At 39.1% G+C, this 52199-nt stretch overlaps 3 protein-coding genes, 2 long non-coding RNA genes and 2 other non-coding genes across 12 annotated transcripts; 5 read left to right on the top strand and 2 right to left on the bottom strand.

Annotated features, from left to right (window-relative positions):
* Positions 1-1228: 1228 nt before the first annotated feature.
* LOC133743249 (indole-3-acetic acid-induced protein ARG7-like) lies at positions 1229-2166 on the bottom strand. The gene has a single exon (XM_062171119.1). It carries the CDS (start codon positions 1839-1841, stop codon positions 1596-1598), a length of 246 nt encoding a protein of 81 aa, XP_062027103.1. The 5' UTR covers positions 1842-2166; the 3' UTR covers positions 1229-1595.
* A 2339-nt stretch (positions 2167-4505) lies between these two features.
* LOC133743250 (uncharacterized) lies at positions 4506-8115 on the top strand. Of its 2 annotated transcripts, none has more exons than XR_009863017.1 (3): positions 4506-5101; positions 7340-7404; positions 7971-8115. It is a non-coding gene; the product is annotated as an uncharacterized LOC133743250 (long non-coding RNA). The 2 variants fall into 2 exon arrangements; XR_009863016.1 differs by having other exon boundaries at positions 7340-7408.
* A 263-nt stretch (positions 8116-8378) lies between these two features.
* Positions 8379-9172, top strand: LOC133743251 (uncharacterized). The gene is made up of 2 exons (XR_009863018.1): positions 8379-8918; positions 9006-9172. It is a non-coding gene; the product is annotated as an uncharacterized LOC133743251 (long non-coding RNA).
* A 13973-nt stretch (positions 9173-23145) lies between these two features.
* LOC133707622 (U6 spliceosomal RNA) lies at positions 23146-23252 on the top strand. Its single transcript, XR_009845234.1, has one exon. It is a non-coding gene; the product is annotated as a U6 spliceosomal RNA (small nuclear RNA).
* An 11196-nt stretch (positions 23253-34448) lies between these two features.
* Positions 34449-39669, top strand: LOC133742902 (serine/threonine-protein kinase rio2-like). 5 transcript variants are annotated; one of them, XM_062170604.1, is made up of 15 exons: positions 34467-34746; positions 34853-34924; positions 35639-35783; positions 35885-35931; positions 36026-36096; positions 36180-36293; positions 36375-36550; positions 36653-36741; positions 36914-37031; positions 37281-37354; positions 37510-37557; positions 37904-38072; positions 38333-38458; positions 38782-38880; positions 39118-39669. In XM_062170604.1, the coding sequence occupies exons 3-15, from the start codon at positions 35700-35702 to the stop codon at positions 39307-39309; spliced, it is 1407 nt and encodes a 468-aa protein (XP_062026588.1). In that variant the 5' UTR covers positions 34467-34746; positions 34853-34924; positions 35639-35699; the 3' UTR covers positions 39310-39669. The 5 variants fall into 5 exon arrangements, 4 of the variants coding, with proteins under 4 accessions (XP_062026588.1, XP_062026587.1, XP_062026589.1 ...); XM_062170603.1 differs by having other exon boundaries at positions 34845-34924; XR_009862822.1 differs by having other exon boundaries at positions 34449-34924; positions 38690-38880; positions 39118-39257.
* A 2287-nt stretch (positions 39670-41956) lies between these two features.
* Positions 41957-42059, top strand: LOC133707611 (U6 spliceosomal RNA). The gene has a single exon (XR_009845224.1). It is a non-coding gene; the product is annotated as a U6 spliceosomal RNA (small nuclear RNA).
* Positions 42060-50385: 8326 nt separating this feature from the next.
* On the bottom strand, positions 50386-51159 carry LOC133742903 (auxin-induced protein 15A-like). The gene has a single exon (XM_062170606.1). It carries the CDS (start codon positions 51045-51047, stop codon positions 50763-50765), a length of 285 nt encoding a protein of 94 aa, XP_062026590.1. The 5' UTR covers positions 51048-51159; the 3' UTR covers positions 50386-50762.
* Between the last annotated feature and the right edge of the window lie 1040 nt (positions 51160-52199).

Here is a 52199-nt window from a genome sequence, read left to right as displayed (position 1 = left end):
AGACACGAAGTGGACCATCACAAGTGAAATTTCTATCTAAGAGAATGACTTCAGAGGTGGATTTCTACCCAGCACTGATAATTGGAGTTGCTCTACAGACAAGAATATGTGGTACTATATTAACAGTTCTATATGTGGTCAGATATAAATGATGCTATGTACTGGGAGCAAGAAAGCTAGGTTAGCATGTGGCTTTGTTGTTTCATCTATGTCTACACTGTCATCAAGCTGAGGAAGTGTTTTAATTGTTTGATCAGTCTAGAAAATTAAAGACTGCCAACCATGACCAGAAAACCCAACAGGTACGGATTTTAAATATTTAAAGCTTTTTATTCAAATGTTGGAGGATGAGGAGCATTGATGATTTATGATTTGATTGATCGATCTCAATATTTTTGTTTTCCATTGAGAAACTTGTGCTATCTAAGAAGATCGGAAACTGTAAACCTGCTCAAGTCTTCCTGATACAAAATAGTAGAAATAAAAATGACCCAAAGAAGAACTTAGAAACAGAAGGAAACAAAGAAAGAAATTGCAAGGACATCTTCCAATATGTATTGAAAATCGAAGTTGTTGTGAGTATGAACACAAACAGGGGAGACAAGAGCATTTGAGGATCACATGGTTCTGTCTTCAGATTGGAGGAAAAAAAAAAAAAAAAAAACTTGGCATTATTTGAGTCTCCCTCTTAATTAAGAAATAGGGACCAGCTAGCTTGTGTCCCATATCTCTAAGATGTCTTGACAATCACATAGTAATGATATTTGTAAACCTGATGATTCTTCTTTTCCTTATCAGGATGTACTTTTTTCTTTGGATTGTCAAAATGTAAAAGGTTAATACTACACGAGACAGTTCTGTTGTTTATTTTTATCTCTCTGTTAGTTTTAAACAGTTTTTTACAATGGCCTCATAGTTTATTGTAACTCATATAGCTGATGTAAGAAGTAATATAATCTATGACAAATAGTTTTATCTTTACAAGTTTACAGTATATACCTCGGTAGAAAAACATTGTGATGTTGATATGAAGTGCCAACCTAAATTACTAGTTTGAAATGCTGGAACTACAAACATTATGACTGTTTTTAAAACATATGAGTTGAAATGGATGTGAATTTGCCAGGTATCTTGATGACCAAAGACATAAATATAAATAAGGTAAAGTAAATAACTAAATATAACTCTGTAGGGAATTGCATAATTAAGAATATAAGATAACACTAGATGAGGAATTAATTATATAATTATTACCATATTTTGTTGGAGACCCAACATTGAATTTTACATGGGATTAAAAAAGGTCAAGTAAGACAAAGTTTGACCCTTTTTGAATTCTAAACTGGAGTCATGATGTTGGGGTGAATGTGGTCTATGTGAATTCATGATGTTGTCATGTCACTCTTTGCTTCATAAACTTTGTATCTTTCTGTCCATCTTGCAGACAACTTCAGACTTGCAGAAGTTTCCCCTCAACAGAAGATGTGAGTCTATTCCATTGATGATCAACACTTGCCTCTTCTTCATCTTGGCTCAGCAGCAAATTCTGAAATGAGGATGGTTTGTGATCCCAGGTTCAAATCAGAAGCATTCACTCACACACTTAAGCGGGAAGTAAGGTCAAGGAAGGTGTCTTCACTGCAAGGAATAGTGATACCGCCCATTGGATGATTGTATCCAAATTCTTCTTCAGCTTGACTCAACAAATCCAGGAATAAAGGATGGTTGAGAAAAGAGATTGGAATCACAAATCGCTTCTTCTGACTCTCTCCCACATATACTGCAAAAAAGCCTTTCGGGATTGAAGTTGTTTTAGCAATTCCAGGAAAACGCAAACCCATGATTTCTATATTCCCAAGTGAAGGAGGAAAAATTTTAAGGACTTGAGAAAAAGAGAAAGCTGTGATGCTTAGCAAGGAGAAGATTTGAGTTGCTCATGAACCTGATCATGCCTGTGTATATATAGCTGTTAGGGTGTGTGGAAACTCATGTTTTACATGAATGATTGGTGAAGAGGCGCTGAGGTAGGGATACTAGCTTGTGAGAAACCACATGGATTTGTCTTCCTACTCAAGTTCTTCATCCCTCAAGGACATTTCACATGCAAATGATACCAAACTGTATCCTTGTGTTGATACATGATTCCCTACATTAAATTAACTAAGAATCTTCATCAGTTATTTGATACATGAAGTGAGTGGTGAAGATGGCAGTAGTTGGGGACACAAGTGGGCGAGAAATCAAGGAATACATGGTTTGTCATGTCCTTCACGTCTATTTCGCATATGCTAGTGTTCCAAAATCTATGGTCTTGTAGAAACATCTATCCCTACCTCCTTTACATATATAACAACAGGCTCATTAACTAGTGTTCTTTCACAGACAGAATTTCTGGTGCTGCTATAATAGTTTTACGATGGGTCCGGAATATAAAGGGCCGAGCATCTGCTTTCCTGTGTCATATATGATCCATTCATCTATAGTATCACCAAGCTACGGAGGTCTGTCATTTTATTTGGTCAAATCTATAAAATTCACTTGGTCAAGCTTAACAAGAAAACCGTACAGGTATTCAGTTTCAAGGACCTAATGAGGAACTCTGGTGCATTATTTATTAGATTGAACTCAATGTTTACTTTGTCATTTATGTTAGATTCTTTGCAACTCTCTTGCGGGCTTAAAATAGGGTTACAGTTAGGTTGTCTTCTGTACTTGTGGAGTCTAATGCTTGAATAGTGGTTTCGGCTTTGCTTGTCTGATGAGGTTAAAGTAGATCTCAATCATATTGACATTGTAATTCTTTTAGCCAAGTTTGTTTAGGATGTCATTCTTGGGTGGTTTGGTCGTTGGTCTGTTTCACCGAGAAGGAAAGACAATGGGTTTTGATTTTTCAGTGGATATTCCGCTGTTGTAACCGGTGTTGTTCGAGGTTGATAAAATCTAGGTAGTCAAATGAAGAAAGTGGGACGTTCCAATAGAATGGTTCCATGAATATCTATGCCTTGGAAGGTGTTGTAGCACTTACCTTCTTATACTCTAACTGATTAGTGCTTGTGCTGACACACCACTATAAGGACAGAAGATCAGAGAGCCCTTGCCAAACTCTCAAGTTTTCTGACAATCATGGCGGTGCTGATCGGAGGGGGGGGCTAATGCTGCTGCTCCTCCCGTATCAGCATTTGAAGTACTGTATGATACCGTTAGAGCAGTGAAACACAAAAATGGCAGATGCAAATTCAACTACTACAACTTGATCAGAGATATGGAAATGTCGGTACCACGGATCGTTCATCAGACACAAGAGCATGTTGGGGAACTGGATCTCATGGAGAACCAGGTGAATGACTTGACTAAAGCCGCTCGGCGACTTGGTTACCAAGAAAAGTATTTTATGTGGTACTGTCATCACTGCATAAATGCAGTTCCCTTTGTGGAAATTATGGAGTTTGATTTAGATCTTAGGAAACTCTCACACTGCCTGCATATGCATCGAATGTGTGGTACTAGCATAGGTCAACAAATTTAAGATTTTAGGCAGAACAAGTATGGAATATGCAGACAGAAATAGATTTGGTGTCGGCAACTAAAACAGTTTTTGTTTTCTGTTTTTCTTTCTTTTCAATTGAATTTTGTTTATGGATGTCTGTGAGTCTGCAGATAATGTAAACAGAAGATGAACTGGTTAAAATTTTAGAGTTATTACTTCAGAATTTTTCCGTTATGTTTAAATTTTGGTTAATATAATGACAGTTTCTATTATATTAGAGCTGGAAACTATCAGAGTACGTATAAAGATTACAGCTCACTCTATATATGATTAAAAAAAAAAGGCAAGAATGTTTAGCAGGATTTGAAATATATACTATATATTCTCATGGTTCTCGAGAACAAGAAAGTTCTACATGGGGTTCAAAACACAGAATTTGACCGCATTTGTGTTCAAAATTGGAGTCAAGAACTTCAGATGAATTGCTTTGAAGAGTTCATGTAACATAGAAATCATGATTTGATTCTTCTTCAAACTTTTGGACATCTTTCTTCTCAGGTCAGAAGCAGCTTGAGGAAATACAGCAGATTTCTCCTCGGTGCAAGAGGCGGTTTGATCCAGTAGATGATGAAGTTATCAGCTGCGAGCCTCTTCTTCAACTTGAATCAGCCGTGATATTCCAAATGAGGATGTTTTGGATCCAAGGTATCCACTTCATTAGGGCATGACTCACACACTTAGGTGGGAAGTGAGATCCAGGAAGGTGTCCTCACTGCAAGGAATTGTGATACCACCCATTGGATGATGGTATCCGAATTCTTCTTCAGCTTGACTCAGCAAATCCTGAAACAAAGGTTGGTTCAAATATGATATTGGAACCACAAATCGTTTCTTCTGGCTCTCCCCAACATAGACCGCAAAGTAGCCTTTTGGGATATCTGATGTCTTTGAAACGGTTTGGTATGGAGTAAGACTTCTCTTTGTGTTAGAGATTCCAGGCAATCGGAAACCCATCGTTTATGTGATTAAGGCTTGAAGCAGAAGATAAGAATTCAAAGGAGTTGGTAACAGAGAAAGCTTTGATGCTTGCAAGGAAAAGAGTTGAGTTGAGTTGTTGAGGAACCTAATCATGTATATGTATAAATAGATGAAAGGGTATGTGGAAAATCATCTGCTAGATGAAATGATTGGTGAAGAGAAACTGAGAAGGGACTCATGGGCTCCAGTTTGAGACACTAGCTTGTGAGAAATCACATGGCTTTGTCTTCCTACTCGAGTACTTTATCACACATGAGATTTCACATGCAAATGTGTGATGATCAAAGATGGTAGCAGACATGGGGGAGACGAACTCTGATCTTGCCCAACTCTGATAATTGATGTTGCTTACAGACAAGAATTTGTGGTGCTAATTACACAATTTTACTTGCGGCCAGATATAAAGGGATGGTATATCTTGATTGAGAGCACCTAGCCAGCCTAGCATTCGGTTTTTTGTTTCATCTATAGTCTATGATCCCTAGTTTCAACTGGCTGAGGGAGTATTTTGTTTCGTTTGATCAACCTAGGAAATTCCTCTGGTGGTTATGCATGACAAGAAAGCCATACGTACAGGTACTGATTTGCTTATTACCAACAGTTTCAAACTAACTATTCAAACACCAGAGTTGAGGGACATTGATGCATGCATTCATGAATAGACTGAACTCGGCATGAGTTGGAAATTGCAAATTCTAAAAGAAGATTGCAACTTCTAAAACCTGCTTACACGTCTCTGTATGAATGCTGCTGAATCTATACAGCTGCAATGTTCTTGTTTATTTTCTTTTTCAATATGGTGGGTGAGGTGCTTGAGTTATCAGTCAAAGAAAAAGAGGTGATAATACAATAGTTTTCTGGTGTTTGGGTTATTCAGCTCTATCATATCTGCATACCATTGATCATGAGTATCTATGTATTAGCTTGCTATCCAAGAAAACCAACCAGATTATGAATTGAAGAAGAGAGATAAATAGTTTTTACATTATATATGTCATCTTAAAATTTTCCTGACTCAAAATTTTACATAATCAGTGAATGATTCAATTTTGGCCTTCAAAATTGAATTGAACGTATAGGCTATGTATCATAGAGAATGAATTGCAGAGGGGCAACAATATCAAGCTAACAGTAACTTACAGAAATTAAAGTTCATGTTCTGTGACACAGTCATTATGTATACTATTCCGGATTAGAGGGGCTTCTTTCTTTTTGTACTGTACAATATATATCGTTTTTGAAGTACGAAATGGGATGCATTGCAAGCTTCTCGGTTTCTCTTAAATATAGACAGTGATGCTGCCTTTCCATGCACCCCTTGTTGCCTCTTGGGCCATCAACAGCATTGTACCTTAAATGACTCTCATAGGTTTGAGGTAGTGCATTCCACTTAATGGTTAGAACGTTACTACCCTACTTGTTTGCATATTCATCTTTGGACATTGCTATCTATGATGAAGCTAAGTCAGCACCTCGAAAAATGAGGATATCTTCTCCGCAGGGAATTGTACAGCCATCCAAATTTTCTCCAGAGGTGCTAAGCAAGTGTTAAGAATTGCGATGTTTACATTACAAGGAATTCTGATACTGCCTATGTGATCACGTCCAAACTCTTCTTTAACTTGACTCGGCAAATCCAGATAGAACGGTTGACTTAAACGAGATACTGGAATTACAAGTCGCTTATGCTGGCTAACTAAATTAACTATGATCTTTTCCCTTCGATGGTTCAGTAACTGAGTACTGTTGGTCTTAGACTAGCTGTTTGACGAAATTTAGATGACTTATTCTTATGTCTCTGATAGTAACTATCTTTTGCTTCTTTTTTTGTTTGTTTGTTTTTGGGAAATTAGTCCAAACAGTATCTGAACTTTTCCAGACTATTAATTTTCATACCTATACTTTGAAAAATGTCAAAATGGTACCTGAAGATTTTACCCCGACCCAATTTCCGTACCTAGCAACAGTAAAGCCGTCAACTCCGTTAAAGTTTAAGGGGTAAATCTGGCACTTCATGTTTTCCCGCCAATTCAAAAAGTATGAACAGTGAATTCATGATTTAGGGCCAAATGACTATTGTCATTGGCTAATTTTCAGTTGACCGTAACAAAGATTGAAAGTTGACTTTGTTGACCCCACCAATTTGTAGTCAGGTAATTTTTAGTTGACTGTAACAAAAATTGAAAGTTGACCCTGTTGACCCTACCAATTTGTAGACTTTGGTGTAAATGTAAGCTGATACTCATTAGTGCCACAACAAAAGGGATCATTCATTACATCATTTTCAATCAAGCAAATTAGTGCTATTGTCATGAACAGAAGCAATTGCTAACAAAAATTGCCTGAAAATAGCTTCAATGTATCCAAAGCTACTACAAAAGTCATACTCCCAACAACAATAAAAAGTCCACTAAACATTAGGCCCTTAATATATTTCCACTCCAATACTCTAATCAGATGAAGATGCAAGTCGCTTCATGTGTTCTGAGATTTTGGTTTTCTGTGTGCAAGGGATTTGAACTTCTTATGTGCGAACCCAAGCCTGGATGAGGAACTCCCTTGAGCTTGACTGGACTGCATCACATTATAATGGCCAACCTCAAATCAGCATATATCCATAATAACACATGTCAGATAAGGCCATAGAATGCAGAAATGGGAAAAAATATACCTGTGTTGCCCAGAATACATTGGTGGACTGTTGTGACTGCATAAAAGGCACAGAACCAGGGGCTGGAATGCTTTCCTCAGCTTGAAACAGATACTGTTTGGACTAATTTCCCTTTGTTTTTTTTCCATTTGTTATGAACTCAGTTACAGAACTCACCTAAAGGGCTCAACCAGCACTTGGGTTCAGCTTACCCACACGACTGACACGAGTAGGTTTGGTCTTCTCTTTTTTAACCTCTCTGCTATGATATAATATTAATCCTTCCCATGATGAAAATTCCAGCTCTAATTATTCTTTTAATACCACAGGGTATCAAAGATTAATTAAAGCCTATGGATGACGCTATCTGCATATTTTGATGGGAAAGCACCTCATTAAATTTGAGAGATCGCAATGTCAGGATCAGATGTGGTTTAATTAAAGACCCCGTTTTGTATTTGGCATGCCTTGGTTAAAAAATAGATAATCCATTAATTCATCAGTATTAATTCCTCATCAAAATTTGCTGGGATTTGGTAGTTGTAGACTTGTACCATAGAGATACAAGAAAAAAAAAATGATATAATGAAAATTACTGACAACTAATTAGAAATTTGATCAGGATAATTTGAAATATATTGTATATTCCCATAATTTTTCTGGAGGACAAGAAAATTTTACATAGGGTTCAAAATTTGGTGTTAAGAACTTCAGACAGTAGTTGTCTTGGAGAGTTCATGCAATGTAATTTGCCTGCTTCATGAGATGTGATTTGATTCTTCTTTTTCTTATCAGCTCAGAATCAGCTTGGAATACAGCAGATTTCATTTCCCCTCGGTGCAAGAGGCGAATTGATTCAGTACATGATGAGATAGCCTCTTCAATCTTGACTGATCAGCTGCGAGTTTCCAAATGAGGATGTTTTGGATCCAACTTCAGTAGTGTTCTTGACTCACACACTAAGGCGGAAAGTGACATCAAGGAAGGTGTCTTGACTGCAAGGAATTGTGATACCACCCATTGGATGATGGTATCCGAATTCTTCTTCAGCTTGACTCAGCAAACTCTGAAACAAAGGTTGGTTCAAATATGATATTGGAACCACAAATCGTTTCTTCTGGCTCTGTCCAACATATACCACAAAGTGGCCTTTTGGGATATCTGCTTTCTTTGTGTTGGCAATTCGAGGCAATCGGAAACCCATGATTTCTATATTACTGAAGTGATCAAAAGAGGAAGAAAGAATTGAAAGGAATTGGGAAACAGAAAAGCTTTATTTGATGCTTGCAATGAGAGGAGTTGAGTAGCTTATGAAGTTGATCGTGTGTGTATATATAGGTGAGATGGTATGTGGTAAATCATCTGGTAGATGAAATGCTTGGTGAAGAAGAACCGAGTTGGGCTCCAGTTAGGAACAGTTGCTTGTGAGAGATCACATGGGGAACTTAAGCCTCACTTAGATTTCACATGCAAATGTTACCAAACTGTATACTTGGATAGAAACATACGTTCCCTACCTCCGTTGGATATATAGCCGACTAGAAGAAGACTAGCTAGGTACCACAAGTTTCAGTCTATCTAACAAACTACATATATATGTTGAAAGATAAGCTAGGCTATGATGCAGCCTCATCTAGTGGTGAAGACTGAAGAAGGACTATCATATAGTACATGAAATGAGTGGTCAAATGGATAGCAATGAGGGACACTGTGCGGCTTGTGAGAAATCATGAAATCACATGGGTTTGTTTTTGTCTTGCCATTCACGTAGCTCATTATACCCCCAGGAGATTTCAAATATGCTACTGAAGAACCTCTCTTCTTTTGTAGAAACATCAAGTCTTCTTTTCCTGCTATATATAACTTACAAGAGAAAGGGAGGCGATTTACGAAGCTGGGAGCCGTTAGCGTCACTAGAAAAGGTATAGATTCCTTTGTGTTAGTGTTTAATCAATAGAAAAGGTACTTATTCAAAATTTCAAAATCCTTTGCGCGTATACGAAGCTTGAGCAAAATGTTGATGAATTAAATTTAAGCTACTAGGTGTAGTGTTCATATGAAGATTGCATACTTTAAGCTTGAGAAATGTGCAGCTTCAGTGTGTTTCATATATGGTCTCTAGGCTCAACAAGCTAAAAGAACAGTGCATACAATTGGTTTGGTGAATTTAGAAATTTCAATTAATTGGTTACAATCGGAGACTAGAAAAATTGATAATTAGAAGAAAATGATGAAATATGAAAACGCACAACCCTTGTGATTTTTGATTGAAAAACTTTACCGAAAACTAGTATGTCAGGATACTAGTGTATATAAGAAGCAACTGCAAGACGTGGTTCCAAAGATCAGATCAAAGTGTAGGAGCTCTAAAATTGGCTATTGGTGTTTTTAGTTTGTTAAAAAATGATATTATCATCTATGTAAATCCCCTTTAACTGCCGTAATTCAAGCACAGTTTGAATTCATAAATGTATGCTTTCGTTACATCCGATACCGGGAACTAAACCTTTGTAACATGATCTTCAAGTTCGCATAAAGATTATTCAAAAAATATTAACTTAGATAGGTGCCATGAGCAGTCAAATTTTGTTACTTTTAAACCTTGGTTAAAACTAGCTGAGAGAGGACACGTGAGGCACGTGTGCTTTTGAAATATCTGTTTTACAAGTCCCACATCGCGAAACAGCAACTAGAAAATCCTGTTCATATAGGCATAGCTTACCGTAGAACTGTTAGGGTTGAGCTATTACTCACCTCCTTTGATCCAAGCTTGCTGCCTTGTTATGCAACTGCTCTTCACAACTCCAATCAGGTACGTTGCCTTGATTAGCTTCTTAGATCAGTTGATCTTTATCTCTTGCACTCAATCACACACATACACCAATATATATTTGATATAGAAGTGATGGTATAAACACAGATGCAAGAAGATGATTTTATTGAAAGAAAAAGCTGCAGCACACTTTGTTGCTCACTGCTACGTTCTGATATTTTTTTGATCAGATTCTTTCTCTCTCTGTTTTCTTTTGAGTGTTGCAGCCATATTAGACACCACACTTTAGACACAAAAGTCAAAGTAATTATAGTTTTACAAACACATACTTGAGTTTTACTTGAGTTAAAGCATAAAGAGAAAAACATAAGGAATAAAGCATTGACTTTAACACTCCCCCTTAATGCTTTGTTTCTTGACTCCCAGTAGCTCTCTGAAATACTGGAACTTTTCTTTTGGCAATGCCTTGGTGAAAATGTCAGCTACTTGATCTTCCGTCTTGCAATATACCACATCAATTTCATTGTCTTCAACAGCATCTCTGATGAAGTGATGTTTGCGAGCTATGTGCTTGGTTCGGTTGTGAAACACCGGATTCTTAGCCATCGCAATTGCAGATTTGTTGTCACAAAGTATTGGAGTAGGTACTCCTTGCTTTTCACCAACATCTTCCATGATACTTCTCAGCCATATTGCTTGAGAGGTTGCCAATGATGCTGATACATACTCAGCTTCAGCAGTAGACAAAGCAACTGTCTTTTGCTTCTTGGACTGCCATGAGAACACACCTGTTCCAAGAGTGAAAGCATAGCCAGAAGTACTCTTTGAATCATCAACACTGCCTCCCCAATCACTATCACAAAATCCATAGAGTTTTGGCACCACATTTCTTTCAAAAATAATACCAAAATCTATTGAACCTTGAATGTACCTTAGTACCCTCTTTGCTGTCCCAAAATGAATTTGAGTAGGCTTGTGCATGAATCTTGATAGTAAACTTGCAGCATACATAATATCTGGCCTTGTTGCAGTCAAGTATAATAAGCTCCCAACTAAGCTTCTATAAATTGACGCATCCACTTCTTTGCTTCCATCTTCTTTTTGAAGTTTTTCATTAACCACCAACGGTGTAGGAACAGAATTGCATCCTTCCATCCCGAACTTTTTCAGGATAGTCTTTGCATACTTCTTTTGAGATATGAATATGCCATCTTCATTCTGACAAATCTCAATTCCAAGAAAATAATGCAGCAGACCCAAATCACTCATTTCATATTTTTTCATCATCTCTTCTTTGAACTTCTTAATCAAACTCTCATCACTTCCAGTAAAAACTAAATCATCAACATATAATGAAACAATGAGGATGTTAGTTTTACCTTCAATCTTGATGTAGAGAGTAGGTTCATTGTGGCTTCTTTGAAAGCCTTTCCCAATGAAGTAAGAGTCAATCTCCCCATACCATGCTCTAGGTGCTTGTTTCAAGCCATAAAGAGCTTTCTTCAACTTGTACACCTTTATCTCTTCTCCTTTAACAACAAAGCCCTCCGGTTGATCAACATAGACCTCTTCCTTTAGGACTCCATTTAGGAATGCAGATTTCACATCAAGTTGGTGTAGAGACCAACCTTTTTGAGCTGCTAAGGAGATCACACTCCTTATTGTATCAAGCCTTGCTACCGGTGCAAATGTTTCATTGTAATCAATTCCGGGTTGTTGTGCATACCCTTTTGCGACCAGCCTTGCTTTGTTCCTTTGAATGGAACCATCTGGATTCAACTTTGATTTGTAAATCCACTTCACTCCAATGACTTCTTTGTCACTTGGTCTGTTCACAAGCTCCCATGTGTTGTTCTTCTCAATTACATTTATCTCTTCCACCATTGCTTTCTTCCAAGCTTCATCTTGCATTGCTTCTTCAAAGTTTTCTGGTTCTGTGACACAGAAATTGCAGCTTGCATAGACATCATTCAAATCCCTCATTTTGGTGATGAAGATCCGGATGATTGTGATTGTGGACTGCCCATTGGAGTCACTTGTTGTGGAGTTCCTCCAACAACTTCAACTTCATTTTCTTGATTCTCTACCTCTTCTTCCATTTCAATGTTGGGACTTTGGACTGCATTTTGCTTCCAATCCCAAGAGGCTTTTTCATTGAAGATAACATCTCTACAGATTATCACCTTCTTTTTCTTCAAATTGTAGAGTCTATAGCCTTTGCTTTGTGTGCTATAACCCACAAAAATGCACTTCTCACTTGTATCATCAAGTTTCTGCCTTGTTTCTTTTGGAACATAAGCAAAACAAACAGAACCAAACACCTTGAAGTGATTCACTGATGGTTTTCTGCCACTCCATGCTTCAAATGGTGTTTTATCTTCCACTGCTTTAGTAGGACACCTATTCATTAGGTAAACAGCAGTGTTTACCGCTTCACCCCAAAATTCATGTGTCATCCCCTTCTCTTGCAGCATAGACTTAGCCATTTCGACTATGGTTCTATTCTTCCTTTCTGCTACTCCATTTTGTTGTGGAGTGTAGGCCACTGTGAGTTGCCTTTGGAGCCCAATGTCTCCACAGAATTTATCAAACTCCCTTGAGTTGTATTCACCACCTCTATCACTTCTCAAGACCTTGATAAGATGCCCACTTTGCCTTTCCACCATCACTTGGAACTTTTTAAACACAGTGAACACTTCTGATTTTTGTCTCAAGAAATACACCCAAGTCATTCTAGAGAAATCATCAATAAAGGTTATGAAGTACCTGTTGCCACCATGAGTTTTTGTCTTCATTGGACCACACACATCAGTATGGACAAGCTCTAATGGTGTAGATGCTCTCCAAGCTTTCCCTTTAGGAAATGATTCTCGATGATGCTTCCCAATGGCACAACCTTCACACACTTCATTGGCTTCTTGAATTTTTGGTAAACCATGCACCATATTCCTCTGTTGTAGTTGCTTCAAACTCTGAAAATTTAGATGCCCAAACCTCCTATGCCAAAGCCAAGAGTCATCTAGAACATCAACCTTCAAAGCCATGTTGCTTGGATATTTGAAAGAGATAGGAAAACTTATGTTCTTCTCCATCTTGATGGTTGCCACAATCTGCATTTTCTTTTTCTTTTCATAGATTGTGCACAAATTATCATCAAAAAGTACCGGGTAACCATTCTCTTGAAGTTGCCCAACACTCAGAAGGTTTTGATCCAATTCTGGAACCAACAACACTTCTCTTATGAATCTTCTTCCTTTCTTTGTTTCAACAACAAGTGTTCCTCTTCCTCTTGCTTGTACTAGATCACCATTGCCCAACTTTACTCTTTTGATCGCAGATTTATCAATATCCACAAGAATGGACTGATTTGCTGTCATATGTTTGCTGCAACCACTATCAACAAACCAAACATTTTCATTGTTCGGTATAGTTGCTGCTTGACAAGCAAAGAACATGTTGTCATCATTGTCTTGCTCTTCGGTGAAGTTTGCTTGATGCTTGTTCAGATCGCAATCCTTTTGCACATGTCCAAACCTGTTACAGTTTTGACATTTTGGCTTTCCTTTAAACCAACAAACACCAATGTGAAACTTTCCACAAGTTTTGCATTTCACCATAGCACTATAACTTGAACTACCCTTTTCTTCATTGCTGCTCTTCTTTTCCCACTTCTTGTTTTTGCCTTTCCAATTCTTCTTAGGCACATTGCTTTTGCCTTGAGAAGAACTAGGTTGATCAGAATTCTTTGAACTAAGGCTAAGTGTTTGAAAGGCACTCTCCATTGCACTTTCAGCACGCTTATTCAACCTTTGATCATAGGCTTTTAGAGAACCAATGACTTTTTGAACCCCTAAGGTTTCAATATCTTTTGTCATATCAATAACAGAAACTATGGAATCAAACTTCTCCGATAAGCTAATAAGTATTTTTTGAACTACTCTCTTATCTTCTAGAGTTTCTCCATAAGCTTTCATTTGGTTCACTATATCTGTTAGCCTAGTGAGATAATCTTCAAGAGATTCACCATCTCTCATTCTAGTATATTCAAAATCTCTACGTAAAGATTGAAGTTTCACAGCTCTAACCTCAGTAGTACCTCTGTACTCTTCGTCTAGAACATCCCACGCAGATTTTGAAGTCTCCTCATTTGAGATTCTGGGGAAGATTTCCTCTGAGACTGCTCCATGGATTATTGCAAGAGCTTTAGCATCCTTCTTCATGTTCGATTTCAGCTCCATCTTCTGAGCTTCTGTCAAACCTTCCATATTTGCTGGATTATCAAAACCATCTTCAACTAGATACCAAATATCATAGGATTTGAGGATTATCCTCATCTTGATTCTCCAGAAATCGAACTTTTCTCCAACAAATATTGGAGTTCGAAGATCACCACTTGAGCTTGAACTTGCCATGGTTGATTCTTCAAGAAACTTGATTAATTTCTCCTTCTTCTTTTTTCAGAAATCACAATACCCAGCTTAGCCTTGATCAGACTAAGCTCTGATACCAGATGTTGGGGTTGAGCTATTACTCACCTCCTTTGATCCAAGCTTGCTGCCTTGTTATGCAACTGCTCTTCACAACTCCAATCAGGTACGTTGCCTTGATTAGCTTCTTAGATCAGTTGATCTTTATCTCTTGCACTCAATCACACACATACACCAATATATATTTGATATAGAAGTGATGGTATAAACACAGATGCAAGAAGATGATTTTATTGAAAGAAAAAGCTGCAGCACACTTTGTTGCTCACTGCTACGTTCTGATATTTTTTTGATCAGATTCTTTCTCTCTCTGTTTTCTTTTGAGTGTTGCAGCCATATTAGACACCACACTTTAGACACAAAAGTCAAAGTAATTATAGTTTTACAAACACATACTTGAGTTTTACTTGAGTTAAAGCAAAAAGAGAAAAACATAAGGAATAAAGCATTAACTTTAACAAGAACTCGTCTCTTTGGGGACGTCTCTGCATATCTCCTCCCCTTTTTGATTCCAGAAAAGTACCTAAACTTTTGGCGTTCTGGGTCTTCGTTTTCCTTCCTTTCTGTTTGCTTTTTGTGACATTGAACCATTAGTGTCTCAGTGATACTGTGATTATGAATAATTGAAATGTTGCTCCCCACCTGTTTGATGAAATGCGTCTGAGAACCTCTTCTCTTCTCTTCTCTTCTCTTTCTTATGCGTCTGTGGTTTAGCTGTTCCTTAATGCCTTATTCACTGCCTCTACCTTTCATGTGGTATAGAGTGCATTTCCCCTTATTATTATTGTATAGATCGAAAGTCCTCTTTAGTTGGATTTTGCAGTTTAAATGATAGAGCTGGTCTGAGTTAACTACAAGCAGTATCATGTATATATGCCATGGAAGTAACATTTTGTCAGCTCTCACCAGGGAGTCTGTTTTTTAACCGACGGACGTGGTGGTTAATTTATTGGTTACATGTCAGAAACTGTAATGGAAATTCAAATGATTACAGCATGCTATGCATTAAGGAAAAACTTTTCATGTGAATAATTGGAAGACAGAACTTTCAGGCTGAATAGTGGAACAACCTAGCTTTAGAGGAATGGCAAGGTGTGGTGAGACATAACTTCAATCATCAGTTCTATTTGCCACAAGTATAGCCATGTCATATAAGTGAGTATCCATTTAACTTAAATGATTTAAGTATTTAACCATCACAATCACTATTTTGATTTTGGATGCTGCAGTGGCAATCAAGCCAAGGAGCTAGAAAATAAGAAAGTTGATGAGGATTTGAAATTGATTTCCATACTTTTCTTGATAGTAATAAATAAGTGTACAAGGGATTAAAACACAGAATTTTAAATGTGAATACAAAAATTGGAGCCCTATTCCCATACTGTTATAGAGAGTTCCTATGATGTTGTCATTTGTCTGCTTCACATATTTTGTATCTTCATGCTCAGCTTCATGGCAGCTTCAAGGTTCCTGAAGTTTTCCTTGAACAGGTGTGAGTCCATTCAGTTGGATGATCAACCATAGCCTCATGTTCAGCTTGGCTCAGCAGTGAGTTTCGAAGTGAGAAGGTTTCAGATCCAACATCCACTTCATTAGTGTTCCTTCACACACTAACGCAGTGAAAGCTACAAGGATGATAGATGAAAACGGTAGACAAGCGTCGAACCGAATATGGAACAATAAGAGAGATAAATCTCTGAGAAACTGAATTGTTATTGAATTGTTGATTGTTTGATACAACGTAGAGGGTGCCTTATATAGGCTCTAACTCATAATCCTATTTATTTTAGAACTAGGAAATAACAAACTTGCTGGACTGGAAGTCCTTATTGAAATAGTAAATGTATGCTTGCTTATGAAGATAAGGAAAATAAACCTAAGAATTATAGGAAACTTATGCTTGCTTGCGACGTTGTTTCTCGATGCGTTTCTCTAGCTGCTCCTCAAACTCTTCTGCCAGTCGTTCTACATCAGTCTCCCCCACTTGAAAAGAGCTCGTCCTCGAGGTTAAATCAGGATAAGAAGCGTGGTCATCGACCCGAAACTCATGGAGATCACTCACATTGAAAGTCTTCGAAATTCCCATGGATTCGGGCAAGTCAATGACATAGGCATTATCATTTATCTTTTGTAGCACTTTGTATGGACCATACTTGCGGGGTTGAAGCTTGTTATAAGTGCCAACGGGAAACCTTTCTTTGCGCAAATAGATCATAACATAATCTCCTTCTTTGAACACTTTCTCTCGCCTATGAGAATCTGCATGGGCCTTATATTTTGCATTGCTTGATTCTAGCTTCTTCTTGACTTCTTCGTGAACTCCATGCATTTCTTTAGCCATAGATTCTGCTGCCACACTAAAGCCTTTGTCTTTGGAAATATTTGTTAAGTCTACAACAAGCTTTGGCGGAGAGACATACACCACAGAAAACGGAGTCCTTCCAATTGATCGATGGACGGAATTGTTGTAGGCAAACTCAACTTGTGGTAAGACATAGTCCCATTGCTTCGGTTTATCTCCACAAGTACTCCGAATCATATTTCCCAACGTTCGATTCGTAACCTCGGTTTGGCCATCGGTTTGTGGGTGAGCGGTGCTACTACGATTAAGAGAAGTTCCAAACATCTTCCACAAGGTAATCCAAAAATGACTTAGAAACTTTGTATCTCTATCGGAGGTGATACTATGAGGCACTCCATGCAAACGAACAACTTCTCGGAAAAACAACTTGGCAATGTGAGAAGCGTCGGAAGTCTTTCTACAAGGAATGAAGTGTGACATTTTAGAAAACCTATCGACCACCACGAAGACGGAGTCGACCCCACGTTGTGTTCGAGGTAACCCAAGAATGAAGTCCATGCTAAGATCTTCCCAAATGCCGTTAGGAACCGGTAGAGGCATATAGAGACCGGTGTTTTGCGATTGCCCTTTAGAGGCTTGACAAATATAGCACTTTCGAATAATGTTGCCAACATCTTTCTTTAATTGAGGCCAATAATATCTTTCTTCCAGACTTGCAATTGTCTTGTCTCTTCCAAGATGTCCACTTAGCCCTCCCCCATGCATATCACGTACTAACATCTCTCTTAGTGATGATTGTGGAATACATAATTTATTGCCTCTAAAGAGATATCCTTCATTCACAAAAAAGTCACTGCATGGCTCCTGTTTCATGCACTTGCCCCAAATTTCTTTGAAATCGTCATCCTCCTCATATAGCTCTTTCAAAAATTCAAACCCTATAACTTCTTGAGACAAAGTAACTAATAATTGGCTTCTTCGACTTAATGCATCGGCCACACGGTTTAGGGTCCCGGACTTGTGCTTAATCACGAAAGGAAACTTTTGTAGAAAAGTAGCCCAACGAACATGCATCTTACTCACACTCTTTTGGCTATTAATATACTTCAAAGCTTGATGATCGGTGTAGAGAACAAATTCTCGTTGCACTAAGTAATGCTCCCATTGCTTCAATGCTCGAACCACGGCATAGAATTCTTGATCATAGGTACTCCACTTTTGTCGAGCTTCGCTGAGCTTTTCACTGAAATATGCTACTGGCTTCCGTTCTTGAGATAAGACAGCGCCAACTCCTACTCCACAAGCATCACACTCTACTTCAAAAACTTTATCAAAATTTGGTAAGGCCAATACTGGAGCGGTGCACAATTTCTGCTTGATCAAGGCAAAACTTTTCTCTTGCTCTTCTCCCCACTGAAATTTTCCTTTCTTTAAACACTCGGTAAGAGGTGCCGTAATGGTACTGAAATTTGGAACAAATCGTCGATAAAAAGTTGCTAATCCATGAAAGCTTCGCACATCACTAACAGTTTTTGGAGTAGGCCATTCCCTAATTGCTTTGACTTTGTCTTCATCAACATGTATTCCTTCTGAGCTGACAACATAACCCAAGAATAATAACTTGTCGGTGAGGAAGGTACACTTCTTCAAGTTGATGTATAATTGATTCTCTTGTAAAACTTCAAGGACTTGTCTTAGATGATCTAGGTGTTCTTCCTCGGACCTACTATATATGAGAATATCATCAAAGTAGACGACCACGAACGTACCAATAAATGGGCGTAACACTTGATTCATAAGATGCATAAAAGTACTTGGAGCGTTAGAAAGACCAAATGGCATAACCAACCACTCATACAGACCATCTTTGCTCTTGAAAGCTGTCTTCCATTCATCTCCAGGTCTAATTCGAATTTGGTGGTATCCACTCCGCAAATCAATTTTAGAGAAAAACTTAGACCCCCCAAGAACATCAAGCATGTCTTCTAAACGCGGAATTGGGAATCTGTACCTGATGGTGATTTTATTTATGGCTCGACTATCAACACACATACGCCAGCTGCCATCTTTCTTTGGTACCAACAATACAGGCACTGCACAAGGACTTATGCTTTCGCGAATAAACCCTTTTCGTAGTAAGTATTCAATTTTCTCCCTCAAGATTTCATTCTCTTTCGGACTCATGCGGTAGTGAGGAAGATTGGGCAAGCTAGCTCCAGGAATTAAATCAATTCGGTGTTGAATGTTTCTCATAGGTGGTAGTTCATCCGGCAAGTCTTCTGACACCAATTTTTGAAAAACACGAATTATAGGCTTAACCTTGTCTGGAATTTGTGTCTCCTTTAATTCTTGTTCAGTGGCTAAGAGACCTTTCATCACAATAGGACAACAAGCTAGTGCTTCCTTAATTTCCACTTCTAGTTCACGTTCTGACCTTGATAAAGTGAGAAAGTTTGTTGCCTCCAATTTCTCAACATATTTATTCTCATGTGGGCTAGTAGGCTTCAGAACAATTTTGCTTTTATCCCAAACAAAACTGTAGATATTTCTGTAACCATCAAATCCAACTCTGACATCATACTGCCATGGTCTTCCAAGTAAAATATGTGAGGCATCCATATCTATAACATCACATATGACATCGTCCTTGTAAGGTCCTATAATTATAGGAACTCTGCAAGTTTCTGTTACAGGCTCCGCAGGCCCCCTTTTAATCCAACCAACAGAATAGGGAGTCGGATGCTTTGTTGTTGGAAGCTTAAAACGGTCAACCACTTTCTTGGACACAAAGTTTTCGCAACTGCCAGTATCAATGATTAAGTTGCATGCCATGCCTCCAATGACACACTTAGAGCGAAATATGTTATGCCTTTGAGTTTCGGGTCCTTGCTTTGTTAACAAAAGTCTTTGGCAAACTAGAAACGGTGGGATATCATCAAAATCTCGGCCTTCGATTTCAGTAGTTGCAACCTCATCATGCTCTTCATCATCTTCATATTCCTCCACATAATGCAATCCTTTTCGTTGAGTACATTTATCGGAAGTATGACCAGGAATACCACATCGATTACACTTGTCACCCCTTGGTTTGGCATAATCTCCTAAACCACCTAGTTGTCCTTGTTTTCGAAACGGAACATTAGCCTTCCCTCGGTCTCCACCATTTGTTTCTGTTCTAATGTACTGCTCCTTTGAAGGTTCTTTAATTTGCAACCCTTTTGAAGTAGATGGCTCAGCCCAATTTTTGCGATAGCCCGTGGTAGTCTGCTGATTGACTTTAGTTTTTGCTAGTAAGGTTTCCGCTTTTAATGCTAGGTTCATGGCTTCTGCTAGAGTCCATATTACTTGTAATCCTATTTTGTCTCGGATTTCTGGCTTTAAACCATGTAGATACCTTGCAACTTTCTGAGTTTCCCTCTCTTCTAATCGGTTTCGCTCGCTAAGTCGCATAAACTCATGGTTATAGTCAAATACAGATCGATTTTGCTGAGCACAGTCATAGTACTTCTCAAACAAAGTTTGCTCATAATCTCGAGGTAAGAAACGTCCCCTGAGAAGGGTTTTCATCTTCCGCCATGTTCTGACAGGCTCTTTTCCTTGTCGAATTCGTGACTCCTGCAAATCATCCCACCAACAGGCAGCGGTGCTTTTTAGCTTCCAAGCAACTGTCTTCACTTGCTTGTTTTCTGGGACATCCATTAAACTGAAGAACCTATCCACTTCAGAAAGCCAATCAAGAAATTCTTCTATCTGTAAGTTTCCATTGAAGAAAGATATGTCAGCTTTCATTCTATAATTTTCTTCTTGGCGGTTTTGTTGTTGATTGTTTGGTGGGCCCCTTTCATCTTCTTCCTCAGAATCGTAGTTTCGTTCTTGCTGACGGTGTTGGCCTCGGGCAACTCCTCCGGCTCGCACTGCCACTGTAAGCTGCTGAACGTTATTCGCCAATTGATCCACAAGAGTTGTTGGATTTGCCAAATTCCTGCTGGTGTCTTGACGAAAATTCCCAATATCTTGTTTCATAGCAGTAATCTCCCGACCAGCGTCGGCGAGTGTTGTGATATTAACTCTCGCTTCGTCGTCTGCCATCAATACAGGCGAAACCATGCTCTGATGCCAACTAACGCAGTGAAAGCTACAAGGATGATAGATGAAAACGGTAGACAAGCGTCGAACCGAATATGGAACAATAAGAGAGATAAATCTCTGAGAAACTGAATTGTTATTGAATTGTTGATTGTTTGATACAACGTAGAGGGTGCCTTATATAGGCTCTAACTCATAATCCTATTTATTTTAGAACTAGGAAATAACAAACTTGCTGGACTGGAAGTCCTTATTGAAATAGTAAATGTATGCTTGCTTATGAAGATAAGGAAAATAAACCTAAGAATTATAGGAAACTTATGCTTGCTTGCGACGTTGTTTCTCGATGCGTTTCTCTAGCTGCTCCTCAAACTCTTCTGCCAGTCGTTCTACATCACACACTTAGGCGGGAAGTGAGATCAAGGAAGGCGTCTTCACTGCAAGGAATTGTGATACCACCCATTGGGTGATTGTATCCAAATTCTTCCTCAGCAAATCGAGAAACAAATTAAGGTTGGTTCAAGTAGGATATTGGAACCACAAATCGTTTCTTCTGGCTCTCTCCAACATAGACTGCAAAGTAGCCTTTTGGGATATCTAATGTCTTTGTGTTAGCGATTCGAGGCAATCGGAAACCCATGGTTTCTGTATCCTTAAATGATCAAAAAAGGAAGAAAAGAATTCAAAGGACCTGGGAAGCAGAGAAAGCTTAATTTGATGCTTGCAATGAGAGGAGTTGAGTTTGCTCATAAACCTGATCATGTGTGTGTATATATAGATGGAGAAATGGTGTGTGGAAAACCATCTGCTACATGAAATGATTGTTGAAGAGGCACTGAGATGGGCTCCAGGTAGAATACTAGCTTGTGAGATACCACATGGGTTTGTCTTCCTACTTAAAGCACATGTAAATGGTACCAACCTGTATACTTGGACACAAACAATGTTCCCTACATCCTTTATTTGATATATAGCAGACAAGAAGAGGACTACCACAGGTTTCACTCCATCTTACAAACAACGTTGAGAGATGAGGCTATGCTATGATAAGAGACCGCAATCATCTGCTACATGCTGAAGCTAGTAAGTGGTGAAGTAGGTCTATCGTATTGTACATGAAATGTGTAGCTGAATGAGGGACACTAGCTTGTGAGAATTCGTGAAATCACATGGGTTTGTCTTGCCATTATCGTAAGTTATTATCCTCCCATAGCTTTCACATATATAAGCTACTGAAGAAACTATGTCCTCTTCTAGAAACATGTCTTCCTTCCCAACACCCTATACATTAACATACAAGAAAGCGATTACCAGATGTGAATTTCTATCTTAGAAATAAGAGGCTGACTTTCGACACGCAGTTCTGCACTTCTGCCCAACATTGATAATCAATGCTGCTCACAACAAGAATTGGTGGTGCTAAGACAAATTTTCATGGGGCCGGAGCACGAACCATTATAGCATTAGGTTTGTTGTTTGATCTACAATCTACGATCTCTAGTTTCAACAATCTGAGGAAATATTTGTTTTGTTTGCTCAGTCTAGAAAGTTTGTTTTATGTCAAGCATGAGTAGACTACCACAGGTACTGATTTAAATACTTGAGAATCAATAGCTGCTGCAATGAGGAACATTATTCTTTCATCATGATTAGAATAATTTCTTAGTTGTTTTCACTAATTTCTTAGTTATCTGAATTTGCTGTGACCATGCCACTACCTACTCATTTGTTGTGGATGCCCTTTAACATCCCCTGGAAACCAAGGGTTTTGCTTCTGTTGTAATAGTGCTGATTTAAAGACTGAAGGGGAGGAACAATCAATGGTGATTGCGGTTAGTCGAAAAGAAATTAGTTCATGCAAAATGCTTGGGGTTTGCTATCACGAAGCTTGAGCAGAAAGTTAATAAATTAAACCTAAGCTATTTAGGTGTACTAGTCCATACTTTTAAGATAAACACATCTTAAAACTTCCTCTGTATGGAGAGGACCAGGAATGTGAAGAATGAACATATGATCAATTCCAGCCAGTGGAAAATACGTGGGAAATGAAGATTTAAAATTGTATACGTAATATAGGAACTCTTCAGTTTTTACTACCAATTGCTCAAGATCGACTTCGGGTTAACTTTTATCCAAGGTCGCAAAATAACTTTTTCTTTAATTGCTATACAACACGGATACAGATTTCTTTGTTGAAGCATGGGTGTCAAGTCCCACGAAGAAATGCGGCTATGTAAGGTTCTTCATATAGAAGAATCTCGCAAGATAACCATTTCATTCGGGAGATATCCAATAAAAATTGAAACGATATAAAGAAGATTAGCATGGCCCCGCACTCAAAAAAATTGGAACTATATAGAGAATATTAGCATGGCTTCTGCGCAAGGATGACACGCATATATAAATCGAGAAATAGTTCAAAAAATTTTCCCACTCTCTCTTCTTTCTGCATTTCCCTCTCTTTTGATTCCAGATAGTCTACCTTATTCCGGGAACCCTTCATTCATTCATTGTTTATGACTAAGCAACTTTAAGTTTGAATGCTTGAATTTATTGGTTGAATAACTAGATGTTCCTCTTCGATCATTCAGAGATAAAGTTCATGTGAATATAAATTGTGAGCACCAGCTATTTGATGAAATGACTTTAAGAATCTCTAATAATATTTGCTATATTATGTTTCCCTGATGCTTATTTGAACTGATCAGTCTGCCTTACATGTAGTTTCCTTCTTCAGATAACTGATTTTTCGTTGTACATGTGACTGAGCTACATGGACATTGTTATTTGTTTATGATGATTGATGGTTAATGTCATTGTGTTAAACTTAACTCTACTCATTTATTGTAAACTAAACCTAGTCATTAGATCACCGCGAACCTTCGAATATTTGAACGAGAAACCCTTGTCTATAGCATGAAATCTCAGATTTAGAAAAGCCACATGCATTTAGCATTTTCTGGAAATTTGTTTTGAAGGTTATGCCGATTTCTGTGGAAATATGCTGCCTATGAGTATCTAATCATAATACAGACCTACAAGAAGAATGTAATCAAACATAAGACAAGAAAGAGAATTATATGATAATATCCTCTCCTTTTATTTTATTTTATTTTTATTTTATTTTATTTTTGTTTGGACAAAGGTGTATAATATCACAATATGACCATAAGTTTTAGATAGCTCATTTGATATAATCATTCTTCTTCATAAGTTCATATCTTAGATAGGTTAAGCAACTCAAATCTAGTGAAGGATTATTATTTCAGGCATTGAGAGGGATATATAAGATGAAGTAAAGGATATGAAATTGGAATATTGTCGGATGGAGGATAAAACAAATATATATATATATTTTAACAATTTTTGGTTTTGCTTTCATCTAGTGGGGCAAACACACAAATCCTGCAAAGCATGCCGACCTTGACATGTTGTTGTCTTTGCTGTCCTTGTGTTTGAACCTAAATTTAGCAATCGTCATAGAGTGCCACATTAGAGTAGAAGGTTGGTCATGACTAAAATCAAATAATGACTGAAGTAAAGTTATGGTTGAGAACGAGATATATATTCAATCATTCGGCAGAGAATGAGGGTAATTAATCATTCGGCCGAGAAAGAGATATTCGGTTATGTTTGGACCCAAAATGAACATTTTGGCCTGACAAGGCACGTCTTGGAGAAATTGAGCCAATATCAGTGGCTCAAGCTATATATTGTCGACAAGCTCGAAATATATATATTTAGAGGCTAAATAAAGCCTACTATGGAAGTATGACAAGTCAACTTTAGCATATTTTCCTACTTCGGCTAGAAAAAACCGAGCTAGACAAGGAAGGAGGGGTGGCAGACTAACCAAATGATATCGAAATGTGCTGAAACTTTCCAGATCCATTCTAGACAGCCCAAGGATCATTTCTTATGAAGAGTGCAAGAGTTTTTTTTGAGTGGAAGGCCTTCAAACAATCAGCCCAATTTTCTACAGAAGCAAAACTGGAAAACTGGACCTGTAAGAGGTCCAGCAGCATTTTCGGCCCAACCACATGGAATAAAAATCTGAAAATTTGTCAGGATGATCTACACTCATAGTGGAACATTTCATATGAAGAAGTCGAAGGCATATAATGAAGTCTTGTTGGAGAAATAATTGAAGGAATAAAGGGGCAGAAACTGACCTAAAACCAGCTCAATATTCACATGTTCATGTTTCCTACCCACATGAAGAAAGCTAGATGCTTTTCTCTTTTTCCTTGGATATATTTTTCTTCTACAATCTCTTTAATAGATCATCACCACTTCCATGTTGCTGCACCTTCATGCTTTGCTTTCATTTCATCTTTTCTCTATCTTTTCCATATTTTACAAGTGAACTTAGATCTACTTTCATTATTTTTCTTCCACTCATCATTTCACTCTTCTTTTTCTTCCCTATATAAACACCTTCTCTTCTCATTCTAAAACACACATTCACAACATCAAAACATCTCTAAGATGATCTAAGTTCTCTCTAGAGCAACCTCTCTAAGAGCAACTCCTCTCCCTCTCTTTCTCTTTCTCTTACCGGTGATCACACTCCTAGTCCTAGTCTTCTCAGAAGCCGACTTTCAGTGCCACCAAACCCTCTGTCAACGTGCTTCGGTCCTAGTCTCCTCGGGAGCCGACGGTAGTGCCGCGACCACAACGGTTACAGAACCAGCCAAGCAAGGGTAACGCCCTAGCAACCCAGCCAAGCTAAAGTCACGCTTTAGCAAGTTCTCCTCACTTCCCGGTGGTTCTCGCTCTGCTCGATCTACAACATCGAGTATCGATTTGGTGATTTTCAAGAAGCTCAGCAAAAGTCCTCACCACGAGGCACAAAGAATCCCACGACGAGGTTGGTGCTCTCCTCGTCTACAATCGCTTGAAAGAAGTCAGGTCAAGGGACATCCCCGACGACCGCACCCGAACGGTGCTGGCACGCCCGCGCAGAAAAGAGACTGTTGACCAGCTGCAGCGAAATTGGAGCCAAACATTTTGGCACGCCCAGTGGGACTACATTAGAGTCTTTTCTCTTGAAGCACATTCAACCACCGGGCTTCAAAACAAACATTTTGGCACGCTCAGTGGGACCAGGTTAGAATTTTTTTTCTCTTGAAGACATTCAACCACCGGGCTTCAAAACAAACATTTTGGCACGCCCAGTGGGACAATGTTAGAATTTTTTTTCTTTTCTTGAAGACATTCAACCACCGGGTTTCAAAACAAACATTTTGGCACGCCCAGTGGGACTATACTAGAGTCTTTTTTCGTCATCATTGAGATGCCAGGGGAAAATCTTTATCAAAAGAAATTCCTAAAGTGAATTGATGGACAATGTTGCCACCATTGGCGATACCGCCATTAATGATGAGTTTATGCCTATTCCCATCCCAGAGGGGGCAAGCATTGATGAACAGCTCGCGATCATCATGGCCAACATCGAGAGGAATAAAGAAAAGCAAGCCAGGGACATGGCCATTTTGATCGCAAAAACAAAGCAGAGGTTTCGCGATTGGGACCTAGAAATTGAGCAGAACGCTCGAGAAGAGGTCATTTATGAGGCTGATTTGCCTATAGGTGGCAATCAACCTAATGGCCTCACTGGTGAATCACAGCCTTACATAGAGGCTACTTATGGAGAACGTCATCAACAAGATTGTTCTTCAGACAAGAAAATTGTCTCTGAACAAATATCTGATGTCTCCACTGATCAAGCCAAATATGTGGCTACTGATCAGATGCATGGGGGGCAAGATATGACCCATGATCATCCCTTTGATCAAGAGAAGTTGGCGACAGTTGGCGACAAAGCCGATCTTGGGACACCGTCATCTTCCAAATTACAATTGGAGATCATGTCTCGTCAACCAACAAAGATACTTGGGGGGCAAGAATACCCCTCTCACGAGCCAAATTCCTCCAAATTCTTCAACGAGAAGTATCTTTGTTCTTTTTCTACAAGCTCTCATAGGAGGGATTTTTACCCTACAAATTTTGATACATCGGAGCTTGGAGTGAAGCATAGATGGCCTCCCCCGTGGCCTTCTGGAGGTTAGCCAAATATAGTGCTGCTAACTTCTTTCTTTGTTTTTAAATTTCCTGTCAATTTTCAGTTTTCATTTTTATTTTCGTCATTTGTGAATCATAACGGAATAGATGAAGTCTCTTTTGTTAATATTGGCCTAAACTCCTTATTGGTGCCTAGTTCAGGTCCCTTAAGGTTAAGGGCGGCTTTTATTAACACTTGTTGAACTGTCTTCACACTTATGACCTTTCTCATCTTAGTAAGTATAGCCTATGTGAAATGGTGTCTAGAAAGGGGACAACGTTCATGACAGGTTCTTGAATCCAGAAGTGCGTGCAAATGGGCCTAAACCACTATGTGGGAGTAGCTCATGCCAAAATGGATTCTGCCTCTCTTGTTCGCCCTCCCCCACCTGGCCATTTCAGTAAGGTTGCCCAAAGGATTTGAAAGAAAATTTGTGTCTAGGCGACTATACTTGGGCCGCATGTCTAAACCTTGATTCACAATGTCTTATTAAAATTAAAAAAAAAAAAAAAATACAAAATACAAAAATACAAAAAGAGTTTCAAATTTGTGCTTCGCGGAGGATGCAAAAAATTGTGTTCTTGCCTAATAGTGGCTGGAACTTGCTAATATACTTAAGAGGCCATTGGTATTGGTCTGGGCACATATACAAGAGGCATTTAATATGCCTAGTATGGTATTAGCAGTGGAGGAGGTCAAATCAATATTTTTGCCAATAATTGTGGCGAAAGCTGGGTTGCGAATTGTTGGCAGCGAAGTGGTTTTAATTACATGGCCTCGCAAAGGATGGTTCGCGTAGGAAGACTAGCGATTAATATATGTATGCTCATTATATATAATTAAGAGGGAGATAGTCCACTGTTCAAGTAATTTTAGTCAAGCCAATACAAGTGGCTTTGGAGCAACGACATTATAAGAGGAGTGCTGATTCAAGACCTCTTCAGTCAAGACGAAGACCTTTGACTTCGAGGTCTGGGGGGCAATGTTTGGACCCAAAATGAACATTTTGGCCTGACAAGGCACGTCTTGGAGAAATTGAGCCAATATCAGTGGCTCAAGCTATATATTGTCGACAAGCTCGAAATATATATATTTAGAGGCTAAATAAAGCCTACTATGGAAGTATGACAAGTCAACTTTAGCATATTTTCCTACTTCGGCTAGAAAAAACCGAGCTAGACAAGGAAGGAGGGGTGGCAGACTAACCAAATGATATCGAAATGTGATGAAACTTTCCAGATCCATTCTAGACAGCCCAAGGATCATTTATTATGAAGAGTGCAAGAGTTTTTTTTGAGTGGAAGGCCTTCAAACAATCAGCCCAATTTTCTACAGAAGCAAAACTGGAAAACTGGACCTGTAAGAGGTCCAGCAGCATTTTCGGCCCAACAACATGGAATAAAAATCTGAAAATTTGTCAGGATGATCTACACTCATAGTGGAACATTTCATATGAAGAAGTCGAAGGCATATAATGAAGTCTTGTTGGAGAAATAATTGAAGGAATAAAGGGGCAGAAACTGACCTAAAACCAGCTCAATATTCACATGTTCATGTTTCCTACCCACATGAAGAAAGCTAGATGCTTTTCTCTTTTTCCTTGGATATATTTTTCTTCTACAATCTCTTTAATAGATCATCACCACTTCCATGTTGCTGCACCTTCATGCTTTGCTTTCATTTCATCTTTTCTCTATCTTTTCCATATTTTACAAGTGAACTTAGATCTACTTTCATTATTTTTCTTCCACTCATCATTTCACTCTTCTTTTTCTTCCCTATATAAACACCTTCTCTTCTCATTCTAAAACACACATTCACAACATCAAAACATCTCTAAGATGATCTAAGTTCTCTCTAGAGCAAACCTCTCTAAGAGCAACTCCTCTCCCTCTCTTTCTCTTTCTCTTACCGGTGATCACACTCCTAGTCCTAGTCTTCTCAGAAGCCGACTTTCAGTGCCACCAAACCCTCTGTCAACGTGCTTCGGTCCTAGTCTCCTCGGGAGCCGACGGTAGTGCCGCGACCACAACGGTTACAGAACCAGCCAAGCAAGGGTAACGCCCTAGCAACCCAGCCAAGCTAAAGTCACGCTTTAGCAAGTTCTCCTCACTTCCCGGTGGTTCTCGCTCTGCTCGATCTACAACATCGAGTATCGATTTGGTGATTTTCAAGAAGCTCAGCAAAAGTCCTCACCACGAGGCACAAAGAATCCCACGACGAGGTTGGTGCTCTCCTCGTCCACAATTGCTTGAAAGAAGTCAGGTCAAGGGACATCCCCGACGACCGCACCCGAACGGTGCTGGCACGCCCGCGCAGAAAAGAGACTGTTGACCAGCTGCAGCGAAATTGGAGCCAAACAGGTTACTTGGCTGAAAACGAAGTATTCAATCATTCAGCCAAGAATAAAGATAATCGGTCACTCAGCTGAGAATGATATATTTGGTTATTCGTTCGTTTGGTTGAATGAAGTATTTGTTCATTCAGCCAAGAATGAAGATAATTAATTATTCGGCCGAGAACGAGATTTTCAGTCATTTGGCGGAAAACAATGTTTTTGATCATTCGCCCAAAAACGAGGTACGTATTGTATTCATTTTATAGGATTGTCAACGCTCTTGTGTTCGTGTTCTGGTGTTGGAAAACAAACCAAGCCTTAAATGATTGTCTGACCTACGTATTAAATATTTAGTTATGTAATTTAGTTTAGTTTGGAGTGTTTTAGTTGGGAGAGTTCTTGTATTTTGTCTCTTTGGCTTCAGAGCCGCTTTTGCTTTTGTCTACTGCACATCCCTCTATATAAGGTTGTTCTTTGTACCTGTGTGTGAGAATCAATGAATTGCTTCATTGTTGCTCAAGCATATTAATTATTTCTTGGTTTCATTATTTTGTATGTGATAAATTTGCAAGAGTTTCATATTTGTTGTTGTGATTTGTTACATGGTATTGTGTTTCTACATTTGGGATCATTAATGGCGGATCAAGTACCTTTAATCGTTGTTCCTTTAGCTGTCAATTTACCAGAGAATCAGAATCAAAATGCACTTCCTCCGACACAATGACATATGCTGCATAGGTGTCACCCAATCTAGTGTTATGCATATGGCAGTAATTGCAGAGCGATACCCAAGGGTTAATATCATTGTCACTAATTTCAACGAAGAACTAATGGTAGGTTGGTGTGACAAAACTTGCAACCAATACAATGCTCACAATGAACTTACCTACATCAATACGATATCAAGCTTGTACGGCTGAACAAGGGATGTTGATATTAGTATCATTAACATATGAGAAAAATTCATGTACCGTCCCCAAACTATGCTGCCAAGGCCAATTTGATACCCGAATTCTCAAAAGTATCAATGTGATACCCAAAGACCTATATTGGCATCAACGTGATACTTCCGTCAAAAAAATCCAACTGCTCCGTTTGTTTGCTGACGTGGCAAGCACGTGGGCAAAAAAAAAAAGGGCAAAATGGACTTTTTACCCTCTTTTTTTAATTATTTTTTTCTTTTCATTTCTTTTTCTTCTTCTTCTTCTTCTTCAACCTGACTCTTCTTCTTCTCTCTCCACCTCCTCTCTCTCCTCTCCTTCTCCACCACCCAAACCATCACTAACCCCGCCGATATCCTCTCCAATTAGGCTCCGCCATCGTCCGCAAGCTCCAGTCCTTAGGTTTCACCAACCTCGTCCTCCACACCCACACCAACCTCGACCTCACGCGCTAAAACGACGTCGAGTCCTTCTTCGCCGCCGAAAAGCCCCAATTCGCAATCCTCGCCGCTGCTAAAGTCGGCGGCATCCGCGCCACCAACACCACCCGGCTGACTTCATCGCCCTCAACCTCCAAATCCAGACCAACGTCATCGACGCCTCGCACCGATTCGGAGTCAACAAGCTCCTCTTCCGGGGATTGGTGTAAATGCAAGAGGAGCTGATAACCTTGTCGGAATTGCAGTAAACGCTAGGGCTGTGATCGGTTTTGTTTTTGGCATTTTTTGCCGGAACCGAAACCGAAACCGATATATTTTTTCCGGTTTGGTGTCGTCCCTTTTTTTTGCCGGAACCGTGTTTTTCGGTTAAGTTATAGCTTGTATCCAGTTCCTTTACAGAGTAAGAAAACAGCAAAGCTATCTAGATTGGGGAAGAATCTGGGGAAGAAATTGGAACTGGAAATTGGGGAAGTGATGAAGATGAACTGGAAATCCCGATTCGGGATGAACAAAGGGAGTTTTTTTTTTTTTTTTTGGTTACAACAAAGAGAGTTTTTTATTGTTGGGTATTTGTTTATTGTTTTTGGGTTAAAAAGCATGGGCTAGTGGGCAGTGGGGCGTGGGCTGCACACAAATATGACTTCTTCTTTTTTTGTTTTTAATGTTTAATCTAATTACTTTTATACATTCACCACTAAATATCAATTAAAAAACCCCTACTTGTGGTCTCAAAAGAACCGTGCGGACCTTTTCCTACTTTTACACAATATAATAACCAAAAGATGATTCTCATTCACTCGGCCTTCACAAAATGACGCGAAAGCAACTTCCCAATCTCCAAAAAGTTGACCCATTCCTTCCCTTAAAAGTTCAAACAACTCCGACTGCCAAAAAAAAAAAAGTTCAAACAACTCCTTCAGCTGGTTATTGCGAATGATCTCCCTCATGTTGGCTTCAGAATGCCGACGTTCCTATTCACGTTTCTCTTGGGGTTGATTGGTTCGGCGTTTGCTTCGGGCTTGGCCTTGGCCTTGGCCTTCGATTTTGGTGCAGCAGCGGCGACCTTGACGACAGTTCCCATTCTCCTACCTCGACCTCGCTGCCAACCCCAACTCCCGATCCCTGCCTAACTTCGCTTCTCCTATCACCCTCCACGGCCGCCGCCTCCAACCCAACCTATCCTCTTCAATTTCTCAGCATCCAACCACCGAGCTCGAAGAAGAAGCAGACCCAGAAGAAGATTTAAAAAAAAAAAAATGAGGTGGGTGGCTGTGGCTGATGACGTTGTCACGTAATTAAGGAAATGTGGTGGCGGAGCTTGCAGCGGAAGTTGCGGCGGTTTGGCTAGAGGAAAATCCCAGAAGAAGAAGAAGAAGAAGAAGAGAAAGAAGAAGAGAAAGAAAAAAAAGAAATGAAAAGAAGAAGAAGAAGAAGAGAAAAAAGAAAAAGAAATGAAAAGAAAACAATGAATTAAAAAAGGGTAAATTGGTCATTTTACTTTTTTTGAGACCCCACGTGCTTGCCACGTTAGCAAACAAACGGCCCCGTTAGGAATTTTTGACGGAAGTATCACATTGATGTCAAAATACGTGTTTGGGTATCACATTGATACTTTTGAGAGTTTGGGTATCAAATTGGCCTTGGCAGCATAGTTTGGGGACGGTGACTGAATTTTTCTCTTAACATATTTGGAGAAGATTACAGACTTGACAACAATTACAAGACTGCCACATTAGAGGCCTAGAACTAATCAAAAGATACTTTGTACATGAAGCATGCTTTTAGTGAAGCTGGATGGTACCAATAAGCAATGATAGTTTAGCTAGATAGAAGAGGAGAATGGAGTTCATTGACCTGATATTACGAAAAATTGCCTCACTCACGAGGAGAAGGGCTAGGATTGCCAAATTTGGTGTGACCTATAAGAGCTACATTCTCGATCTTACGAGATCCATAATTTTGAATTTTCTCGAGCAGTACGAGGGGAAAACTTCTTATATGTTTCTGGGGGGGTATTCCAATTAGCATATGCAAAGCCCTCCTTGGAGATAGATATATGAATCGTTGGTGAACGAGCAAGTGTCAAACGACTTCTTAGTACTCCTACCTTGGTCAACATTTTTGAGATTTTGACATTTGTAAGATTAGGATACCTTTTTAGTAGTTTGGCGAGTATATATATCAGATGAAAAAGTTGGATTAGGATGACAACTGTCAGAGGCATTAAGTATTGAACGGGTTAAGCTTTCAATTCTATACCATTGTTTACATACCCGAGGAATCGGTTTCCTGTCTCTTATCATCCACATTTTGAAAGATGTGGCACTCTCTAAATTTAGCAATATTTAGAGAGTGCCACATTAGACTAGAATGTTGGTTATGGCTAAAATCAAACTACGACCAAAGTAAAATTATGGCTGAAAACGAGTTTGAGCCAATTACGAATTTAAGTTGCAAAAATATAGAGCTACAATACGATAATGATATAACGAAGAGAGAGGTGATATTCACTCCCTTTTCCTTCAAAAATAGTAAAATACTTCAGACCAATTCCCTTAGAGAGTATATCGTATATACAATGTTCTCATTTGCCTGCTTCATAAGATGTGATTTGATTCTTCTTCAGAATTTGGACATCTTTCTTCTCAGCTAAGAAACAACTTGAGGAAGTACAGCAGATTTCTCCTCAGTGCAAGAGGCAATTTGATTCAGTATATGATGAAGTTATCAACTGCTTAGCCTCTTCTTCAACTTGACTCACCTGACTCAGCAAATCCAAAAACAAAGGTTCGTTCAAGTATGATATCGGAACCACATTTCGTTTCTTCTGGCTCTCTCCAACATAAACTGCAAAGTAGCCTTTTGGGATATCTGATGTCTTTGAGTTAGCAATTTGAGGAAATTGGAAACCCATGGTTCTATATACCAAAGTGATCAAAGAAGTGTTAAACAGCGATAAGAGTGGCCCGTAGTCCACCATTATAACAATGCAAGGCCCACATCGGACACTTGGTAACAATCCAATCGGAATTTTCCGATGGCAATATAAGGAACCCAAATTCAGGCCCATGCCATGATAATTGGAGACACAATTGGAGAGGGACCCGCTCTGATACTATGTTAAACAGCTATAAGAGTGGCCCGTGGTCCACCATTGTACCGATATTGTCCCAACTTAACCCCCAATAGATGTTGAGTTTTAATCACAAAAAGCTTCAGTACAATTGGATGTGATCCACATACTTATAAGTTATATTTTATTTGCCACTTTTCCAATGTGGGATATTTCCTCTCCAACAAGAAGGAGGAAAAGTATTCAAAGGACTTGAGAAACAGAGAAAGCTTAATTCGATGCTTGCAGTTGCAAGGAGAGGAGTTGAGTTTACTCAAGAACCTGGTCATGTGTTGTATATATAGATGAAGAAGTGGTATGTGGAATTGTGGAAAACCATCTGCTACATGAATGATTGGTGAAGAAGCCTTGAGATGCATGGGGTAGGGGCGCTAGCTTGTGAGAAACCACATGGGTTTGTCTTCGTACTCGAATCACATATTAGTGGTACCAGCCTGTACTGGCGGATCTACATACATCATGGGGTGGGCTCAAGCCCGCCCGAACATTTTGGAGAAAAAAAAAATTGGACTAAATTCAGTTTGCCCCTTCCAACTTTGAGGCAAACATCAGTTTGGTTCCTGATATTTTTTTTTAATCATGATGGTCCTTACATTTAAAATTTTCATCACCCGCGTCCAAATCTCAAATTTCTCTCCGATCATGACGTCACAGTTGGCCCCGACATGGGGCCCCACTTTTTAGTTTTTCAACATCAGTTTAGATGAAATGTCGAAATTACCCTTATTACACCATAGTATTTTCCTTGTCTCTCTTCCTCTTCTTCTTCTTCTGCTCACCTCGCCGTCTCCAACCGTTCGCCGAGCTCACAGTCCCTGTTACCTTGACCCAGAATTGCTGAGCAAAACGATTTCTCTGTTCCCAGCCTCCTCTGCCGTCAAAACTCAAAACCCATCGAGAGATCTCTCCTGTGTCTTCAAAACCTGATTCGGTCGCTCCTCCGCCACACGCTCCAAACCCAAAGCATTCCCGGACCCCAGCTTCTTCAACCTCCTCTCTCGTACTTGGTAAGCTCCTCATCAGAACCACTCTCCACATCTTCCTTGTTTTTCCTCCTCCCACCATATATATATATATATATATATATATATTATCCCATTCGAAGTTCCTCAGAGGCCCCAGACTGTGAAGAAGCGCCTCAAGCAGTTCAAGAGGCCCCAGACTGACTGCAAGTTATGTGTCAAGGTGTGCAGCTCTGTGTCATTTGTTCGTTCGTTTATATGTGTTTCGGTTTTTGAATGAATATGAATTAGATAAGACTATAATGAATATGAATTAGATAAGACTATACAAGAACAACCCTGGTTGGGTTGGTTTCTGTCTGCTCTGTTTCGCCGCCGCATGCTGCTTCTATAAGTAGAAACTCAATTTCTCTTGTATCATGGTTTTGGTTGTATCATGGTTCTAGTGAACTGGGTTCGACGACGGAAGATGTGCCGAGCTAGTTTGGTTCGACGGCCTCCTTCTTCCTTTTTTACCTATATTCTTTAGTATGATTCCTCCATTCTTTTGTGTTTTCTGTTCCTTAATTCGTTTCCAGTTGCTTCACTCTAGGTTTCTTTCTACTGATTAACAACTTTACTACTATCCCACCCTCATTCCTTCTACTTTTTATTTTTTCTAATTAACCTTTTATTCAAAACATAGATGACAAATTGAATTAGGTCCAACACATAAAACAAAATTCAGTTGGCAATTGCGTGGCACCTCTTGTGGGAAAACCCTTTGATTTTAATTTCTACTTCTTTTTGAGCGTTAGTTTGGAATAAGTACAGTCCTGGCTATTTGTTGATGATCAGAATGCTGCTTTTCGCATTTGCTTCTATTTTGAGTTGTAAACGCCAACATTATGCACTTGCTGCTCTATGTTTCTGATATATTTTGCTTTGTTGTGTGTAGCCTGAATCACTGATTCCAGAAATCAGCTTCCCAAAGGCTAAGTAGATAAAAAGCAGCAGAGATGAAGCTGGATGTGGATGTGTTGAGATACCTCACTAAAGAGGATTTCAGGGTTTTAACCGCTGTCGAAATGGGAATGAGAAATGTAAATGTCCCTCTTATCTTACTTAGTTAAATCTTTTTTTTTTTCTTTTTCAAGTGTTCTTAGCCCTGTATTGAATCTTTAAACCCTTCCTTTTCTTTCAGCATGAAATCGTACCCGCTGAACTGGTGGAGCGTATAGCTGCGCTCAAGTATGTTTCTTGATTTCAGATTTCTTCTTTTCACTTCTTGAATTTCAAAGTGTCCACCTTTTCTCTAACTCTTAGCAAATCGTTTTATATGTAGGCATGGTGGCACTTACAAAGTTATGAAAAATCTGCTCAAGCATAAGCTCTTGCACCACGACGCCTCTAAATGTAAATTTAATATTCTCATTCTAAGTATAAAGTATTATTGTTTTGATATTTTCTCATTTTCCTTGGTTATTGTGTGCCTCCAGATGATGGGTTTCGGCTAACGTACCTCGGTTATGATTTCCTTGCAATTAAGACTTTGGTCAACCGTGGAGTCTTTTCAGCCGTTGGTCGCCAACTTGGTGTTGGAAAAGAGTCTGGTACTTTTTCTTTCCTTCTTATTATATGTAACAGATGCGGGTTTTGAGGTTCCCGTACTCATAGCATTTCTTTTCTTCAAGATATTTTTGAGGTGGCCACCGAAGATGGTACAGTGATGGCAATGAAATTGCACAGGCTTGGTAGAACTTCTTTTAGGGCTGTCAAGTCTAAGCGTGATTACTTAAAACATCGTAGCAGTTTCAATTGGCTATACTTGTCCCATCTTGCTGCACTCAGAGAATTTTCTTTTATGAAGGTTCTTTATCTCTATCTTTCGTCATTTTTAGTTTTGTTTGTTGGTCCAATTCTGTGTCTATTATGTTGATTTTGACTTTACGCTGTTTCTCTGCTTGAGCAGGCTTTAGAAGAGCATGGTTTTCCTGTTCCAAATGCAGTGGATTGTAACAGGCATTGTGTGATTATGTCACTAGTACCAGGCTACCCACTGTAAGCTTCTTCTTTATAAATTCGGAATGGCATATTACTGATTGTGCTTGGCAGATCTAATGTTTTCCTAGTATGTTTCCTTTGGAGCTAGCTTGCTCAAGAAAAAGGAAACAAAGAAATATTGGTCATGCTCCTTCGTGGATCTATGGAGCTTACCTTCTGTTCAATATAGTGTGCAGGTGAAGCAATTGGAAAATCCTGAGATAGTTTTCAATACTATCATTGGGCTCGTTGTTCGTCTGACAGAACATGGTTTGATTCACTGTGACTTCAATGAATTTAACATTATGGTATGCATTTTGAGGCAGTGGCATTTTTTGTTTGCACCCTTTAGGTTGACCTCTATATTCTTGTATCTTAAAAAATGAGAATTACATAATCTTCTGATTGTTAAAACATGGGTCCTGCCTTTTGGCTCTCACTTGGCAGCGAGATATACGTGATAATGAATTAATATACATGGATCAAAAGGCCTGCTTGACTTCCCATTTTTCAGCACATTGGCAAACTTGTAATAATTTTTGAATTTCTCCTGTTAGATTGATGATGACGAGAAGATCACCATGATTGATTTTCCCCAAATGGTCTCTGTATCACATCGTAATGCACAAATGTAAGAAGCTGTTTCTTAATAAATGCCAGTCATGTTCTTCCACTTCTTATTGTAATTTATGATTGTTGACTGTTAGCAATATGATTTGTATTCCTGGCCAAAACATTTGTGCTCATCATATATCATATCTCATTCAATGAAGTTTCATATTTCAGGTACTTTGACCGTGATGTGGAATGTGTCTTTAAGTTTTTCAGCAAGAGGTCAGTAATCTTTTTGTAGCAAGATGCAGTTGCCTTTAGCATTCTGAATGTTTAAATCATTGTGATGGATAATAAGAACCAAAAATCATTGTTAGCTAAATGGGAGTAATAGTTGTGAATTTGTGATGGGGTAACAATTCGTGTTAAAGACTTAAATTGACCTTTCTGGTTGTTATTTTTTTCTTCTTACTGGCTTTCAAGATCATGGGTATAGGTGGTTGTGGCTTACTTATTGATAGATAATGTTGAGTTTCAATTTTGATGGTTATAGGGAATAAAAATAATGTTTGGGTTACTGGATCAGCCTAGTTTATTATGATTCTTAATTTATTTGTCTTGTTTTCAGATTCAACATGTCTTTCCATGAATGCACAGCTGATATTGATGGAACAGCGGTGGACACAGATGATAGTGGCAGGCCTTCTTTTACTTCAATAGCGAAAGATACTGGTTTTCTAGACAAGGAACTGTCTGCTAGTGGGTTTACTAGGAAGGATCAGGAAGAAATTGCTAAGGTATTGTGTTGAATGAAGCATTGTACAGATTCTTTATGTGAATTGAGCTTCATCGCACATAGAATGCCATAGGCTGTTGGATATTCTTTCATACTCTCATGCGGCTCAAAAGGAAACCAATATTTATTTACTTTCGCATGTTATTCCAATCTCTTGGGAAAACATCTGATGGGATATTTACTGTTATGTGGGTTTTCTTGTTTGGCCAAATTATAGACATCTGTGACTAATGATGTTCAATATCACATCATTACATGCAGTTTATTGAAGGAGGGATCAAGAAGGTTGCTAGTTCTGATGATGAAGATACTGAAGATGACGAGCACATCTCTGTGTTAAATGAAGCAAACACAATGGGTGTTGATTCACTGCATGTGGCAGATCAGGTACATCTTTCTCTTTCTATTTATTTTTATTTAGTAAACTCTTTTACATTCTGTTGATGTCCAGAAGAAAATTAAATCCGAGTCACAAGTTGAGGTCTCAAGTGACTACCTTATGTATAAAATGAAGATTAGCAAAATCATAACTGATTGTATTTCCAGAGTGAACTAGAAATTTTTTGTACTTATTGCTTATATAATATTTTAACAAAATGTATAATGTTAAACTGTCAGGTAACTAATTCAGGAAAGAGGGCTCTTTTTTGGGTGCTAGTTGCATCATCCAATATATGTTTGCACTTATTCTTCTTTTGTAATTGGATCAGACGTTACAGCATGATGAGCAGGTTGAACCAGAGGGCAATGTAAGAACATGTGAAGCAGGTCCCAGCAGTGAACCCGAAAATGAAGATGGGAGTAACGAGGTAGATCTTGAATTTATTTTTCTTCCTACAAAGACTTGGAACTTAGCATTTATGTAGGACTTGGAGTGTGCTGTCAATTGTGGCATGTTACATTCCGGGCTTTTGTCGTAGCAATTGTAACCCCAAGATAAGCAAACAAGTTTGAGTAGGTCCCAAATGTGGGATAGTGTGTAAAGATAATTGCGACTTTATCCTTTGTTCAACTTCCTTCCCTTACAGTCTTTTTTATTTTCACAGGAGGGAGATAATGAGACAGTTACTAATGACAATGATGCTGAGCTGGAAAAACGCTTGAACAAGGTGAGGCGACGTGCTGTAACAGCAGCCCGTGGAGGAAGAAAAACTTTTGCATCCAGAAATACCTACAAAGACAAGGGTGGAAAATCCTCTAACAGTTCCAAAATCCAGAGACAATTAAGTAGCTGGTAGAATATGTAAAGTGCCACCACAAAATCCAAGATGCCCACACAACTAAAGTATAGAAGATATCAACTAGAGTTGCATGCCAAATGGAGGTTGCACGCAGAGCACGGACCTTCTGCTTGCGCCATATGTATGGCAATCTTTTTTCTTATAATGATGATCATGAGATGCATAAGTTTCCATTAGTGTAACTCTTGTAGCCCTTGGCAAACAGGGGAGAGTAGGTATTTAAAAAGGGATAAAAGTAACTAATATAGAGGATGGTTCTTCGTAATCAGTTGCCTTGGCGTTTGTTTTTCTTAATTAGTGGCAGACATTTGTACTCATTTTTTAATTGATTTTATAAGTTGTCAGTTGAATTTTTAACTTCTCGAGCACTATGCCTGTACGATCCGCTCGTGTCGTGAACTTGGCCAGATGGTCGAGCTCCATATTCATTTTTCAGGTAGTTAAGACTTCAAAGATCGACAAAGAAAGTTTCGAGAAGGCAATGTGGTTTTCTGTAGCCTCCCCAAACCTAGCTTAACCCTGACTCAGTTTCCAACCTCCTTCATCACTTGTGCTCCATGGGCTTAAATGAATCTCATGGATCTTATTCTTGATAGTGTAATATACTCAAAGCAGTTCATCTAATAATATGCTTAATAAGAGACTCCAGTCCTTTGATAAGGTTAATCTTTCGCTGCATTTTTTGTCATGTCAGCTATCATTCTTCATTTGATGCTGAGAACTCACACTTTGGCATTGGGATGTCATCTGCAATCTTCGCATGTTTCCCAATTAGCTTAAGACCTTATTATGGTCAGTTGAAAATTAATGCTAGCTCAACCTAAAAGAACAATGCATACAATTGATTAGATAGAAATTAATTCACAGTCAATAGGAAGAATGGGGCCTCCGACAATTGCGGAGCGACCCGGTAGGGCGAAATTTCTATTTCGCGATCGTGGCGGTGAGTCCAGTGCTCCCAAGACCAGGCAGAGGCGCGATGACGGCGATCAGCTGCGTCGGGATCTCGATCAAGATTTTCAAAGGCTCCGGGCGAGGATATTCTCGGCTGAGGGTGGTTGTTTGGACATGGTTTGGCGGATCGTATCGAAGCTGCAACGGTGTATGCACCGACAGGTTTCGAGGCAGTCCGGCTCTGTGTTGTGGTGGCGGCGTAGGCTGGCTGAGTTCTGGTTTGGGTGGCCGGTGGCACTGGCGTCTTTGATGGCGCCGAGCGGGTCAGTAATCGACTCGGGGTGTGGTGCCGCAGGTTTGCGGCGTGTTCTGGCGGCGGTAGGAGGGTCGAGGCGGGTTGCTGTTGTGCTGGCAGTGGCTGGGCTGGATCCAATGTGCAGCTGCGGGGAAGAGTTCCTAGAAAACTCGATGGGAAACCCTAGTCTTGAATTGGGGTTGACTGTCGTTTTGACCGGGCTGAATAGGGCTACTGGGCTGGATGTGGCTGGGCTTAGGACTCTCTGTGGCCCGGCATTGATTGGACCTGCGACTGTTGAGGAGTCTGGGCCGGCTGGGCTTGGTGCTGCTTTTAAAGGGCTATTACTTATGACTAGGCCTGTTTGTGGGGGGCTCAACTTTGGAGAAGGGCTGCAGATCTTCAAGAATAGCCTAAGGAGCGACCTGTTTCCGAGGTTGTTGGCTACTGAGGAGACTGAGGATGGTGTTGGTTCCAACCCTAAGGGGAAGGAACTAGCACTCTCTTAAGTTTATCTCGACTTTAGAAATTCTGGACTCAAGCCTTTTGAAGTAGGGGTAATTTCTATAGGCTTTTCTAAGACGTTTCTAGTTAATATTTGTACCACAATTGCGTGATTGGCAGATTAGACTAGATGAATATTTCTTCCTTAGAGAGCGAGGCTACTCTTGCTTAGTTTAGGCTTGCTGTTCAGCGAGCGTCCCTTTAGATTTTAATGAGTTTAGAGTGGCTTAGATAGGTTATCCGGTTTGTCCCGGCTTGCTTATGTAAGTTCTGTTAGACTCTGGCCTGTTTTTTCATGGCTTTGATATCTAATAACATCAAATCCTTTCAAAAAAAAAATGCATACAATTGATTTGGTCAATTTAGAAATTTCGATTAATTGACCACAATCGAAGACTAGAAAAATTAGTTATTCACAATGATATTAGAAGCAAACGATGATATAAGAAAACATACAACCTTTTTTAATTTTGATTGAAAAACTTTACCGAAAACTAGTATGTTAGGATACTAGTGTATATAAGAAGCAACTACAAGAGAGGCGCCACTCCAAAGATCGGGTCAAAGTATAGGAGCTCTAAAATTGGCTACTAGTGTTTTCAGTTTGTTCTAAAATGATATTATCATCTATGGAAATCCCCTTTAACTGCCTCACTTCAAGCACAATTTGAATTCATAAAACTATGTTTTCAATACATCTGATACCAGGAAATAAAACCTTGTAACATGATCTTCAAATTATATGAAATTTTATTCATAAACATTAACATAGATAATCCCTATAAGCAGCCAAACTTTGTTAGTCTTAAAACTTATACCCGCATAGAATTGCACTTGAGAGAGGACACGTGAGGCACGTGTGCTTTTAAAAATATTTGTGATACTAATCCCACATCGGAGAAAAGAGTTCGAAGGAGGCTGTTCATATAGGCTGATCTTGCAAGAGGGTGTGTCCCTTCGGGGACATCCGATAAAATTGGAACGATACAGAGAAGATTAGCATGGCCCCTGCGCAAGGATGACACGCATAAATCGAGAAATGGTCCAAATTTTTTTGGAGAAATTCGCCTCCTTTTTCGGCATCTCCTTCTCCTTTGATTCCAGTTTGCGTTCTGGGTCTGCGTTTTTCTTTGATTCTATTTGCTTTTTGTGACTTTGAACTATCAGTGCTTGCTTTTTGAAGTTTGAACTATCAGTGATTCGGTCCTTCGCTATATATGAATGGAAATGGCAAACTGGAACTGTTGCTCCCCACCTGTTTGATGAAATGCGTCTGAAAACCTCTTCTCATTCTTATGCTTACATTTTGTATATTCTTTGGTTTGAAGAGTGGAACTTTTTTGTTTTAATGCATTTAACTGAGGTACTTGAACAACATCACTATTTGTTCTTGCTGGTTTAAAAGGTTATTTCAATTTGTTGCATTTATACTCTTCCTATTCATAATGTAAGACCTGTAAGTAGTCCTCTTTATTTGGTTTTGAAGATCACATGGGAAGCCATGTAATGCACACAAGTTCGGTCTTGAATGCTGCGCAGGCAATCAGCCTAAAAAGTAAATCCCTCTCTGCAGATATATATGTCAAGGAGGAAGTATACCCCATTGTTAATTTTGGATGATTTGGATGTTAAAAAGTAAATCCCTTTATGCAGGTATACGTTAAGCCATAATTTGATACTATAGGCTGTAAAAGTATGCTGCAAGTTAGTAACTAGTGGTAATGGTGTGGTGAAACACAGGACTAGTAAGTTGATCAGAATTGGACTATATTATTTGTTCCCAGAGTGATATCCTGGTAGAGCGAAGTTTACATGGGTCGCATACAGAATTTTACTTTCTTTCGGTTCAAAATTCGAACCGAGATTTTTGCAGAAATTATTGTACAAGATTCATACAATACTGCCATTTGTCTGCTTCATTACTTTTCTATCTTTCAGTTCAGCTCCATTGCGGCTTTAAAGTCACAGAAGCTCCCCCTCAGCAAAAGAGGTATGCCGATTCAGTTGAGGATGAATCATGCCCTCGCCTCTTCTTCATCTTGAATCAGCAGCATGTCCGAAATTCGGTTGCTTTTTCAATATTAAGTTGGATCATATTTTCATCTCATCTTTCAGTCACACACTCAAGCTGGAAGTGAGATCAAGGAAGGTGTCTTCACTGCAAGGGATTGTGATACCGCCCATGGGATGATCGTATCCAAATTCTTCTTCAGCTTGACTCAGCAAATCCATGAATGAAGGTTGGTTCAAGTATGATATTGGAATCACAAATCGCTTCTTCTGGCTCTCTCCGACATAGACTGCAAAATAGCCTTTTGGGATATCTAAGGTCTTTGAAGCAGTCTTGTTTGCATTAGATGAAGATCGGGTAAGACTTCTCTTGGGGCTAACAATTCCAGGCAGCCGGAAACCCATGGCTTCTATATTCCCAAGTGGATATACAATAAAAAGACTTGAAAGGATCTGGGAAAGAGGGAAAGCTTTGATGTTTGATGAATGAGAGGAGTTGAGTTGCTGGTGATTGATTTGTGTATGTATATATAGATGAAGAAAGGGTGTGTCATGTGTGGAAGATCATCTGCTACTTGAAATGAGTGGTTAACATTGGCAGCAATGAGGGACACTAGCTTGTTTCAAATCAAGAAATCACATGGGTTTGTCTTGCCATTCGCGTAACTCATCCCCCAGCAGATGCATATGCTGCTGTCCTTTTTTTCAAACATCTAGCCCTACTTCCTTGAGATGACAGACAACACAGGGTCACAGGGACCAGAAGTGAGGTGTCTGTATAATAAAACCAGGGTCAAATCAGATAAGGACATAATAGCCTTGATTCAGACTTGCACTTCTAATCCAACTCTGGACCACCGGTGAATAATGTTTCTTTACAGACAAGAATTGGTGGATCACCAAGCCAGTCTACCATGTGGTCTTGCTGCTTCATGTATGATATCCATGATCTCCAATGCCAACAAAGTGAGCAAGTATTTCATTTGTCTAGTCAATCAAGGAAAGTCAATTGATGATCAGGCATGACTAGCTAACAACACAGGTATTGATTATATATTTGAATATCAGTTCCGGCTATTTGTTGAAATCCCAGTGATAAAGAAATTAATGTACTCATGATTAGGTTGAGCCAGTTATAAACTTGCACAAAGCTTTGAAGTTAATAATTTAAACTTAAGAACATTGCAAACTCTAATACATGATTATGTATGCCCCGTATCTCTGTCTTTCCACAGAACATAGATATTTCCACATGCATCAAAACCTTCGTTGTATGCCTCAAAGGAACCTTCTTACAATCGTACCTCTTTATTTGCATGCATTAGATATGCTTATATAAGCATACTGACATGCGTGTTGTTCTGTAGGAGAAATAGCAGTCTTGACCAAATGCTAACTAGTATAGGGTATCATAAACTTCCACGGATCGATGTTGAGAATCTTGACTGAAATTTAGAAAAGCTTGCTCTTCTCCCAGGATTTCCCAGCAGTGTATTCAATTCTAAAACTCCAAAGTCGACTTCCGATGTTTGTTAGAGCATGCAGTTGATCCTGGAATTCACGGTACAATTTCCCTGCAAGAACTTAATTCTCAGGGAAAGATAATAACTCTTTTCATGCACTCCAGCTTTTGATTTTCTATCCTTTTTTACTGCAAGAAATTTTCTACTGCATTTTTACACTGTTTGTTAACTTTATTTTCCCCTCTTCCTTTTCTACAGATTACTCCCTTATCTCACTTCTATAGAAAAAAAAAAAAAAAATTTGACCTGGCATTGTTCACACATGAGAAACAAAATGCCCTTGTCTATTGTTAGTTTTCTCTTGCTCTTTTATTCCTAAAAGAGGCATTGAGTATTTTCTGAATTTTTTATATGTTGTGCTGTTATTTCAAATGGTTTTTGAAACCTTTTTTACTCACACAAGCGAGAAATATATGCAACAGTTTTGGCTGTCTTATTGTGTTAAGGTTGAGTCCAAAGATCACTATTTAGTCCTTTCCTTTTTTGTTTATTTCTATTTTCTTTGTGATGTTGATGTTCTTTAATGCCTTATTCACTGCCTCTAGCTTTCATGTTGCAGATTGATCATGATTAATAAATGGGATGTTCCTTTGAAAATAAAATTACTTAAGTGATGATTGTACTTGGTTTTGCTTGTTCTTTGCAAACTATGAATCTAAGGACGGCTGCACCTCCAACTTTGGTCATGTAGTTTTCAAAATTTACATACTTATTGTTGTTATTCTTGCGTCTCCCCTTAGCATGAAATAATTTATAAGAAAGTTCTCTTTACTTGGATTTTGCAGTTCTTCTCAAACAATGATAGGCCTGGTCTTAGCTAGATAACTAAAGTGGTATCATGTATGTCATGGACTTAACATAAGTTGTCACTGGCTCCAACATGAACTCCCTGGTTTTTCACTGATGGATACAGTGGTTAAATTATAGGTTTCATGTCAGAATCAGTAATGGAAATCAAATGATAACTGTATGCTATGCATTGAGGAACAACTTGTCAGGTCACTCATGTGAATGACAGGAGGATTGAACTTTCAAAATGCATGTCTGGAACAACTTTTGAGAAATAACTTCAATGAAATCAACAGTTCTAGTTGCCAGTAGTATAGCCATGTCATATAAGTGAGTATTCATTTAGCCATGAGAATCTCAAATTAGGTTTTTGGATGCTGCAGTGGCAATCAGGCCAAGGAGCTAGAAAATAATGAAGAATAAGAAAGCTGATGATGACTTAAAATATATTCCCATACTTTTCTTGATAGCAATAAAGAAGTTTACAAGGGATTGAAACACAGAATATTGTGAGTTCAAAATTGAGTCCTGATTTTGGACCATTGTCATCACGAGTCTATGCTTCAAAAATTTTGGATCTTCCTGCTCAGCTCTATTGCAGCTTCAGTGTTCCCAAATTTTTCCTTGAAAAGCTGTGAGTCCATTCAGTTGGATGATCAAGCATAGACTCATCTTCATCTTGAGTCAGCAGCGAGTTTTGAAATGAGGAGGTTTCGGATCCAAGATCCACTTCATTATTGTTCTTTACACACTGAGGCGGGAAGTGAGATCAAGGAAGGTGTCTTCGCTGCAAGGAATTGTGAGACCACCCATTGGATGATCGTATCCAAATTCTTCTTCAGCTTGACTCAGCAAATCCAGGAACAGAGGTTGGTTCAAATATGATACTGGGATTACAAATCTCTTCATCTGTTTCTTCCCTACATAGACTGCGAGATAACCTTTCGGGACATCTAAGGTCTTAGCAGCAGATAGAGGTTGAATAAGACTTTTCTTGGTGTTAACAATTCCAGGCAACCGGAATCCCATGGTTTTTATATGAGTTGAAGAAAGTGGAAAAGAGTTAGAAGGACTTGGGAAACAGAGAAGGTTTTGAATTCAAGGCAAGGAGAATACTTGACTTCCTGATCTCAAATAATCGGTTTATATATAGAGGAAGAAAGGGTCTGTGGACAATCTTTGAATGAGTGGTGAAGACACACTATCCGTTTGCTGCATGAAATGAGTGGCGAAGATGCGCACCAGCGAGGGACAGTAGCTTGTGAAAAATCAAGAGATCACGTGTATGTCTTGCCATTGATGAAGTCTACTGTAGAAACATCCTTCTACCTCATTGCACGAGAGACACGGAGTGGACCTTCATAAGTGGAATTTCTATATAAGAAAATGACTTCAGATGTGGATTTCTACCCAGCACTGATAATTGGAGTTGCTCTACAGACAAGAATATGTGGTACTATATTAACAGTTCTATATGTGGTCAGATATAAATGATGCAAGAAAGCTAGGTTAGCATGTGGCTTTGTTGTTTCATCTATGTCTCCAGTGTCAACAGGCTGAGGAAGTGTTTCAATTTTTGATCAGTCTAGAAAATTAAATAGACTGCCAACCATGACCAGAAAACGCAACAGGTACGGATTTCAAATATTTAAAGTTTTTTACTCAAATATTGGAGGATGAGGAGCATTGATGATTTATGATTTGATTGATCGATCTCAATATTTTTGTTTTCCATTGAGATACTTGTGCTAGGTAAGAAGATCGGAAACTGTAAACCTGCTCAAGTCTTTCTGGTATGAAATAGTAGAAATAAAAATGACCAAAAGAAACTTAAAAAAAGAAAGAAAGAAGGAAAGAAATTGCAAGGACATCTTCCATTATGTATTGAAAATCATAGTTGTTGTGGGTATGAATATAAACTGGGGAGACATGAGCATTTGAGGATCACATGATTCTGTCTTCATATCGGGAAAAAAAAAATTGGCATTAGTTGAGTCTCCCTTTTAAGAAATAGGGACCAGCTAGCTTGTTTCCCATATGTCTAAATGTGTCTTGTCAATCACATAGTTATGATATTTGTAACCTGATGATTCTATTTTTCCTCATCAGGATGTACTTTTTTCTTTGGATTGTCAAAATGTAAAAGGTATTACACGAGACAGTTCTGTTGTTTATTTTTATCTCTCTGTTAATTTTCAACAGTTTTGTACAATGGCTTCATAGTTTATTGTAGCTCATATAACTGATATGAGAAGAGATATAATCTATGACAAATAGTTTTATCTTGACAGTAGCTATCTCGGTAGAAAAACATTGTGATGTGGATATGAAGTGCCAACCTAAATTACTAGTTTGAAATGCAGGAACTACAAACAATATGACTGATAAATGGACATGAATTTTCCAGGTATCTTGATGACCAAAGACACAAACGTGAATAAGGTAAAGTAAATAACTAAAATAACTCTGTAGGGAATTGCGTAATTAAGAATATAAGATAACACTAGATGAGGAATTAAATATGATAATTATTACCATTTTTTTTTTGGAGAGCCAACAATGAATTTTACATGAGATTAAAAACGGTCAAGTAAGACAAAAGTTGACCCTTTTTGAATTCTAAACTGGAGTCATGATGTTAGGGTGAATGTGGTCTATGTGGGTTCCTGATATTGTCATGTCACTCTCTGCTTCATAAACTTTGTATTTTTCTGCCCATCTTGCAGACAACTTCAGACTTGCAGAAGTATCCCCTCAACAGAAGATGCGAGTCTATACCATTGATGCTCAACACTTGCCTCCTCTTCATCTTGACTCAGCAGTGTGTTCTGAAATGAGGATGGTTTGTGATCCCAGGTTCAAATCAGAAGCATTCATTCACACACTTAAGCGGGAAGTAAGGTCAAGGAAGGTGTCTTCACTGCAAGGAATGGTGATACCGCCCATTGGATGATTGTATCCAGATTCTTCTTCAGCTTGACTCAACAAATCCATAAATAAAGGCTGGTTCAGAAAAGAGATTGGAATCACAAATCGCTTCTTCTGACTCTCTCCCACATATACTGCAAAAAAGCCTTTCGGGATTGAGGTTGTTTTAGCAATTCCAGGAAAGCGGAAACCCATGATTTCTATATTCCCAAGTGAAGGAGGAAGAATTTTAAGGACTTGTAAAAAAGAGAAAGCTGTGATGCTTAGCAAGGAGAAGGTTTGAGTTGCTCATGAACCTGACCATGCCTGTGTATATATAGCTGTTAGGGTGTGTGTACATGAATGATTGGTGAAGAGGCACTGATGTAGGGATACTAAGTTGTGGAAAACCACATGGGTTTGTCTTCCTACTCAAGTTCTTCATCCCTCAAGGACATTTCACATGCAAATTATACCAAACTGTATCCTTATGTTGATACATGATTCCCTACATTAAATGAATTAAGAATCTCTATCAGTTATTTGATACATAAAATGAGTGGTGAAGATGGCAGTAGTTGGGGACACAAGCGGGTGAGAAATCAAGGAATACATGGTTTGTCATGTCCTTCACGTTGATTTCGCATATGCTAGTGTTCCAAAATCTATGGTTTTGTAGGAACATCTATCCCTACCTCCTTTATATATATAACAACAGGCTCATTAACTGGTGTTCCTTCACAGACAGAAATTGCTGGTGCTGCTATAATAGTTTTACGATGAGCATCTGCTTTCTTGTGTCATATATGATCCATTCATCTATAGTATCACCAAGCTACGGAGGTCTGTCATTTTATTTGGTCAAATCTATAAAATTCACTTGGTCAAGCTTAACAAGAAAACCGTACAGGTATTCAGTTTCAAGGACCTAATGAGGAACTCTGGTGCATTATTTATTTGATTGAACTCAATGTTTACTTTGTCATTTATGTTAGATTCTTTGCAACTCTCTTGCGGGCTTAAAATAGGGTTACAGTTAGGTTGTCTTCTGTACTTGTGGAGTCTAATGCTTGAATAGTGGTTTCGGCTTTGCTTGTCTGATGAGGTTAAAGTAGATCTCAATCATATTGACATTGTAATTCTTTTAGCCAAGTTTGTTTAGGATGTCATTCTTGGGTGGTTTGGTCGTTGGTCTGTTTCACCGAGAAGGAAAGACAATGGGTTTTGATTTTTCAGTGGATATTCCGCTGTTGTAACCGGTGTTGTTCGAGGTTGATAAAATCTAGATAGTCAAATGAAGAAAGTGGGACGTTCCAATAGAATGGTTCCAAGAATATCTATGCCTTGGAAGGTGTTGTAGCACTTACCTTCTTATACTCTAACTGATTAGTGCTTGTGCTGACACACCACTATAAGGACAGAAGATCAGAGAGCCCTTGCCAAACTCTCAAGTTTTCTGACGATCATGGCGGTGCTGATCGGAGGGGGGGCTAATGCTGTTGCTCCTCCCGTATCAGCATTTGAAGTACTGTATGATACCGTTAGAGCAGTGAAACACAAAAGTGGCAGATGCAAATTCAACTACTACAACTTGATCAGAGATATGGAAATGTCGGTACCACGGATCGTGCATCAGACACAAGAGCATGTTGGGGAACTGGATCTCATGCAGAACCAGGAGAATGACTTGACTAAAGCCGCTCAGCGACTTGGTTACCAAGAAAAGTATTTTATGTGGTACTGTTATCACTGCATAAATGCAGTTCCCTTTGTGGAAATTATGGAGTTTGATTTAGATCTTAGGAAACTCTCACACTGCCTGCATATGCATCGAATGTGTGGTACTAGCATAGGTCAACAAATTTAAGATTTTAGGCAGAACAAGTATGGAATATGCAGACAGAAATAGATTTGGTGTCGGCAATTAAAACAGTTTTTGTTTTCTGTTTTTCTTTCTGTGAGTCTGCAGATAATGTAAACAGAAGATGAACTGGTTAAAATTTTAGAGTTATTACTTCAGAATTTTTCCGTTATGTTTAAATTTTGGTTAATATAATGACAGTTTCTATTATATTAGAGCTGGAAACTATCAGAGTACGTATAAAGATTACAGCTCACTCTATATATGATTAAAAAAAAAAGGCAAGAATGTTTAGCAGGATTTGAAATATATACTATATATTCTCATGGTTCTCGAGAACAAGAAAGTTCTACATGGGGTTCAAAACACAGAATTTGACCGCATTTGTGTTCAAAATTGGAGTCAAGAACTTCAGATGAATTGCTTTGAAGAGTTCATGTAACATAGAAATCATGATTTGATTCTTCTTCAAACTTTTGGACATCTTTCTTCTCAGGTCAGAAGCAGCTTGAGGAAATACAGCAGATTTCTCCTCGGTGCAAGAGGCGGTTTGATCCAGTAGATGATGAAGTTATCAGCTGCGAGCCTCTTCTTCAACTTGAATCAGCCGTGATATTCCAAATGAGGATGTTTTGGATCCAAGGTATCCACTTCATTAGGGCATGACTCACACACTTAGGTGGGAAGTGAGATCCAGGAAGGTGTCCTCACTGCAAGGAATTGTGATACCACCCATTGGATGATGGTATCCGAATTCTTCTTCAGCTTGACTCAGCAAATCCTGAAACAAAGGTTGGTTCAAATATGATATTGGAACCACAAATCGTTTCTTCTGGCTCTCCCCAACATAGACCGCAAAGTAGCCTTTTGGGATATCTGATGTCTTTGAAACGGTTTGGTATGGAGTAAGACTTCTCTTTGTGTTAGAGATTCCAGGCAATCGGAAACCCATCGTTTATGTGATTGAAGGCTTGAAGCAGAAGATAAGAATTCAAAGGAGTTGGTAACAGAGAAAGCTTTGATGCTTGCAAGGAAAAGAGTTGAGTTGAGTTGTTGAGGAACCTAATCATGTATATGTATATATAGATGAAAGGGTATGTGGAAAATCATCTGCTAGATGAAATGATTGGTGAAGAGAAACTGAGAAGGAACTCATGGGCTCCAGTTTGAGACACTAGCTTGTGAGAAATCACATGGCTTTGTCTTCCTACTCGAGTACTTTATCACACATGAGATTTCACATGCAAATGTATGATGATCAAAGATGGTAGCAGACATGGGGGAGACGAACTCTGATCTTGCCCAACTCTGATAATTGATGTTGCTTACAGACAAAAATTTGTGGTGCTAATTACACAATTTTACTTGCGGCCAGATATAAAGGGATGGTATATCTTGATTGAGAGCACCTAGCCAGCCTAGCATTCGGTTTTTTGTTTCATCTATAGTCTATGATCCCTAGTTTCAACTGGCTGAGGGAGTATTTTGTTTCTGTTGAAGGAATATCGATTTAGTGTGCCTTATCAAACTAGGAGTAGCAATAGGAGAGAAGGTTCTAGATTTCCCAATCCTACACGGATTGGTATTCCTTGTAGGGCTCCTATTCTCAATAATAACACACATCTCTCTCTACAATTCTCTCTCGAATCTATTTTACTTAAACACGTTATCAGCACGACTCTAGCCACAAAGCAAAAACCAAAAACAAAACCCAATCAATCCTCTTCACCAAAATCTGCCGAAGCCACCTAGCCCGAGCTAGCCCTACCACATCACAGCAGCCCCTGCTGCCCTGCGCGCTGCACCTGCAGCCACACGCCCCTGCGTCGCTGCCCTGCAGCCCCGCGCCCGTGCGTCCACCCCACGCTGCCCCTGCAGCGTCCCTGCAACTCTGCTGCTCGTCTGCGCTCCCGTGCGCCTACTGCTTCCCCGCGCACACCTGCGCACGCTGCCGCCCCGCCTACGCACCCGTGCACCTGCAGCCCTACACCTCTGCTGCTGCCCCTGCAGTTTGCCTCCGCTGCTCCTGCACCACTACTACCACCGCAGCCCCTGCTGCCCCGCATTCACTGCACGACTCTACTCGGATTGCTTCACTCCATCA

This window comes from Rosa rugosa, chromosome 4 (genome assembly GCF_958449725.1).
Source record: "Rosa rugosa chromosome 4, drRosRugo1.1, whole genome shotgun sequence".
Lineage (NCBI taxonomy): Eukaryota > Viridiplantae > Streptophyta > Magnoliopsida > Rosales > Rosaceae > Rosa > Rosa rugosa.
Note: the sequence above shows the minus strand (reverse complement) of the source record. Positions and strands in the feature narration are given on the sequence as shown.

Excerpts from the sequence above, each read along its gene's own strand:
- LOC133742902 (XM_062170605.1), top strand. The coding sequence starts at position 35,700 with ATGAAGCTGGATGTGGATGTGTTGAGATACCTCACTAAAGAGGATTTC. Across the intron at positions 36,742-36,913 it reads CTAGTACCAGGCTACCCACT|TGTGCAGGTGAAGCAATTGG; the intron begins GTAAGCTTCTTC and ends TGTTCAATATAG. Across the intron at positions 37,355-37,509 it reads TCACATCGTAATGCACAAAT|GTACTTTGACCGTGATGTGG; the intron begins GTAAGAAGCTGT and ends TTCATATTTCAG.
- LOC133742903 (XM_062170606.1), bottom strand. The coding sequence starts at position 51,047 with ATGGGTTTCCGATTGCCTGGAATCTCTAACACAAAGAGAAGTCTTACT.
- LOC133743249 (XM_062171119.1), bottom strand. The coding sequence starts at position 1,841 with ATGGGTTTGCGTTTTCCTGGAATTGCTAAAACAACTTCAATCCCGAAA.